The 72,089-nt window shown below is 34.8% G+C and overlaps 2 protein-coding genes, 1 long non-coding RNA gene and 1 pseudogene across 4 annotated transcripts; 2 read left to right on the forward strand and 2 right to left on the reverse strand.

The window, feature by feature from the left end:
- Nucleotides 1-17,951: 17,951 nt before the first annotated feature.
- LOC143555624 (uncharacterized) lies at nt 17,952-18,500 on the reverse strand. Its single transcript, XR_013139235.1, has 2 exons — nt 18,379-18,500; nt 17,952-18,041 (listed from the first exon to the last, which is right to left on the reverse strand). It is a non-coding gene; the product is annotated as an uncharacterized LOC143555624 (long non-coding RNA).
- A 142-nt stretch (nt 18,501-18,642) lies between these two features.
- Nucleotides 18,643-23,962, forward strand: LOC143555623 (hyperosmolality-gated Ca2+ permeable channel 1.2-like; annotated as a pseudogene). Its single transcript, XR_013139234.1, has 11 exons — nt 18,643-18,932; nt 19,762-19,908; nt 19,996-20,131; nt 20,213-20,314; nt 20,458-20,577; nt 20,656-20,736; nt 20,825-21,165; nt 21,856-22,101; nt 22,197-22,521; nt 22,597-22,830; nt 23,449-23,962. The product of XR_013139234.1 is annotated as a hyperosmolality-gated Ca2+ permeable channel 1.2-like (transcript).
- Nucleotides 23,963-26,235: 2,273 nt separating this feature from the next.
- On the forward strand, nt 26,236-33,927 carry LOC143555625 (leucine--tRNA ligase, chloroplastic/mitochondrial-like). Its single transcript, XM_077045146.1, has 20 exons — nt 26,236-26,653; nt 27,112-27,256; nt 27,347-27,403; nt 27,474-27,584; nt 27,680-27,784; nt 27,902-28,125; nt 28,231-28,297; nt 28,693-28,847; nt 28,934-29,195; nt 29,278-29,472; nt 30,068-30,147; nt 30,264-30,326; nt 30,399-30,480; nt 30,567-30,644; nt 31,123-31,224; nt 31,882-32,054; nt 32,138-32,315; nt 33,129-33,206; nt 33,281-33,412; nt 33,488-33,927. The coding sequence occupies exons 1-20, from the start codon at nt 26,301-26,303 to the stop codon at nt 33,728-33,730; spliced, it is 2,883 nt and encodes a 960-aa protein (XP_076901261.1). The 5' UTR covers nt 26,236-26,300; the 3' UTR covers nt 33,731-33,927.
- Nucleotides 33,928-39,169: 5,242 nt separating this feature from the next.
- On the reverse strand, nt 39,170-41,248 carry LOC143555618 (uncharacterized). Its single transcript, XM_077045136.1, has 3 exons — nt 40,163-41,248; nt 39,981-40,019; nt 39,170-39,419 (listed from the first exon to the last, which is right to left on the reverse strand). Exons 1-3 carry the CDS (start codon nt 40,959-40,961, stop codon nt 39,292-39,294), a joined length of 966 nt encoding a protein of 321 aa, XP_076901251.1. The 5' UTR covers nt 40,962-41,248; the 3' UTR covers nt 39,170-39,291.
- Between the last annotated feature and the right edge of the window lie 30,841 nt (nt 41,249-72,089).

Below are 72,089 nucleotides of genomic sequence, written 5' to 3' on the forward strand. Positions count from 1 at the left end.
AGAGCCCATAAGATTATTGAAGCTTATCGGTACGTCGATCAAGAACAGCAACTAGATGCTGCCGCACGAGCTAAAGCAAATCAGAAGACTACATTTAAAGTCGTGCTGACGGTAAAAGGTGACATTGTTTCTTGGTTGTACGAGTCTGATTTGAATATGTGTATAATCAAGTGGGAGAATGGTGTTCAGTATTTTCAATACATCACTGACGTTCTCTCACTGCCAATCGGTCGTTTATAAATCGTGGTGAAGTTCGATTAGCAGAATGGTTTCACCAACATCTTCTCTTCGAGGTAAACCATGGATTTAATATCTTTAAGCCACAAGTCCCAACCCGTAAGTACATTGATGAAATTGATCCTCGTACGGGTTGGAGGAAAATTGTACTTAAAGTTAAACCACATCAGACAATGAAACATGTACCGCTGAAGACTTCTCCGTAGAGTCTTCACCTATCGTTCAATCGATGGTACTACGATAAACGAACAGGCAAGGCGGTCATTGTGCTGGGAAAAGGATTGAAGACCAGCTTTATTAGAGTTATCGATCCTATGTGGCTCGTTAACTTATCGAAAACCGACAATGGCGTATTATTTGAGAACAAGATTTTGATCGAACGTCAAGAAGACTATGACCGAGCAATGCAATTCCAACGTGTTGTGCATGTGTGTCATGCGTTTGGGGTTCAAAGTTGTCGAGATTGGAAGACGAAGAGGTTCAAGTAAATTAAAGACAAAGAGCTCAAGACAAGGGGTGTTTGTTAGTGCACGGTTTTGTCATCTCGATTCTTTGTAATAGTCGGTTGTAATTTATTATTATTTTAATGTTAAAGGGTATTTATGTCTTTATGAACCATTTGTTATGTAAAGGCTCATTCATTAAGGATGTTTAATGAATAAGCCCATTCGTTGTTCCTTATGGTTCATTTGTTAAGGATGTTTAACGAATGAACCTTAATCATTATACGTAATTGTCCATTCGTTAAGGATGTTTAACGAATTGACCTCAGTCGTTATGAATTTGATCCATTCATCATAGAATGTTGACGAATGGGGTATAGCGAATGAGTCATCCGCTATACCATATGTTAACATATATAAAGGAAGACGAATGGAGGTCACTCGTTGCGGGATGTGTAACGAATGGCATCCCATCGTCTATATAAGGCCGTTATGCTGTCCAATTATCCTCTCAATACTTCACTTACCATTATCAATAGTTACCTAACACATAACGTATATCATATAACTTGATCCTAGATCTAATCAATAAGTTATGAATTCGTATTGATTGAATCGGTTAATTCTAGTGTTCAAAATTTTTTTGTTTTTGAGTTATGATTTTTTTTTTTTTTTTTGAATTTTTTTTAGGGGTTTTGGGTATGTTTGGCAAAACTAGTTGGTGGCTGGAAGCTGTTAGTTGTAGGTTTTTAAATATATTTAGGTATTTGGTAAAGTAGCTGGAACTTTTAATAAAACTAGTTGGGTGTCCGCGCGGTACGGTGGGTGCATGATTCACCGTAATTCAATCACATAATCAGTGTCAGTACATGATTCACCTAATGTTAGTGCACACATAACCCGAATGTAGACGTGTAATTCGTGCAAAGATAGTGCGCGTGTAACCATTGGCGAAAATCAAGAAGTAAAGCTGAAATATACAGTAATTTTAAATAGTTTGTTTTTTAAACCAACTTTTTTTCCAACCCATATAATTTTCAAAGCAACTCTAATTGACCCAATTAGTATGATTTTTTTCCTAAAAGCTTGAAGTTAGAAACTCCTAAAAGCTTCTAAAAGCTCACTACTAAACATACCCTTTTAAATTAAGATCAAAAACCTCTCGAAAAAAAAAGTAAAAAAAAACTAAAATGTTTAATCTGTTGTCCTCGTTCAAAAAAAATACACCAAGAGATGAACCAAAACCGAAAAAAATTGACGAAAACAAAACAAAAAACCAAAACCAAGCTGAACTCATCCCGTGCGAAAACTCTTATCGGCTTGAAACCTACACCGAACTCGTTCCAGTCCAAAACTCGTTTTGTATCGAAACTTGTCTCATGTGAAAATATGTGCCACTCAAAAACTCATTCCGACCCGAACCTTTCAAATTTCCTTAGGGCACTAACCCGCATTGATCAATATTTTTAATTTGTTGACCTATTTTAACCCGAAAATAACAACGTGAAATTTCAAGTGACCTATTTTGACTCTTTTAGTTAAAATATCTTACGCAAATCAACCCATATAATTTTCAAATCAACTCAAATCGACACATTTGAAATGTTTTGAGCAAGATTGTTGCCTCTAGTAGTAGGTATAAAGTGAACTTGAAGATTTACTTTGGGCTAGAGATGCACAAATCGGGTATTAGAAAAACTCGGGTTTTGGCTGGTATGGAATCGGGTTCGGGTAAGATTGGGTATTGGTAAATCGGGTATTAACAATACCCGGGTTGTGTTCGGGCTTGGGTATTGACTTGAAAAACCATACCCTGTGTACCGCGTTCGGGTTGGGTATTAAACCGGATCTTCAGTACCCGGGTATTTGAATTCCCTATTTCCGGGTACTAAAAAACCCGTTTTTCGGGTATTTGAATACCCTATTTTCGGGTATTAAAAAAACCCATTTTCTACATAGATAGTTTTGGTCCTTCCGGATAAACTAAATCTACTAAATCGTCTTCGATGAAGTTGATCATCTTCATTTAGTCCCGTGGGTCCTGAGTTCCAATTGTCTTTTTAAAAAGTCTTTGACTCGAGCCGCTCGACATGATTTCACATGTTGATTCAAAATCGTTATTAAATCTGACCTCAACATAGAACCACAATGAGCTTTCAATGGATCGGATGACATTTGACATAACTCGAAATGAACCCAAATTGGTGATAGTCAAGCTGTAGAACCAGAAACAGTGCCAACAGAAGAGGAAACTATCTTCTTCAAGTGTTGTGACTTGTGAGTTGTGACTAAAACCAGATGTCAACCAACTATTTTTATATTACTTATGGTGTATAAAAAAGGACACTAACCGCTATTTTTTAATGGTTTTGGAGTTTTTTTTTTTTGTTTGGTATATCAAAAGACAAAAAGGTTTTGCTCTAAGCAATTATATATTGCCCGAAGAAAATTTCTTAGAGAATGGAAGATCATCTATATGGGTAGTCATACAATCAGTGCCAAGTGTCACACATACATAGGTGCACAAACATTAATATTGGGGTATGCAAAAAACTTGGGTTTCGGTATTATCGGGTTTAGATCGGGTTCGGGTTTCAGCATTGAAAGTCGTACCATATCCGTACCTTACAGGTAGGGTCGGGTTCGAGTTCGGGAATTAAAAACCCAGGTTTAAAAAAACCTGGTTTCGGGTCCTATTTTCGGGTCCGCATTCAGGTTTTTTGTGCACCTGTACTTTGGGCAATAGCCATGTTTGTATGAAGTGAAAATTAGTCTAGATATTTGGTACATTGGTGTAAAACAAGATTAGCCGGGGTCGGCCCAAATGCTTTACAAAGTAAAGCAAGGGCTGTAGGAGTTTAGGCCCCATTAATTTTGAGGCCCTAATTTTTTAAAAAAGTTTATATAAAAGTGTTTATTTGATATTGTATAATTTGTATGCAAAATAAAGTGATAGTAGTCTGGTGGTATAGCAGCATATGTGTGGCCTAGCTGACCATGGATCGAATCTTAATTTCTCTAGCATTTTAGTTTTTGGATGCTATGTGGGAAATGGCCATATACCCAATATTTTTATACTGGTTTTCTTTATATTTTATTTTTCACTTGCTAAGATTAATTCAATGTTTTTTTTCTAGTACTTCAAACACTTTTACAATTTTTTTAAAGATTAAAAAAAACTTCAGTGTTCAATGTAGTTCCCAATTAGTTGTAGCCAAAGTTGTTTCAAGTATAAGAGAAATTGAACATTATATTAGTTATGATATTAAAACTATAAAAGCTCATGCTGAAAATATCAAATGTTTGTGGTGTCATCCAGGAGAATTTTTTCACTGTCTTCCAATCTAGTTACTTGCACGTTTTAGTAAGTTTAATTTAAAATAAATATGACATTGTAATAGACTAGCTTTTGTCTAAAGAGAGTTGAACTAATCTGGTCATATTTATTAACCTGTTTATTTAATGATGTGAAGCAAATGAATAAAATATTGACACGTACGAGCTGATTTTTTTAAAAAAAGCTCCAAATTTTTTATTCGTTTTAGGCCACCAAAATTGTTGGGCCGCCATTGAGATTAGCTACTATATACTTAGATCGTTACACCACAAAGTGTGTGACTAGGAAGTGTAACCCGAAGGTCGTGAAGTATAGACATAATCCAGCGAAGTTCACCATAATTGTGAGCAAGGCATGATACTTAGCCTCGTATTGCATCTTGAAATATTGCGTGTAATGTTTCTTAAAACTTCAGTTGATAAGAGAATTGAGTCCAAGAAATACAAAATATCATGTAATGGATCTGTGATACATTTTTATATTAGGCCTAACATAATACTTTAGCAAATGGGTTGTGAACTTGTGACACTGAGCAGCAGCATGAAGCCCAATTTGCAGCATTATTGAATCCTGACACGTGACTCAGGCCCAAACATCACGAGTCATCCCACCATTGCCAACACAAAATATGTAGCCCATTACTAAGGGTTTTTTTTTCATTGCATGTCAAGTCACAATGACCAATTCTTTAAACTTTAACGTACCATTAGCACTATTTATGTAATTTTACAACATTAGTTTCGTGTGTTTACGTTTAGGTATTTGTCGAAACTAACGGTCTCGCTCTCCATAGAAAACAACCATAAACTATCTTATTTTGTATATAGGTTTGTGTGTGAAGTTAGGATAAGAGTTTTAATAGTAAGGGGATAGCAGGAAAGAAGATAGGAATGGGTCAAGATGAACACTTTTTATAGCTTTAACAATGACGAAAATCCGTTACCTAGACAATATAGTAAACCAACTCATATGAAAACACGTCAAATCGAGTTTCGTTATTTAATATGAAATAAGAGAATAGTAATAATATAAATGAGTGAAGAAACACTAAGTTAGATCTTATTAGATTTAACCTAATATCTCGCTCAAAAATGGATGAATATTTAAACCGACCCTCGATGGGCTCAGTTTAATATTTGGGCGAGATATTAATGGGGTGTTTGGGATTCCTTATTTTTACCTCCTTATAACTTATCAACTTTTGTAAGTTAAAAAGGTGTTTGGGTAATATGACTTTTTTAAAATTTTAAAGAAGGAAAAAAGAAGTTTTGATAAGTTAGAAAAGTATAACTCATCAAAAACTCCTTATTTAAGTCAAAAGGAGGTGTAAATAAGGAATCCCAAACATGGCCCAAGTAATGACCTGCAAAGATGGATCTCAACTTAAACCGCCCAAAGATGGAGCTCCAACGGTAATAACCTTCAAAACCAAACAGCGTGAGCTCGTTACGAAAGGGGAATAGGGGGTCTTCTTGTAACCACCCTCTAGCGTGAGAATCAGTATGATAAGTAGTGAATATGTCTGTAGGAATTGAGAGATTGGGTCCTTTTACCGTTAAACCTCATCTTGTATTTATAGCCGAAGGAGGGAGAAGGATTTGGCCAGCTGTGTCACTCAACGGAACCTTCTATTCTCACGATTGCGCATGATACTCATTTCTGATTGGTTGGACAGTCTGGTGCATAAGATTCTTTCGTCCTGGGCGGATCCTGTATTGGCATGTCCTTATTGGTCCATCGTGCGTTCGTACTATTGCCAGGATTATTGACCAGTGGCTCTCTGCCACGTGTTTATCCATGCTTTCTCATGGTGAGTCTTCCGTTGTGCTTATTATCACATAGCTGACAAGTATGTCTTCCACGTGCCTTCTCTCGGGTATACTCTTTCCGCATTACGGATGACTTATTGTTTGCATGGTGTGTCTGGTATCTTACCTCTACAATGAGTTTAAAAAAACAAATACAAATGGTGTAAAATTTATTCACATTGCTTACTAGTTTGAACCTCATGTATTATTTTATTACATTATTATTTTAATAATTTTGTTCGATCAAAACTTAATTCAGTACGTCTCATATTTATATGATTAGAAAAGACAAAAATATGTTTCGTGAATATCTTAGTGTACAAGGTGTTCAAGAAGAGAGGGCTTTGAAGGTCCATTTGTCCACCCATAACCTCCTTTAAAGAGAGCATATATTTGTTCCTGGAATATTGACACAAAAGGGTGGTATTATTGAGAAGAATGTGACCCCATTTGTCACCACTCTTATTCCATTGAAATTGAATGGTTATAATTTCTACTCTTTAAAGTATTGTAGGGTTTGATTTCTTAAATTAAATTGTTTTTTATAACTAACCAGTCCAAATATTATATTTTTTTTTAATAATAGAAATGTAACGGTACACCATGGAGAAGCAAACGCACCTGTTCAATTTATTAAACCGCAAAATCTACTTCGAATAAGCAATCAACAAGCAGAGTTTGGTTTTAAATGATAAGGGAGGCTATGGGGTGGGCGATGTGGGCATCCGGTTAGGACACTTTTCTTGGAGGCACACAAATTTTACAAAAAATTCCGATAGTATGTACATATATTTTAAAATACCTGAAATCTTATGTTTATTGCTATTTGGTATGTCATAAACTCACTTTAATACCTTGATTTTTCTAATTGTTATGTTTATTACTATAATTTTAATCACCGTTTTAAAAAAATAGTTTACATTATTTAGTTCGTGAATTCTCCGAGACGCTGCTATCAACTGTCATGTTTTAGTTTGAAGTTAAAAAGATATAGAGTTGATATGTGTTTTGTTTTCTCTTCTAATATACATTCGATCAATGTTTGGACTTTAGATATGATCATTTTTGTTTTATCAAAAGCCTTAAATTTGGAATATGTTCGACGATTTTGTTCACCTAAAAAGGACTCAGGTATCTATGTAACTAAGAGTTACGTATGAAATCTGTTTTTTCCTTTTAATAATAATAATAATAATAATAATAATAATAATAATAATTACTGAAAAAAAAGAACAATATATCTTGTTATCTTATTTTCAATTAATAATGTATATGTCGTTAGTTATATGTTGAACATTAATGTAACACCGTAATGGGATTATTTGATATTTTGAAGTATGCCCCGCCAGGCCACCATAAATTTGTCACTAGGGATGTGGATGGAAGACATGATATTTATGTGAATGGATGTCACATATCCTGAGTGGTTGATTGCTAGAGCCTATGCCCGTCCGGGATGTTTCGAGTATTTTTATCATGTTCAGTTTTCGTTGCCATTCCTAGTTTGAGATATATTATGGACTTGATTATTGGAAGATTTGTCAGTTGTTAGATTAACCATATAGTGATGGCTGGAATCCCTAGGAAAAATCCAAATTTATCTTAATCTTATTTTCCTAGTACACTCGGGTGATTCTTGAAATCATGGTCGTTTATATTAATTTCGTCCATATGTACTACAGCCATTAACTAAAACCAACATCATTTGGAATCATTTGAAAGCATAAAAAAGCTAACAAGAAGATGCTAAAACCATAAACTGATCATAACTAGTAAACATGGTTACAACTTGCCAAGCAGGCTCAATTTTGCATTAAAAGCCACGTTCTTAATCTTATCAAACAACCCTTCGTTGTGTTAGTTTTAAATTATACTAGGGTATAGCTCGTGTTACACACGAGTGAAAATACATGTCAACAAACATAATAAATTTAAACAACAAATTCATGCATAACTAAGTTATTTAATAAGTGTTACCTTAAATTTAATCTTCAGATTCCAAAGAGTTAAGAAGATAATCAAAATTTGACTCATAGTTCTTACACTCTAACAACCATTTTACATTCTCGCTAACTTCATTTTCGAAATCCAAATGTGCCATTTCTTTTCTAACATTAGCAAGATTCAAGTGATTCAAATCTCTTAAAAGAAACATAGATTCTAATATTGATTTAGGATAGTGTCCGTGTTACACGCGGTGGAACATATTTAAAACATAAAATATATGTAACATAATATAAATTTAATCAAATGCAAATGTTATACTTATAAATAAATGATATATTTCAATATTGTTCCAAATGATAGTATTTGAACTAACAATATATTTCAAACCCGTGTAATATTTAAAACGAAAGTACGAAATAATTCGTAGTAGTTGTAGAGGTTATAATATTGGATTTAAAATTAAAATAGATTGGAAGATAATTTTGAATTTCGATTTGTTAATATTAAAGTCTATAACTTATTTTTGTAAAGTTCATATAAAGGTTGAAAATTATAGTCAAATCATTATTCATTATCATTATTATAAAATAAAGTCTAAATCATATACCAAAGATGCAAACAATTACCAGAAAGTTAATTTGAATTTGTAATTTATATATATAGAATATTGTATATTGTATACAATTACCAAAGATATTTTTTATAGATATACAATATTGTATATTGTATATGGTTCTTAAGTTATTAACCTTTATAAACACAATTAGATTAAGTTGTTTAAATTATAGTCAAAATTTAAATGTATATAAAATAATATTTTAGTCAAATCATTATTATTAATATGGACCATTAATTATAAATTAATGGTTAATCATATACCAAAAATGTTTAGAATTGCTATATTCAAAGCATTAACCTCCACTGACCTTAAATATGTAAGGTGAAATTTGAGTGCATGATCAATTTTATAACTATCCATTACATATACTTATTTATGTAAGATATAATATAAATAGAAACGATAATAAAATTTTGAAATTAGAATCTTAAAACTAACAATATATTTCAAACCCGGGTAATATTTAAAACGAAAGTACGAAATAATTCGTAGTAGTTGTAGAGATTATAATATTGGATTTAAAATTGAAATAGATTGGAAGATAATTTTGAATTTCGATTTGTTAATATTAAAGTTTATAACTTATTTTTGTAAAGTTCATATAAAGGTTGAAAATTATAGTCAAATCATTATCATTATTATAAAATAAAGTCTAAATCATATATTTGAGTCAAATCATTATTATTATTATGGACCAATAATTATAAATTAATGGTTAATCATATACCAAAATTGTTTAGAATTACCATATTCAAAGCATTGACCTTAAATATGTAAGGTCAAATTTGAGTGTGTGATCAACTTTATAACTATCCATTATATATACTTATATATGGTGATCAATTTTATAACGATAATAAATTTTTTAAATTAGAATATAAATAGAAATCAAATATTTTGTTAATTATAAAAATACGGTAATATAAGTTATGTTTTAAAATATAGTCAAAATTTAAATCTATATAAAATAATATATTGTAGTTAAATCATTATTATTATTATGGACCATTATTTATAAGAAAAATCAATATTCAATATTGATGTTAATTAAAGCGTGACTGGGATAATTAAATTATTTAAATTAACATATTAATGTTAATTCGGTTATTTAAACAAATAAGGAAAGTCAAACTAAATAAATTGTATTAATGGGATAATTAAATATGTACATGATTATTCAAAAAATAAATATACATCAATATAAAAATATACATCTTATATAAGTCATTCTCAATCCGTGAAATTAGATAATATAAGTGGGACAATATCCTGAAATAATAAAATCAAATATTAATATTGATATTATGGATTATTTTAATTATAATTAATAACCGGAAAATTTTAAAGGTGTTACCGGAAAAACACCATGGTATCTCGGATTTTTTCGTAGAATTTAAATTGAAACTAGGTTGTATGACTCGTGACATTCATCTGAAATTATAAAGTAGAATTTTAATGTTTATGTTATGGAACATTTGATATTTAATTTATAACCGAAAAATTTAAATGTCTTACCGGAAAATAACAAATAATGATAATAACCATGGTATCTCCGTTTTTTATTAAGAAACTAAAATCAAATTTTTCGTAAATCAATCGGGTAAATTACCTGAAATAATAAAGTTTTGTTATAACATTGATATTATGGAATATTAGAATTATAATTTATAACCGGATAATTTAAATGTGTCTTACCGGAAAAACGAAATAATGATACTGAATATGGATGAAGCTGATTTATATATAGAACCTAGAAGAAAAACACGCATAACAAAAAAGCAGAAAAAATATTAAACTTTAAATAAATATAAAACACCCATTGTTATAGGTATAACACATAAACAATAACTTACCGGAAAAACTTACCGGAATAACGTAAATACGTAGAAATATTAGCTTCATCGCCGTTTTTTATTTAGAACCTAAATTGATTTTAAAAAAATCAGTTAACAATGAAAATAAGATAAAAAGGTTAGATCTATAATAACCGGAAGAAAATATGATGTTGCCGGAAAAAGATATAACTTTGCCGGAAAATCATATAATATTGTTGGTCATTTAAGTATAATATATAACCTTACCGGAAAACAATTAATCTCGATCTACATTACCGGAATATAGAAGATGGTGGATTGTGAAGTTAGTAAGCCGAGAGAGAGAGAGATTAAAATGATTATGATGGAAAATTCTAAGGTTTAAATAGTGTGTGAGATGACATGTGACAGAATATTAGAGCACATGAGAATGGAAACATGCTGACTGGATTGTACATGTGGACAGCCTAGAAGAAAGTCATGTGTCCACATTGTATTGCTTTAATAGTATTTAAAGATGATTCATCAAGTTCCCAAAAGCGTTATGTGAAATCCATATATTTTTTTTCACCATCTTTGTTTTTCATCCTCAATCGGTTTCTATGTCTCTCTCAAATAGTCAAATCCAACTACTAGCGGCATTTAGGCCGCTGTATATAATTACTCTACTTATATATAGTTATTTTATTTGATTCTCACGTTTAGCACGTTAGTTTAATTTGTATTGATCCAAACTCTATATTATTATTGTTAATAGTGAAAGGCTAATGGAAAATAAATTAAAAAATACACGCTTTAATACTCGATTGAATCTTAAATTCAGCAAAATACAAATATGACTTGGATGATAATTTTGGAAATATTTTAACGTAATAGTGTGCACGTTAATTTGATCAAATAGTTTTGGAGATATATTTGAAAGCAACACGTGGTCAGGATTCTGCCGACACGCTCTACCCAATCTATCATCACACACAATTGAAAAGGAATAATATAATTTTATAGTAAATAGTATATAGGTTAATAATTAATTTAGCCACGAAATATTCGCAAACAACGGAATAATAATATATTACAATAGACAAAACAGAAACACGGTAGTTCAAGGTGAGAGCACAAATAAAGATGTAGGATTTTTCTTCACAAATAATTTCTCTTTAATATGTCGTCAAAAAATACTACTAAGTTCATAATTTTATAGTTAAATCCGTCAATTTACAATTTCAAAGAATATATTTAGGGATATTGGATTTTAATAATTCAAACTTATGGTCTACTTGCTAATATTAATCCCAGTTTAAAAAAAATTCTCTACATTAATTCCAATTTGCAACCTATTGACCTCCACCAAGCATTTTTTCTTAACAAGAACTAACTCGGTTAGTGTAGGCCTAAATACGTCATTTCTTCAAGTTGAAGGGACAAATGAAAAATGTAATTAAACTTAAAAACTCACCACCACCACTACAGTCACCCCCACCACCACCACGACAATGACTACTGTGGCGCCGCCGCCATCACCTGTTTATGAAGAGTGGGTTTGAAAATTTATATAATCATTAGTATTATTTAATGTATAGTTATGAAAAAAATAAATAAATAATACATATTATATAAAGTTATAATTATATACTAGTAAGTTGCCCGCGATGCAGCGATGTATGCGCAAACGCAATCGGTGTTAGTACGTTTGTAACCTTGCAACGGAATGCGCGTAACTCGAAGGTGATATGCATTTAACGTGGCTTTGGAAGTGTTACCAATGCCAGTAAGCGTGCCACATAATGCCTATACGTGAGCAACCTGGTATGTATAAACAATGTCATTCATGTAACTGATGCTTGAACTCGCGTAACTGGTCGCGACAAGCAAGAAACAAAGATGAAATGTATAGTAATTTCAAAACCCAGCCTGTTTTAATGAACTTGTTCCGACCTGAAAACGTTTTAACTCGAAACCCATTTTGACACGAACCCTTTCGATCTAAACTCATCCCGACATGAACTAAATTAACCCTTTTTGTGTTAACATGTTCCAACCCTAACTCGCTCAAACACCATTAGCCGAACATGCCCGACCCGTTGTCGGTAATAACTGATCACGTAACATGTTAGTTTTTTAAAAATTAATAAAATAGAGCAATACTATACTAAAATTAAAGAGAACAAAATGTTCGTTTTTATGATGTAATTTTTAAGAAAAAATATTAACGTTTGAAAAAAATTACAGCTCTGAAAAAGTCGTGGGGTAGGTGGTTTATAATTAAGGGAAAATATGTAACTATTTAATATATTAACAAAACTTGATTGAAGTTGAAGGACCATTATTGTATTTTATTTGGAATATGTAAAGACTATTTTACCCCTATATTTTTAAAAATTATATACATTGTTACGTGTACTATATGCAACAAGAGTTGTACCTTCTAAAATGTAATAGGCCTCTCACTTCTATATTATATATAGTATAGATATATATAAACAATTGTAAATGTATAAAAATTGATTAATAAATAGTAAACGAGTTGAGATCGAGCTTGAAAACCACTCACGAGCCGAGTTCAAGTTTTAGAAATAGAGATAGAAGCAAGCCGAGATGCAGCTCAAGCTCTGTGGAGGTTAAATGAGTCGAGCTAGTCGAGCTCAAGCTTGGCTCGGATCATTTGCGGGCGTAGTTATTTTGCCCCAAAACTAACTGAGTTAGTCTCCATTATAAAAAGGCTCGGTGGAGGTCAATACAGTGAAAATTGGGATTAACTTGAGAAATTTCTTAAATTGAGATTATTGCCGGCCAACATACCAATGTTCAGATTATTAAAATTCAATATCCCATAAATTTATGGTTATTTTTTTACCTATTTTGTAATGGACATTTGCTAACATAAAATTTTTATAATAGAAATCTAAACTTAAGGTTTCAATCCGTAGTTATATACTTTCTCAAGTGACTTCCAAACTTTCTCTTTACATACGTAAAGTGTAGCTACCTCGTAATTCTTTTCAATCTTCATTGTACACATTTCAATCAATTTCGGGTGTTTACAAAAGGCATTAAACTTTCAAATAGTCTAGTGAAGTTCGTTGCTACGTATAAATGTTGATATGTTAAGGATTAGTCTGAAACTTATAGATTTTCAAATGGGTCAAGTTCACAACCTATAACTTAAGTGAGACCGTGGTCCCAAATTTACCACATATAATGATTACAAAGTGTTCTTTGCGAGGTTGTGTTCTTTTATGTTATTTCATGTTATAATCTAAAGTCATTTTTATATATTTATGTGATTTTAAAGTTACACAATAAATACAAAAATAAAAAAAAGTTTCAAAACTTCATTTATTTTGGTTGAAATGCTTATTATGTTGGTAGCTCAAAAGAGTATGGGAAGGCAAAACTTGAACTAAATCATATAGGTGCTCAATATAAAGGGACTTGTACATTTGTTCATACATGAGTTGTATGTTATAATACACACATTGAACTTGAACAAATTTATACATCCAAACGTCGTAAAACATAGGGTTATTGGATTTTAATAACCCAACTATCACATGTTAGTCACTTTCACTCGCAACTAACGAGTTGACCACAACTACTATATACTTTAAACTCGTTTTCTTGTGTTATTCCTCTAAATTAACCAAACACTAACATGATTAGTTATGAGGCTAAAAAATGTCATTTTGCCAAGTTAAAGAGGTAAAATAGAATTTTTATTTAACAACGGTCCGCCTACACCACCTTCCACGGTCGAAATTATACGTTATGAATTTTACAAAACATATTATATTAATATATATATATATATATATATATAGAAGGGAAAAGAAGTCATAGACATGACACGTATTATCATTATATTGGTTTTGAAATAAAATTTAAAAGATATATTGGTAAAGACGAGACAAACTATAAATACTTTTAAACCAACCAAGAGTCATGTAAATGTAAATAATGGTGCATAAAGAACAATTTGCCTGCTAAACTACTGATATTGAACCATGAACATAAAAAAGTTGTGAATTGTTGAAAGTTTTAAACATGCATAAAATTGTTCAATTAACTAATGATATTAATTAAAAATGATGTGTGGAGAAATAAAGTGTTTACACAATCACATTTACACTGCAAGTTATTATCTACAAGTGGCCCATGTGGCACCGAGACACGTATTTAACGCGTGATGTACACCTCCTCAAATTTTATTTTTATTTTTATTTTATTAAAACGTTACCAATGATATTCCGCCACTCGTCTTACTCGATAAATACAAAGTCATGTGAATATCCTAAGTGACGTGCTATCCACGCGACCTTTTAGGAGAGTGAGAGATTGTAGTCGGTTAACAGTATGGTGTAGCCGTTGAGACACAGTGAGATAAAAACGTTAAATGTCATAAACCTTTGTATTAATTAAAATTATTTCTGATGTATTTGCAATTTAAGGCTTATAGTTACATAAAAGCTAGTATATTAACCTTTCTTGTATTTTGCTATTTTAGTATCCATTTGATGAGGAAGAACATGTTTACTTTTGGCCTTCAACTATCACCACTTTAGCAAAGTCTGTTTTATTCATAAGTCATTTTTCTTGAATAGCATTAATCATGTTTGGACGATATTAGATAGTTGACTAAGTTGCTTACTAATTCTTTCATACTCAACACAATAGCATGTTTTGACCAAATTTTCATAAAAAGATACTATCTGTTTTAATCAAACTATTTAGTTACCTTGCATATGTCGAATTTCATATTATAACTGATTTAGGTTTTACAAAACAACCCATTAATGAACAACAGTAGGAAAAAACATACATTAATTTTTGTTATTCCAACTCGTTCTATTTAACTTACATCCATATAGTTTTCAGCACTTACCGTTACTTAATTTTAGTTGGTTTATGTAACATTATTATGAACATTGTAAATGATTTTTAATCATAGAGGAGAGCTCGGTCCTCTTTCAAAGCTAGCTTGTAGTCTGACCAATATGATCCATATCAATGCTCAATTATATCGTTATTTACTTCACTCTTTACCCTTTTTTTTCTTTCAATTTCACATAAGCTTGAGTCATTATTACATAAAACTTGAAGTACAAGTAGAATAAAATCATTTACGTTGGCAACATATGGCCAACGTTGTTAAGCGTTATTTATGCTATAGATTTATGACTAAAAATAGACTTAGGGGCATTTAGATCTGAACGAGCCTATTTCCCTTTCAACAAAAAAACCCACTAATTGAATTAGAGATTCAAATATCCATTGATCAAAGACATTTTTTAAATGAGCCAAACACTCTTATATCTATTAGAATCAAATGTGCACGTTTGATTATCTGAATGGTCCTGTTAAGTGCCAAACAAACAGCCTCTTAGTGAAAATGGTATAGTAATCTAGACATGTCATTTTTACAAACTTAATTCTTTCTCTCATTTTTTTCTAATTCAATTAGTGATGTACGTTGATGAACAAATATTCAATGATATAAAAACTAAATACTCAAATATTTCTATCACTATATCTATACAATATACAATTAAGCATGAAAAATACTCCCGATTAGGGCTGTGCAATGGTTCAAAACCACGAGAGCCGAACCGGAACCGAAAATGAGTGAAAAATATAACCGGAACCGGAACCTATTAGTAAGCCGGTTCGGTTCTAGAACCGCTAAAGCTGGTTCTCGCTAACCGGTTCTGGCTAGAACCGGTTCGATCATTTATTTATCAAATGAGTTATGCAAACTTTGCGAATTGCAAAACAAGTTTATACAATTGCATGTCTTCTTTCACGGTAAAACTAATTTAGATTACAACATGAACATCTGTTATATTTTTTATTAAAACCTAAGTGTTCAAGTTAAATAAATCATTAGCAACGATAGATTAATGAAAGATCATATCATTTTATATTAAATTACCTTTATAGCTTAAATCAAAATTGATCATGGTTGCTAGTTCTTGAACGTAAAGAAAGAAGATTTTGAATTAAAAAATGATTGAACGGATGCCGGTTAATAAGTTACTCTATAAAAAATGGGGATTGGTAAATTTATTTAAAACGTTTTGAATATTCCGGTTCTTCGGTTCCGAGTCTAGAACCGTTGGTTTTACCCGGAACCGAACCGGGAATTGTTTAATGCAAATTTTGATAACCGAGAACCAAACCGGTACACACATTAGCGGTTCTGAGGCACCGGTTCGGTTCCGGTTCCTCGATTCTAACGGTTCCAAACCGTTTTTTGCTCACCCTTACTCCCGATAACTAAAATCTCATCATGATCATGCATACAAGACCTAACTACTTAGATCTTAGAAGTAGTAATGCTTACATCAAAACAAAATGTAATATATCTATTCAAACTTACTATACGTCTTTGTTTTTTCACCCCATTATCATCTTCATATTCTTATGCTAGTTTTTATAGTCCGATCACATATCAACTCACACAAGATCATAAAGATATATCTACCTAAACATACATCAACATTTGAAACTTAATATATATATATATATATATAAAAATGAAGTTAAACATTCACTTCTCGCACTTCTGGCTGTAAAAAAACTTCTGAAATGATCCAATACCCCCCCTCTATATATATATAAGGTTATAAAGTCAACATTTTATTTGAATTCTTCTTAAAAGAAATTAACAGATTAACCAAAACTTTTCATTCATTCTCTTAGGCTAGTTGTAGTGGGCGATAAATGGGGACGAAAAGGGGCAACAAAAGTTGGAACACCGCCCCCAGGCGATATTCGGGCGATTGGGGGGGGGTTTGTTTTTGTCGCATGTTGTTGTTGCTATAATATTATTATAATAGGTTGTGTGTGTAATATATACACATATATATATACATAGGGATACAACACCATTACACCCCCAAAATAAAAACTCAGTCTTTGCTGACTGAACGACACATGACACAAATCATCCCATTTTGCAGTCTCTCCACTACACATAGCCTTACTATCCTCCTTAGACTATCCAGGTTTAACTAAAAAAATACATTATGCCTTTAACACGCTTGTCGTGGTTTAACTAAAAAAACAATAAAACAAAAAAACTTAAAAACGTGTGATTTGGCTGGTTTGGGGTGGACCCCATCTCATTAATATGGATTCAGGCGTTAATGAGATGGTACCGGTGGGTTTAACGCCGAGCTTTCACAAGCTCATTTTGGTGTTCGGTAAAACTAAAAAAACAATAAAACAAAAAAAACTTAAAAACGTGTGATTTGGCTGGTTTGGGGTGGACCCCATCTCATTAATATGGATTCAGGCGTTAATGAGATGGTACCGGTGGGTTTAACGCCGAGCTTTCACAAGCTCGTTTTGGTGTTCGGTAATGACATGGCTACGGCGCTTGTTGGTTTAACACCCACTATGAGTAAGCGTTGAAGAAGCTTGAGCACAAACATTGTAATACTAATAACTTTATAAGGGTGTTAAATAAAACTATCCCAAACAACAAGGGCATATAAACAACCACAACTACATACACCGATATAACGTTATAATTGCCTTGTGCATTTATTTCTGTAGAAGATTAATATTAATATTAATTAATAAATAAAACGTAAGCATCATAATTCGTTCATACAATACACCTTCTTTATCTACTGTCTATTTCTTCCTTTTCGTCTCTTTCAGTTCATCCAAATATCTTTACTTTACTCATGATATTGAAGTGTCACAAATAATCAATCAATTTTAGTTATTTCATTTTCATATTAATCATATTCTCTGCTAAAAAATACCAGGAATGTTCTTTCTACCTTTAGTTCAACTCTGAAGCAATTTAGGGTTTGTTTTCATCAGGGTACGCTTCTTAAAAAGGTAAAGTTTTGTTTTTTTTTATCTTGATATGGGATTTAGTTTTATTTAAAAAAAAATAATCTTTTTGTTGAAATTTGGTTGAATCAGTCTATAACAAGAGACCCCTTGAGTTTATTTTATGTGTTTCTTGAATTCTTTAATATTTCTCAAGAATTGAAACTTTCTTTTCAAATCTTGAAAGCATAAAGTTGGGATTTTTATATTATTTTTTTGCTGGCCTCTTTGATTTCCAGCAAAGATTCAAGATTTAGGTTAACCCCTTTTCATATTAACAAGATTTGTTAATAATTGATCAAGAAGTTGATGATACATGGTTTTCTTGAACAGGAGATCTGAAGAAAGATGGCAACTTTAGGGGATATTGGGGTTGCAGCAGCTCTTAATATTATTACTGCTTTGATTTTCTTGATAGCTTTTGCTATTTTGAGGCTGCAGCATTTTAATGATAGAGTTTATTTCCCTAAATGGTATCTTAAGGGTTTAAGGACAAGCCCTGCAACATCTGGTGCATTCGCAGGCAAGTTTGTGAATTTGGATTACCGGTCGTATCTGAGGGCTTGGGGTTGCAGCAGCTCTTAATATTATTGGGGTTGCAGCAGCTCTTAATATTATTACTGCTTTGATTTTCTTGATAGCTTTTGCTATTTTGAGGCTGCAGCCTTTTAATGATAGAGTTTATTTCCCTAAATGGTATCTTAAGGGTTTAAGGACAAGCCCTGCAACATCTGGTGCATTCGCAGGCAAGTTTGTGAATTTGGATTACCGGTCGTATCTGAGGTTTCTTAATTGGATGCCGGAAGCGTTAAAGATGCCGGAACCGGAGCTTATTGATCATGCGGGGTTGGATTCCGCGGTTTACTTGAGGATTTACTTGCTAGGGTATGCTCCTTTGCTCATGTTTATTTATTTATTTTAAAGTTTTTCAGGTATTGTGATATGTTTTATGTATTTTTAAGTTTATAAGCTTGATGAAGCATAATGCTAGCAAGTTTTAGATTTTTTGGTGGTGAATGGTGATGTTCTTATGATTAAACTTTAGGGGGGGGGGGGGTGGTTCACCATTGTGTTTAATCGGAATTTGAATGAACTGGAATTAGTGTGTGTGAAATGAGTTGGGAGTTTGATGGAATTAGAATATGTCAAAAAGGAATTCTAATTTGTGATGTGTTTAGTTGATAAAGTATGTGGTTTTGAGTTGATTGATTGTTAAAAATTGACTTATCAAATGACACTTTGTGTTCACATAATGTGACTGCATTTTGCTTTGATGACTGCTACCATCTTTTGTCAATGTTTTTGAATTTTGCCAAATAATTATGTATTTATCTATTAAAATGGTTCCAATAAACATAGCTTTAAGGGCTATGGTTAACCAATTTACATGAAGTTATATTTATAAGAATTAGTATATTGAATCATAAACAACCAACAACCACAAACATCTCAAAAGTGATTACTCATCACTCATGATGTTAGGGTTTAACCATCTACAACTAACCATCTAACATTACTAAGAATGTTATAAGTATATGCATACGCTTTGAGTGATGTTTGACCCATTTTAACCTATTTGATGAACTTGAATAAAGGACAACCCGAATTTCATTTTTGAGTGATTAAAGGCACGTGTAAGGTGATTGCGTGCTAAATGAAAGATTATCCTGTTATCGTATCATATTATTCAATTTTTTAGTTCTGATATATGCAGGTTAAAAATATTTATTCCTATACTCTTCCTCACTTGGGCCATTTTGGTGCCCGTTAACTGGACAGACGACTGGCTCAAGCGCTCAAACGCAAATTACAGTAATATCGATAAGCTTTCTATATCAAACATTCCGCAAAGCTCTCACAGGCATGTTAACTAACACATGCACATGTCATATTCTTTTGCCTTCTTTTACTATTTATTTAATTTGAGTTCATGATTGTATGACTGCAGGTTTTATGCACATGTGGTAATGGCATATGCTGTCACATTTTGGACCTGTTTTGCTTTGAAGAAGGAATACGAGACGGTTACAAAGATGCGCTTACATTTTCTTCAATCAGAAAAACGCCGCCCTGATCAATTTTCAGTAAGTTTAATCAACTCATCAAGACCATACATACAGACAATATTATTATTACTTCAATATTATTCTTGTTTTATTTTACAGGTTCTTGTGAAGAATGTGCCACCAGACGCTGATGAATCCGTCAGTGAGGCTGTGGAGCATTTCTTTCTGGTCAACCATCCCGATCACTATCTAACTCATCAGGTACGAAATATAAAAAAAAGTAAATGCAACGATGTATTGACTATTTGGTCAACTGTCAAGATCTGTTGATAATATTTGATCATAAACGTGCATATAATAATTTGCACCGTCATTTTATCTATTTTCATGTCAATAATTTGTAGGTTGTGCTAAATGCAAACAAGCTTGCAAAACTGGTTGAAGAGAAGAAAAGTAAGCAAAACTGGCTTGTTTATTACCAGAATAAGTATGAAAGAAATCAATCAAAACGACCCGTTATGAAGGTATACTTTTAGACCCTATATACATATATTTGTTTATATAGGTTTTTTTTATTTATTTGTTGAATTTTCTTTTTGCAGACCGGGTTTCTTGGACTTTGGGGAGAGAAAGTGGATGCTATTCAATATCACATAACCGAAATTGAGAAACTCTCAAATGAAGTAATTAGTAACATCATCTTTTTGAACTTTGATTAAAGTCGGATTCGTTATAAAAACTGAAACATTTTTTGGCCAATTTGTAATACAGATAGCTGAAGAAAAAGAGAATGTTAAAAACAGCCTGAAAGCGACAATGCCTGCTGCATTTGTATCGTTTAAAACTCGTTGGGGAGCTGCGGTTTGTGCACAAACACAACAGGCTAGAAACCCGACCTTGTGGTTGACCGAGTGGGCCCCGGAACCGCGAGACGTTTACTGGAAAAATTTGGCGATTCCTTACGTTTCATTGACTGTTAGAAGGCTTTTAATGTCGGTTGCCTTTTTCTTTTTGACCTTCTTTTTCATAATTCCCGTTGCGTTTGTGCAATCACTTGCAAACATTGAAGGTTTGGAGAAACAAGCATCTTTTCGTAAGCCTATAATTGAAGTGTGAGTTCTATTTATTATTTGTTTATTTTTATTTTATTATTTAAGGTTTGGTAAGTTCGGCTCGTTTAGCTGGGCTGTTGGCTCGTCTAATATGAAGACTGAATTTTTATATTTTAAATTTATTATCTATAAGTATAACCTGGATTACAATATATACATATATATATATATATATATATATATATATATATATATATATAATATAAGTTTTGTAGGTTATACTTGTGCATTATATATGTATATGTCAATGTGAGTATAAATTCAATTTAACGAGCTAGCTTAAGCTTTTTACGAGCCGAGTCCGGGATCAACATTTCAACTTGGTAAGATAAATGAGGCAAGCCGGATCGGCTACGTTTGCATCCATAGAGCCAAATAAGAAATTAGCATAAAAGGAAACAGGTTTAAAGTCGTCCAAAGTATATTTATAATGCATATAACCTTTTCTAAACTGATTTATTAAAAAAAAGATTATTTTGTGACAACATACTTTGTGACAACATACTTATGCTATAAGATTATTAGCATAAGAGAATTTAGAAATTGGGCAAAAAATACCTGTTTCGACCAGTTCAAAAATAACCCGTTTTGAGCCAACGCTTTTGACACGTTACCACCTCAAACAATAATATGTGTTATGTTTTATTATGTTTATATCTTATATTTATTGTTGATAACAATATTATGCAGAAAACCTATCAAAGCATTTATCCAAGGTTTTCTACCTGGGATTGCTTTAAAGATCTTTCTAATCCTTCTACCAACAATATTAATGACAATGTCAAAATTTGAGGGACTCTTGAATATTTCAAAACTAGAACGAAGATCCGCATCAAGATATTATCTTTTCAACTTCTTCAATGTGTTTTTAGCAAGTGTAGTTACCGGGACCGTGTTGGAACAACTACATACATTTCTGAAGAAATCCGTAAGCGAGTATGTTTTTAATTTTTATCAACAAAACTTGTTCTTTAATTAACGTCATATTCTTATCTTGATCATGTGTTAATTTTTGGTTTTTTTTATGTCAGTCTTCCCGCGATAATTGGAGTGGCTATACCAATGAAAGCAACTTTTTTTATAACATATATTATGGTTGATGGTTGGAGTGGTACGGCCGGAGAGATTTTGAGGTTAAAACCGTTAATAATTTATCATTTGAAGAATTTTTTCTTGGTTAAAACTGAGAAAGACAGAGAAGAAGCTATGGATCCAGGAAGCATTGGTTTTAATACGGGCGAACCGCAAATACAGTTATATTTTTTGATTGGGCTTATATATGCTGTGGTGACCCCACTTTTGACCCCTTTTATCCTGGTGTTCTTCGCACTAGCGTACGTTGTTTATCGTCATCAGGTAAAAGTAAAGCCTTTTTGACTTCTTTTTGTGCAGTTTGATGTAGAAATGACCCCTCTTTTTTGTTGAATGCAGATTATAAACTTTTACAATCAAGAATACGAAAGCAGCGCGGCATTTTGGCCTGATGTTCATGGACGTATAGTCGGGGCACTTGTAATATCACAGTTACTTTTAATGGGATTATTGGGCACCAAAGCTGCTGCTTCCTCAACTCCATTTCTTCTCGCACTTCCGGTTTTGACTATTGGTTTCCATATGTACTGTAAGGGTCGCTTTGAGCCTGCTTTTACCAAATACCCGTTACAGGTACCCGTTTTTCTTTAACAATGGTTATACCACTATACAAACACCATTGGTATGCTATCCAAACAATGGTTATTATCAATTGGGCTTGAAAATTTCGGGCCGAAAGCTAAATGTCCAAAAATAATAAACTTGGGCTTGAAATTTTTGGCCTAATTTTATTTTGTTGACTAAAGATTAACTGGTTATTACACATTTGGACCTAAAGTTTCTGTGTTACACGATTTACTAATTTCTTGTAAATTACTTAGATTGTTTTTTTTGTTCGGTTTAGTTGACGCAAAACCAAAACCGAATCGAAAAACAGTTTTAAATAAAAAGATAAAACCACCACATCAGTTTTTATTGGGTTTGGTTATTTTGATTTGGTTACTCCGGTTTCGTGCAAACTCGTCCTATGATAGGGCGATCAGTGGTCAAATGGATCAGTTTGATAGTCATACGGATGGTAGGGTGAAAAAGAGGTCATACGGGCCGGTTCGTATGCATGATTTGTTGACTGGCAAAGAAATGACTCCTTTTTTTTTTCTTCCCATCACACGGGCCCGTATGACACTATATGGCTCATATGATATATGACAAGCAAACTAATATACACTTTTTGGTTTCGAAAATGTCCAGGAAGCGATGATGAAAGACACTCTAGAAAGAGCAAGAGAGCCGAATCTAAACCTAAAAGGGTACCTCGAAAACGCATACCTTCCTCCTATCTTCAAGGAAGCAGATCTGACTCAGAAGACGACGACGACGATGAAGTTAGTGACAAAAAGTGGGCCAAGGATAACGTGCTGGTCCCCACCAAGAGACAGTCGCGTAAGAGCACGCCCGTCCCTAGCAAAATGAGCAATGGTTCATCACCAAACCTGCTTGATGTCCAAGATAAGGATAAACCATAAGTTTGGATGGAGGGTAATGCTGTAAATTAAGCAGATGTTATGTTATGTTATGTCTTTTTTTAGGTGTCTTTAAGTGCATTGGTGGATTGTAGAGGTTTTGAGTTGCATATATATATATAAGAGAGGTAAAGGGATGTTGTATGTGTTTTATCAGCTTTTGAAATGCTTGTAAATCCACTAAAAATAGCCTTTACTTGTCTAAGCTGTTATGTTTTGATTTGTCCACCTGCTTCATTACAAGTTTCTTATGAAATATATATATGGTTTTGTTACGTGATAAATAATAGTAAAAGGGGATTAGTTGTAACTGTAGTTAATTTGAAACCGTAACTTGCAACTGTTACTCGTTCATGAAACACTTCTTTTTATATTATTTCGGAAACCCAATAACTTAATCGTATGGATATGTAGAATACATGATTTCCAATCGTAGCAAGAAAAGGAGGGAAACATATACTAAATTTAAAGTGAAGTGAGTAAACAAAAATCCATACTTGATCTATAGATACTTATAGAATTATAAAGCCTTTAAAGTGAAGTGAGTAAACAAAAATCCATACTTGATTTCATAGATACTTATAGAATTATAAAGCCATATTCGATGAAAGTGGTACGTATGCCTTAGAGGGAGACCTTTCACCTTTCGAATACCTTTCGAGATCCACCTTACAATATGGGTAAAAATAGTCAAAATAAGTTATTTTAGCTATTATAAAAAAAAATTGATTGTTGAACCTTATTCACTGGTGACACACAACTTTTTACCCATTCTTCTCTTAAATGTCCTACTTTTTTAAATATAGGAACGCTATGGGGATCACACAAGACCCGAATGTTGTTGTCCTTCATGGTGTGTGCATGCTTGACACGTGGATGGCCAGAGTCAGCCCAACATCATTAATAACCCAAGCTAGGGCTTTGGCCCCCCAAATATGTGAGACCCCCTTTTAAAAATATTATAATTATACATAGATTGTATATTTTAATTTTACAAATCTTGCCTGGGCCCAACGGTAGATGGCAACAACTTCTTTATTGAAGGGTAATGTATCGAGAACAACCCAGGTTCGAATTCAAATTCACTGAAGCCATTTTTTCAAAAAAAAATTTAGACTCATCATATGCTATCTACCACTAAGCTAAATAAAACATATTTTCATTAAGGTGTAGTGTCTTCAACTATGCTAATAAAAATTGATCCATAAAAAAATCTATCTTTTAATAACTTTACTTTTAATAACTTTACTTTTCAAGTACGCTTCATCTATATAAATAAAAAAATTATTTTGGCATAAAATATCATCCTAATAATGTTGATATAACCATAATATTATATCATGATATGTTTTTTTATTTGACTAACCCAGCCCATTTTAGGTCAAAATGTACTTTATAAGTTGATTACCAACTTTATTTTGTATGAAAATATTCATCTATTTATAAATTGGTTTTGAAGCTATTAAATTTCTTGAACAGTCAAATAGAAACAAAGAAATGCTCATATATTATTAGATAACTTTAGTACATAATACTTGGGTGGTGATAATCTACCTATATGTGAATTAGAAAATTGAGTTTGATATCATTGATACGTAAAACGGATGGGTTAGAGTGAAAAAGAGCTTGGGTTAGACCAAGCCGCTTAAAATGAGTATCACTTAGTTCGGAAACTAAAATTAGGTTGGGTTGAAATGAGTCGTTGAAAAAAGACAATAAAAAATATTCACCTGATACATTTATTTTTATAGTGGCTAGCGAGATCTCAATAAAATGAAGGCTTAACTTGAGGCAAACAAACGTTATCATTAACCAAAGTGTTAAAACATTGTCGTTCTAGATTTAACATCCAGTTACACAAAAAATTGGCCCGCTAACCAAGTATATAAATGAGCCCACTTCACAAAAAAAAAAAAAAAAAAAAAAAACTGGGTTGGACTCGACACAACCTACCAATTCGTATACCAATTTGTAGTCGCATTCCTTGGAACCTCTTTTGTACCCAACCCGATTTGAAAAAAAGTCAATTTTTTTTGCTTCAAACTGGTTTGAACCCGACCCTAATCGATTTGACAGGTTTGAACATATTTTCTTCTAAACCGGTTTATTACCCGAACAGGTTTTTTACAAGTCAGTTCTTATTTTCTGTTTACCTACCGGTTCGGTTTACAACTCGAATAAAAAAAACTGGTTTTGCTCAATGTGAACCAGCCGGGTATGGGTTTTCAACTAGAGATGCACAAAACAAGTTATATCCCAAATCAGTTCATGTTAACAACCGATATGCGTTGGTCAAATGCAACGTCACAACCGGGTTGGACGAAAGCGGGCTTTGTTTTGGCATTTTTTCAAATCAGGTCAGGTCCAAACTGGTTTAAGGGAATTGGGTTAGGTTTGAGCCAAACCAATTTGAACAGCGACCGGGTCGGGTTTGAAAATTTGGGCCCAAGCCCGAATTCTTTTAGCGCCAATATTATTATTATTATTATTATTATTATTATTATTATTATTATTATTATTATTATTATTATCCACATCAACTCAATCCATCCCAAACACACAGAGTTCTCTGAGTTCACCATGCTTCAACTTCAATGGCTTCTTCTTCCTCAACCACTCGCTCCTCCGCCGTTCCACCACCGCCGGAGTCTCCGATTCTCCCACCACAAACAGCCTTCCACGTTTCCACGCAACCACTTTCCATTTCGACCGTGTAATTGTACTAATAATAATATTAATATAAGTGATGAAGAAGAAGAGTCAAAGGATTCTGTTAACAAAATTATTGTTATTAAGGCATACCCGTTTAACCAAATTGAAAACCGCTGGCAGAAATTCTGGGATGAGAATCGAACCTTCCGTACACCTGATGATGAAGAGCTTGATACATCTAAACCTAAATATTATGTTCTTGATATGTTTCCGTATCCGAGGTATGCTAACCGAGTTTCATTTTGTAATTAGCTTATGGCTGTTAGTCAGTCAGTCAGTCAGTTAGTTAGTTAGTTAGTTAGTTCGTTATGTTAAAAATATTTGAATTACATTTTTATAAATTACTTAAATAAAAAAAATAAAAATTTATTTGGGTTTTTTTGGTTTTTATTACTTACAAAACCAAAACCAAACAGTAAGTTCGGTTTTTACAAAAACATAAAACTAAATCGTCGGTTTTGGTTTCAGATTGATTTTTTTCGGTTCCATGAATACCCCTAGCAGGTTCATTGTAGAAACTTGTTATATGGTTACAGTTTTCACACATTCAATATTCTCTTTCTGTTCCTAGATTATATTATAGATATCTGTTTATACAAAGTTATAGGAAGGAGCCAGTTTTGATACTTCCAAAGAAAACTAAATGATCCAATTCATTTTCAAACATTTCATGTTGCAGTGGAGCTGGTTTACATGTGGGCCACCCTCTTGGATACACAGCCACTGATATTCTTGCTAGATTTAAACTGATGCAAGGCTTTAATGTTCTGCATCCAATGGGATGGGATGCATTCGGGTTGCCTGCTGAACAATATGCCATTGAGGTGTGTTATTCTTTTTAGCAAACATATTCTTCATCTTCTTATTCTTATATTCAAAACATTTCTTAAAGTTTGTTGCTTGATGTCGTCCAGACAGGTACTCACCCGAAGATCACAACCCTAAAGAATATTGACCGCTTCCGCGTGCAGGTAATTCACTTAACTTTCTTTGGTTATAAAGTTTTTTTCTCAACACATTATTAATTATGTTAATTTTCAGCTTAAATCTTTAGGCTTTTCGTTTGACTGGGATCGTGAAATTTCTACAACAGAACCAGATTATTACAAATGGATCTTTCTGCAGCTTTTAAAGAGAGTACTTGCATATCATGTCAGGAATAATATTATTCAAAGATCGTTATCCACTATGTCACAAAATAAATTGAAGTATAATTATCATGTCTTTACAATTTATATAATATTCAGGCTGAGGTACCGGTCAACTGGTGCCCTGCTCTTGGGACCGTGTTGGCAAATGAAGAAGTGGTGGATGGTGTGAGTGAGCGTGGCGGTCATCCAGTTATAAGAAAGGTATGCTACCGGTTTTGTTATCTGGCATTTTGTCATTGTTGACTTTTTTTAATATTTTCTTATGCTTTTTTATTGGATCTTTTATAATTTTACAGTTGATTGATTATGACCAAGCAGCCGATGAAGCAATGGATGCTCAAGATAACGGCATACGCAGACCGTCTTCTAGAAGATTTGGAAGATCTTGATTGGCCCGAGAGTATCAAAGAAATGCAAAGAAATTGGATAGGAAAGTCACAAGGGGCGGAAGTTGATTTTCGTGTTTTGAGTAGAGATAATCAAGAGACCGGTGAAAAAATTACTGTTTATACGACGAGGCCAGATACCATATTTGGAGTAACGTATTATCTTTATTCTCTTTGTTCTTATTATTTCTTCACTTTGACTTAATAGTTAACGTTAATGATTAAATGAAAATATTCTTATTACTTGTTTTCATAATGTAGTTATTTAGTGCTAGCACCAGAGCATCCCTTGCTTTCATCTGTGGTCTCTGAAGCCCAACAAAATATTGTAAGTTCGTTTGTGAATATATTCATTTAAGTTTTTTGGCCCATTAGAACTAAGTATAGTTTTAATAACTTTTTAGGACCAACACATTAATCTTCTGATTACTTTTTAACTAATTTTAACTCAGCTATGTTCGTTCATCTATGTTCAGTTATGTCCTTTCGTTTACGTTCTTGAACCGTTTGTTTATACTGTTAACAAAGACACATAAACGAACAAGAAACACGTTTATTTTTTTTAAGAACGGACACGAACTATAAAACCCCGTTCGTTTAACTGTTCATGTCCGATCGTTTTGAGCGGTTAAAGTTAAACGAATGAACACAGACATGCTCTGTTCGTGTACAAGCCTATTTTAAACTATAAATATTTAGTGGATCAATTTATCTTTTTAATAGGTGGAAGAATACAAAGAAGTTGCTTCTAGAATGAGTGATCTTGAACGAACAGAGCTTCAGAAGGAAAAATCTGGAGTTTTTAGTGGTTGTTATGCTACAAATCCAGTTAACGGGGAAGCTATCCCAATATGGGTTGCAGATTATGTTTTAGGGAGGTAGGCTTTTCTCTCTCTCTCTATATTATTTAATTATTTATCGTCTTTTAATTCATTTTTTTTATATTGATCGATGCTTATTGCAGCTATGGCACTGGAGCAATAATGGCTGTCCCTGCTCACGATTCACGTGATCACGAGTTCGCGAAAAAATATGATATTCCTATACATTGGGTGGTAACCTCAGATGAATGTTGTGATGATTTTGAAAAACCGTTTTCTGGAGAAGGTGATGTCATAAACTCATCAAGTGAAAAAACGGGTCTTGATATTAACGGGCTACATAGTAAAGAAGCTGCAAAGAAAGTTATTGAATGGGTCGAGAAGACGGGAAATGGGAATAGAAAGGTTTACATTTTTTGTTTGTTAGTTTTGTTTTATGTTATAATCTTTTGTTGTTAATTGTTTTTTGTGAAATTTTTATTTTTAGGTAAATTTTAAATTGAGAGACTGGCTTTTTGCTAGACAACGGTATTGGGGAGAACCAATTCCTGTTGTGTTTTTGGATGAAAACGATGAAACAGTTCCAATTCCTGAAACAGAACTTCCACTTACACTTCCCGAGCTTGATGATTTCACGCCAACTGGCACGGGGGACCCACCACTTTCAAAAGCAGTGTCTTGGGTAAGAAGAAAGCTAGACAACAAATGGAAGTTGTAAAACGTTTTTGTCTTCTAAATGAGTGTTTGATAATAAACATGTTTTCTATTCGTATATATGAGTACCTGTGAGCAAACCAAACATTTAGTGAACCTTTTGGTGAGAAGTTCGTTTATCTAATAAACAAACGAACACAGATATCATTGTTTGTTGATTTAGTTAAACGAACGAACATGAACACATGTCTCATTAGCTCATTGGTTTATTCATTTAAAATTCTTAGTCCATAACAATTTTGTCTAGTCTTTTGAAATTAAAATATCTTCCATGGCAGTTTACTCTAGTTTTATTAATTTTTAGACACAATAGATTAACGTTCATGTTTACATTTGGTTGGTGCGCTAATATGTATTGGTTCATCTATGTCCAGTTGTGTGTGGTCGCTTACGTTCGTGAAGCGTTCATTTATATCGTTTAACGAACGGGTGTTCGTTTAATGTCCGTGCTCGATTGTTAGGCGAAAGTTAAACGAACGGACATGAACATGCCTTGTTTGTGTGTGTTTGATTCATTTACAAGCCTGTTTATGAGATTGATTATTTGACCGTCTTTTTTTCAGGTTAAAACAGTAGATCCTCCTTCTGGAAAGCCAGCTAGGCGTGAAACAAACACCATGCCACAGTGGGCTGGTTCTTGTTGGTAAGTACATTTGTTTGTTATTTGGTATATCTATTGAGAATCAATACTAAAAAACAACAAAAAGAAAATTCAAGTTATACATTATTAAGCTTTAAATATTGTATGTGAATGTTCAGGTACTATTTAAGATTTATGGATCCTAAAAACTCAACTGACTTGGTTGATAAGAAGAAAGAAATGTAAGATCAGTCAGAAAAGATGTATTCTTTACATAAAGAAAAAACCTTATTTTTGTTGTTGGAAACCTGCAGGTATTGGGGGCCGGTTGATGTTTACATTGGCGGTGCTGAACATGCAGTTCTTCACTTACTCTACTCAAGATTTTGGCACAAGGTTTGAAGTTAAATTTTCTTATTTACCCTTGTGGTTTTCAGTTTCCACAAAATAGATTTAATTTCCCTTTTGTTTTCATGATTCAGGCTCTTTATGATATTGGTGTTGTATCAACTAAAGAACCGTTTAAATGCGTTATAAACCAAGGGATCATTCTTGGAGAAGTAAGTAAATCATACTTGGTCAACATGTTGACTTTATGTTGGCCAACTTTTTATAACTAGATGACTTGTAGGTACAATACGCCCTGCTTGCGGTGCGCACATATAATGTATATATGTGTGAACCCTTGGGTGGGCAAAAGTAAAATTGCACTAATTTTGACGTTATTTTACTAATCACGTGAAAATAACGTTAAAAGTGGCGGAAGGTTAATCAGGCATCATGTGGTGGCGTTGATAGCCGAAAGACAAGGGCACATGCACCAATCAGCCGGTGTCCCGATGATTGAGTGTTATGTGTCTTATGTCCAAGGCTTGATTCAAAACTACTATCGAGCCGGGGGTCTCACCGGAAGCAGCCTCTCTATCCCTATGGAATAGAGGTAAGGCTGTCTACATCTTACCCTCCTCAGACCCTACCATAGCATTGCTATTGGTGGGATGTACTGAGTACGATGATGATGATGATGATGACTTGTAGGTACAATACATGGCTTGCAAAGATCAAGAAGGGAATTTTGTGTCCGCAGAGTTTGTTGATTCATTGGGAGAGCATACACAAGAAAGAATACCAGAGGAAAAAGTATGATCTTTCTTTTGAAAATTGCAATATATCCCATTGCGGGATTGATTATTTAGTTTCTGAACCATAAATTAACCGAATGTTCAGTGAACTGTTCGGTTGGAAGTTCGCTTATTTAATGAACAAACAAACAGGGGCCTTTTTTATTCATCTAGTTAAACGAATGAACACCAACCTACCCATCTCTCCTTCATTCATTTATGTTTGTTCGTTTATGTATTCATTTAAACTGCTAGGTTTATTACAGTTTAGTATAGTTTTATTAGAATACAGTATCACCCATTACAATTTAATCTCCAAACAAATTGATATTCACGTTTACTTTTAATTGTTTGCTCCGTTATGTTCGTTTATATTTGTTCATCCGTGTTCATTTATATTCGCTCATCTATGTTCATTTATATTCGCTCATCTATGTTCATTTATATTCGCTCATTTATGTTTGTTTACGGTCATTAACCTTTCGTTTAAACTGTTAACAAATTGAACATGAACATGCTCATTTTCTTAATGCACAATCATGAACAAGGATACCTCATTCGTTTAACTGTTCATGTTCAACTAAAGTTAAATGAACATGGGTCAGGTTACTAAATCAAAGGGTACTTTTAGTCTTTTACAGGTTATTAAACCTTTTTCTTAAACTTTCCTATGCAGGTTACTAAATATGGTAATTCGTTCGTATTGAAAGACGATCCTAGTATCCGATTAATCACTCGTGCCTACAAAATGAGTAAAAGTAGGGGAAACGTTGTTAATCCTGATGATGTTGTAGCAGAATATGGTGCATATTCTCTTAGACTATATGAAATGTTCATGGGCCCGTTAAGGTAGTCATTGAGTCTTGAAGTTTAGGTATTCAAAACATGTGTTTGTCTTGACTATACTGACCTTTAACAAATTGTAATTTTAGGGACTCAAAAACATGGAATACCAGTGGCATTGAAGGCGTGCATCGGTTTTTAGGGCGATCTTGGAGGTTGATTGTTGGTTCACCGTTACCTGATGGAACGTATGAAAATCAAACCGTGACAGTTGATGAAAACCCGTCTCTAGAACAACTTAAAGCTTTACATAGATGTATAGAAAAGGTAACAGATTCTTGGGGCTTTTTTAAGCAAAGAGTTTACCAAAAATGAGATATTAATATAAATACTGGCAAAAAGATTAGGAGTGTCAATCATGACTGGTTGGCAGGTTGTGGGTTGAAATGTTATAACCGAACACGGCCCACATCCTTTATTTGTGTCATAAACATCAACACATGCGCACATTTAAAATCATGTAACCTGAATATGACCCGTTCAACTGCTTATCTAAACGTGCCAAACTGGTTGGCGGGTAATAATCAAGCTGTAAGCGTGTAGTTGGGTTGGTGGTCTAAAAAATGGGTTATACGGGTTAACGACGGCATTGTAAGTCAACTTGTTTAACTAAAAGGCGAATACTATCCGTGTAATTAAAAAGGTCAACCCGAACAGAACCTGATTTTTAAACGGTTTAGATATGCCAACCCATCATTTTCGTGTCGTGTTGGAAACTGCCATCGCTAATAAAATAAATATATCCTTAAATGTACAAAAAAATGTTGTACCTAAACCGACAAATGTAAAAGACAGTTATTCTGTTACAAGCCAAACAGAAGAACTCAACCCAAAAGACTAGTCTGATAGGTGAGGGAACCCATTTGGCTTATAAACCCCACATCAGTTGCCCATACAACCGATGTGGGACAAGTCCCATACCTTGCATTGGTTTCAGTCCGTAACATATCCATTCCTAATTAAGTAAATTTTTATATTTGGCCTATTTGGCAGTTACAGATTAAACATAACTCAAACCGACCAATTTATAAATAAACAGGCCGAAATTATTAGCATGGTGTTTGTTTGTGGATGGTGTAGGTGACTGATGAAATTGAAGCAACACAGTTTAATACTGGGATATCTGCAATGATGGAGTTTGTGAATGCTGCATATAAGGTATCTTCATTTCACTTTGCATAAAAATAATAATTTGCTCTTCAAAATGTTTACTTAATGTTTTAATATTTTAGTGGGATAAATTACCAAAATCAATTATCGAACCGTTCGTATTATTACTTTCTCCATACGCACCGCACATGGCTGAGGAGCTCTGGTTTAGATTAGGACACTCGACTTCATTGGCATACGAGTCTTTCCCGAAGGTACACTTTGAGAAAAATAAATGTTAAATACTTTTTTAAAGAACATATATGAAAGAAGTATACTATTCTGTGCAGGCTAATCCTGCTTATTTACAAGACACAACTATAACACTACCGGTTCAAATTAATGGTAAAACAAGAGGCACTGTACAAGTAGAAGTATCATGCACAGAAGATGACGCTTTCAAACTGGCTTCACTTGAACAAAAGCTGTCTAAATATCTTGATGGTAAAACCGTCAAGAAAAGAGTTTATGTTCCGGGGAAGATTTTGAACGTCATTTTGGAGCGTGAAAGCACTAAAGTCGCTTCACGATAATATCCAACTTTGCTACGGGTATACATGTAAGATCCATTTTGTTGGTTTGTTAGTGTATGTAGCACAGTTTGATCATGTTTTTTCTTTGGGCACATTGAATACACAGAGACACGAGTACGCCTTATATCATTTTTAGTTTATTCTTCGATTCTTTTCCGATATGTACAACTGACCAAGAAATACGCTGATGTGTATTTTTGTTTATATAGGATGTTTTGAACGACTTATATATCTAAAGGACGAAACATTTAATAGCCTCTCTATTCTCACGGATAGAGGAAAGACTTGCATACATCCCACCCTCCCTTGACACTACCGATAGCGTGCTATGCGGTGGGATATATAGGGCTTGATTGATTGATTGATTGATTGATATAGAACCCTAGCAAAACTCAGAGCTTGAAAACTACTCACGAATCAAGCTTTAGATATAGAGCTTTAAACAAGTCAAAATCGAGCTTTAAAAAAAATCATGACCGAGCTTGAGAAGTAGAGCTCTAAACTAGCCAAGATTCAGCTTGGTTGAGATCAGGCTCGTCTCGTTTACCCATCTATAATTATGCTACATAATTAATGATTTTTTATTTAATCATTTACTTGATAATTGTTGATATTCAGTTATTAACTGTGATTACATTAGTTGTTTATACTCTGTTTTAGTGTCACTAGCAATCGTTAATACAAATACAACATAAACTCATTTTGATAGTTTTTTTTAAACTCACTCGTTTCAACCAGAGCAAAATTAGGGCCATAATCCGTTTTAACCCCTAAAATTTACATGTTTGGTGATTCAAATTGGTCCCATATGATCCAACAAAAGAAATGCAATTTGTTTGTTGGATAATTTGAGAAGTGCTGAATTCGTTCCCGACGATAGCACATTTAGTCAGCAGTGATTTATCGTTCGGTTCCACAAAGTGTCCTTACGATAGTGTGGTGTCATGTTGCTAAAGTTTGTGACCTTCACTATTTCCTTGTCACTAGAAAACTACAATATAATGAGTTAATGACCTTCAGTATTTCCTAAAGATCATTTTAAATTCAATTTGAGATTAGTTTATATTTATTATAAACTAGGTTAGTTATCCATTAAGCACACGAGTTAGAATAAGTAATTTTTTTAAATAACATAATGTGAAATACAAAAAAAAAAAAATGTATCACATATATAAGATATATTATACAGTAAAAAAATTACACATTACGCAACTTGGAAATAAAAAGTTGTTAGAAAATTCATAAATCATAAACTATTTCTTTGTTATTTTCTATATCAAAACTTAGTTGCAAATGACTACTTTTTTTAAAACTCGTGGACCAAAACTCATTCTAATCTTGAACTGTTTTGACATAAACAATATTTGATACTTTAACCGGTTAAAGAAACCGACCCGTTTCATATTGATTACTTATAAAAATCTAATATTAATAACTAATACAATATATTTTATATTAAACAAATTAACATATTTATGACGGTATTAATTCTTTTAAAATATAATGGAATTATTAAAAAATTAAAAATGAAATATTAAAAATAAAAATATATTTAATATGAGAGAAATGAGAGAAAATTTTGTAAGGATCAACATAGTAATAACATGTGACATTTAAAAAGCTTTATTTATTAAATAGTATAGATATACATATTTATAAAGAGATAAGTTTTTTTAACTTAAGTTATAAAGATTAAAAATTGAAAACTCTCATCATTTTTGTTATTAATTCATGTAATTGGACATTACTAATTTAAATATTTAGGATGTCGTAACCTTTATAGACTTTATTTTTTGATGTTAAAAAACTCAAATTTGTATTGTTTTGATTTTCGAATTAAAACATATTACTTTTTTTTGACCGAATTTGAATTAAATCCTTATGAATTCGATTCGAATGTGAGTTTCATTCTCGAATTGAATTTCAAATGAGTTATGTTGAATTCGAATCCAGCATCACAATTTCAAAATTCGAATAATTCGATTCGAAATTTTGAAATTCGATTAGCTAGAACTGTAAGGCCCCGTTACCTGTGCCCTACATTTGGTGTTGGATTTACTCATAACACAGTTCTAAATATCAGAGTTAATTAAAACTTTCGCGGAATAATATAAAACATCAACCATTCATTACAATTTCCTATAATTTGTCTTTTAAAACATAACATAAATTATAACATTCAAAACATCATGACAATCTTCAGATGCCAGCCTCTTCATCCTGCCATGTGTCCATCTCAAACCAGCTGTCTCAATCTGTTAACCTACGTGCATACTAAAAGTCAGCTACGCTGAGTGAGTTCTAGTTAATCACACATTATACCATACATACATTTACCTTCGATTATGCATCCGAAGACACATCGTCACTATCTAATTTACTTCCATTACATACTTTCATACTTTATTACTTTCATACTATATAAATTACTGTCCTTTTCTATCTCGGATAATATTAGGGTCCGATCCCTTCCTTTTCTATCTCAGATATTATTAGGGTCTGATCCCTCTTTCCTTTGTCTATCTCAGATATTATTAGGGTCTGATCCCTTTCTTGTCTATCTCAGATATTATTAGGGTCTCAATCTGTTAACCTGCGTGCATACTAAAAGTCAGCTACGCTGAGTGAGTTCTAGTTAATCACACATTATACCATACATACATTTACCTTCGATTATGCATCCGAAGACACATTTCGTCACTATACTAATTTACTTCCATTACATACGTTCATACTTTATTACTTTCATACTATATAAATTACTGTCCTTTTCTATCTCGGATAATATTAGGGTCAGATCCCTTCCTTTTCTATCTCAGATATTATTAGGGTCTGATCCCTCTTTCCTTTGTCTATCTCAGATATTATTAGGGTCTGATCCCTTTCTTGTCTATCTCAGATATTATTAGGGTCTGATCCCTTTTTACTTCTCTATCTAAGATATTATCAGGGTCTGATCCCTTTCTTCTCTATCTCAGATATTATTAGGGTCTGATCCCTCTTTCTTCATCTTCGTACATAATGTCTGTACATGCCCATGACATACATACTTTCTTTAATCATTCATACGTATTCATATGTTGTACATCTATCTATCATACACATTCATCTACCATAAACATACCTCCCTTGCCAACACGTGCAATATCCGAAGATCGTTCACGTACCGACAAGCTTTCAATTTACATTTAAGATATACATACATAACATAATAATAATACATGGCATACACTTACCATTAAAGGTAAGTGTATTAACTATCACATCGAGTATGCACACAGCCCCGAAAACATAACAAGGAAATGGGGCTAGAAACTCACATGAAGTCGGTTACGTTCACCGTTAATAGTTATTCCTTTCTTCAGTTGGGCACGGCTAACTGTATAACAATTACTCGTATCAATTAACTATTACCACTCATGTCGTATTTCTATCTTTATACATCCCACAACGGATGGGGGTCCGGGGGCAGCGCCCCTGGCAGCGGGGTCTAGGGGCGGCAGCCCCTAGCAGGGTCCAAGGGGCAGAGCTCCTGGCTGGGGTCGAGCTGCCAGGTCAGCTTGGAAAAATTTTATTTCTATTAACTGTCGTAACACATTTTCCATTAAGATTTTGAATTATTACTTAATTCGTAAATTCAAAAGTTCAAGTGCTTAATTGTAATTAATCCATTTTTTTTTCTAAGTTCATAGACCATTCTGTCATTTTGTTAAACTTCTAATTGTTTACTTTGGTCTTAGCGAATTGGGTTATCTTAGCAAACTGATCCATGTAGCGAATTGAACCCTTTAACGAACTGGTTATTAAGCGAACTGGACCTTATAACGAACTGGTCCTTTGATGAATCAGTTCATGTAGCGAATCAGTCCATGTAGCGAATTGGACCTTCCAATTCGTCATTTCCTTTAACGAATGACTATAACGAATCAAGGGTGATTCATTATCTTTTCCCTTAACGAATTGAACACGAACTAGAGCTAGTTCGCTATGATTTCTTTAACGAATTACTAGGCGAAACACCCTTAGTTTGATAACGAATTAGGGTTAGGGTTGTCAGAGAATGTCAGAAACATTCTCTGACATCCTTAAATGTACAGCCGCCTTTCCGGCGCCGCGTGCCGAAAAACCGGGCGGTGGCCGGAAAAACGTGTTTCAGCACCGTTTTCACCGTTTTTCGTCCCGTTTGATCCAGATCTGAGCTAGGGTGACCGCTAAGTTCATCTTAGGTTCGGTTTATACCCGATAATACTCGGATCTCGTAACTTAACGGTTTAACGGTGTCGGCTCGTCGTTTCGTGACTAAATCTATCGGGTTTAAGTTTATAAACATCAAACTATTATTACCTCGGGTCGGTGCTCGGATTCTTTCTTGGTTTCGGCTAGAGAGAAATGAGAGAACTAGAGAGAAGCTTAAGTGTGTGTTTTGGTGGTGTAAGGAATATGTGAGAATGAGGATTAAATGGGTGATTAATGGTTTATATATTTAGGGACCATGGGCTCAAGCCCATGGACTCTCCTTTTTTTCATAACCCAACACTAGCCCAACTCATATTCTATCTATCTAAACCGATAACGACTCACTTAAAATAGACGAAGTTTATTTTATTAATATAACTGAAAGTAGGATGTTACAAGAACAACTATAAATATGTATAATCTTAACACTTTCCGATAAGTGGCTATGAATTTTCCACTTAGGAAACTTTGCTCACCACGCTGATTATGCTTCCACATCCGCCACACTTTGGAAAGCTATAATCCAATTTGTGAGTAAATATGTTCGTTTTTAGAATGACATAAATCCTCTTTGTGCCCAAGATTTCAGTTCGCATTTATGTCGTTACAAAAACAAATTTACTACTGTGATGTTCTCATTCACAATGATCAACAACATCTACATGACGCCACGTTTTACTTTGTCTTCTTCTTACACTTATGACTGTAATGATAGATTCTAATTCACTCTAAAATTTCAAAAGCTTTTCATACATTACCGTTCTTTTATATTTTAGTTACTTAAAAAAAACAAATCAAAACCCATTCATATATCATTTTATATAATAAATTTAAATGTATTTTAAAAAATTATAGCCAGTAGTTCTAACATGAATAAGATTAATATAACAAGTTAATATTATAATAAGATATCATTCATCAATTGAGCTTTTTCTATGAGAGGTTTTAACTTTGAAGAACGCAACCATATGATGACCCTCTGGAGTCTGGTGTTTGACCCACGAACATGCATGATTGCACCCTTCCTCTCTCTCACACAGACTCCGGGTGGGTTTTTTCTTTTTATATCCTCACATCAACTTTGAGTTGGTTTCATGTCCCTTAATAGACGGAAAAAAAATGTCTTCACTGGAAATACTCAATTGGAAACTAGCTCGCAAGAAAAGAAAAGCTAATTAAATAAATTTCGTTCGAACAAAATGTTACAAACTTCATATAATATATAATGATATCACACGGATTTAAGTTAAACTAAAGGGGAAAGATTAATATACTATTGAGATTGTGGGAGTAATATAATAACTAAGTGTATTTAAAAAAAAAAATTAAAAAAGCCTATTTTCATTGCTTTGAACTCCATGTGTAACCGGTGCTTGAGCTCGTACTTTCCTAAAGTACCAAACGCCAACCCCTATTCCGATGGCTCCGGCTACTGAAACTGCGGTTGCTGTCCCTGTAAAATAAAATTAAACCAAACACGAACATAAATCTTTTATACATACCCATTGGAACCGAAAAATTGTCTACAGATAAACCTAAACGTGACATGAGCATTCGTGGGTTGACAAAACCATGAACCGTTTAATCTATTTTATTTGCATATTGAACTTTAAAATTAGAATTTTACAATAAAAAATAATACTGTACAAATATTCATAATTACAATTACGTTTAAACAACAGAATCTAACGACGGATTTTCTATATTTAACAATATATGTTCAGCCCGTTTAAGTTCAAATTATGTCAATTGACAAATCCTATTTTTTAAACACATATCAACAATTAAACTAGTTAAACGGATCAACACGTGAATGGTGAACCCGCCAGAGTGGTTGACCCGACCCTGACCCGTTAGGTAAATACGTTCAAGGATTTTGAAAATGATCCCAAACATGCACAAATTTACATATTTTGTGTTAAGTTCATGCTTGTCCCGTTTATTAAAAAGATTATTTGAAATGCATCTAAAAACATTATATATTTGTAGCAAATATTAGGAATGTCTTTCTCACCCACAATTACTCGAGAACTTCTCCCGTGTTGAGAATTATCTGCAAGACGAAAACTCGTAGTTAGCAACTTTTATTGACGGAAATCGAGAGTCTTCCCTAAAATGTTCCTGGTTATAATTAATAACGTTACGCAGTTTTATTTTGTTTTTTAGTTTTTTTGTCACTAACAAGTTTAAACATACCTTTGCAATAAGTGGTAACATTTCTTTTGTCACATAAGCACGAAAAACCGTGTGTTTCGACATCGAATCCACACGTACCACCGCCCTTACTCCCGTCCTGACACTCCAAACATCGCGTCGTCACCGGGATATCAAAGTCTATCCGGATCCCGTACTCGGGAGCCGTGTTATAAGTTTGTGACACTCCCAAGTTCCTCCAATATACACTAGTATAAGTCTCACAATACTTCAACATTAATCTCAACGACTCGGTTGCTTTCGGGTAATAAGAGCAACACGAGGTGGCACCACCCAACGCGTGCGCACACTCGGGCACATGCCTACACAAATAGCTAGCACTATCACATGTCGAGTCACATCGGTCTGGGAACCGTTCACAGTATACTGGCTTCGGCTCCACGATCACATCCTTTTCGCTACAATTGAAAAAAAGATAGTCGTTTTGTGGTGATAACGAAAAATGTATACTTGTGTCGAGGCTAAAGGGGCGGGTGGGTCGAAAGCGCTCCCCGTCTTGGCAACTCCACATGTACGGGTCGGTTACGAGGATGTGAGGATCCGAGTAGTCGATCCGTCGAACGGGGTATCTGCCAGACGGGGTGCGTAGTTCGAGGTTGTTGGATTCGGAGCATACTAGGATGTGTTTATAGTATGGGCTGCCACAACCATCATCAATGCCAAAAGGGTAGTTGATTTGTATGTCACCACAAGATGACCTGCAAAGACTTGATTTGGATTTTGCAAGGGTGCAAAGTGTAAATATTATCAAAGTTAGAGATATGATGATATTTGAGTCCATGACAAAGATTTGTGGGAATGATCAGAAAACAAGAGTGAAGTGAGGATTTAGGAAGAGACAATGAAGAATCTTTCAAGCTTATTTTTATGTACTTTTTTTTATGATTTTGTTTTTAATTTAATTTTAATTTGATTTAACTTTTAGCTTTTTCTTTTTCAGTAGATGCTCAATTTATCCTTTCTCTTTAATTCCTTTACATCATACTCAAATTCTTAGCCTGCAAAGCAAGATATGATTTATACTTTCTTCATCTACAAGTTACATTAATTTCAAAGTTTTCCAACTCAAATGATAAAGCATTACTTGTGTATTGGTTTCGATTTATTTATTTTTTCTAAAATAATTTTTAAGATTTTCCTTTTCATATATAAAATACTAAGCATAACTGAATAAACAGATTTTATATTTCTATAAAAACTAAATACAAATACACTTCAGAATCAAACTAATGTCTTTTTTTAAAGTTTCTTCATTATTTTATTTTTCTTAGCAAACAATATACTTTTTTTATTTTTAAATGTTACGATATGCTTGTATTAAACTTTTAATTGAATATATTAGTATCGAGTATATTAGTATCTGTATATTATGTAATACTTAAATATTTTTCAAAATTAATTATGGCGTGTAACTCGGTTCTCCAAGCCGGTTCCAGTGGTCCAAGAATGAACCAATAATATGACCGGTTTGATAAGCGATCTAATAATAGAAACATTTACGACACTTAACTAAACAAAAAAAAAATAAAAATAAAAAATTGACTGCCCAACAAATTCTTCGAATGAGTTACTGGCTAAATTAACATCAGGATACACTCATCTTTCGATCCGGAAACAACCCTCACCTAAGGTTAACGCCCGTGAACACTCACCCAAAGGCATGACAGTGCGGTGAGATAAGACCCGTTTAGTTCAAGAATCCAACTAGTGAAAGACACCTACTCGCCTAGCCTCCCATCATCACCATGGTGCCTTTGAAACTAAATGCTGAGAGCAGGAGTCGAACTTGGGTCACATGAACATCAAGACTCTCCCTTACCACTCTACCTTTAGCTCATTGGCTAAAAAAAAAGGTTTTAACTACTATAAAAATACTTTTGTATGAAAATAAATAAATAAAACAGATAAAAAGCCCCTTTAGCTTATTCGCGATTCTACAGTCTATATATAGATATCAAACATCAGCCCACAGATAAATCTTACTTTGGGCTTATCACTATTTTAGTATTTTTGCTTCTTTTTCTGGCGGACGTGTTATAATTTATAAACAAAGAATTGATAATAAAAATTTATTTTGCTAACCAGTAACAACATGAGAGACAATAAAAAGGCTACAATGTATATGTGGAAAATTTAATATTGTTGAAGACCTCAATCCACTCAAAATGACAATAACATATAACTTTATTTACGATGGTATTTGACAAAAAAATAAACTTTAAAATGTATATCCTTAAATATATAGGTTTCTTCCATTCATTCATTCGTAGTATTTTGTAATAGAGGTGTTATTGAGAATTCTAGTTTCTAATGAACATCAGCGTAGATTTAAGAGTATTTTTAGAGGGTGTGTCCGTTAGTCATTTGAAAAAAGAAATCTAATGATTGAATATGGATGACAAATGAGTGCCACTCCATGAAAAAAATGATAAGGACAATTCGAGATGGTCAATATCTGAATAGATAGACCATTTGAGCGGGTTAGACTCCAATAAAATAGAGAGAAGAAAACATAATTTTACTTCAATTTTCTTCACTAAACTTCAAATGAAAAGTACATCAACTCAACTTAAAGACTCAACTACACACTACTCCACTACTTCCTATTTCAGTGCATGCATAATCTAACTCATGAATAATGTAACAAATAAAAAGTCCTAATTTAACGCATTAAAAGAGAGAAATTGCATAACTAGAGAAACATGGTTTGCGTGGCATGTTTGTACATGTATCAGAAAACACGAAAGGTTTATACATGTGTTCAAGTATAGGAGCATGTATAATGTTAGTTCTAAAATCTTTCTGGGTTTCGAACGAGTATGATGTGAGTATATTGAGTGATACCTGTCTGATTACTTGACTCGTTTTAACCCCATCGAAATCAAATATATTTATATGTTATATAATCTTAAATTGTATAATAACTAATAAGTTGAAATTGCTAGAAAATAACTTGAAGCTGTCAAAATAATATGATTGCTAGGTATATAGTTAAATATTTTATATTTTAAGTCATTCTTAGGTTATCTATGATCGAGTTTATGATAATTGGTAATCTTGGGTAATTTTAACCACGTGTACTCGATATTAACTAATATGAGATAAGATTTTACAATTATGAAATTAGCCAAACTTGTTCCAAAGTCCAAACCTATTCCCTTGCCGTATTAATCACCTTTCTTGTACTTCTAAGATTGTAAGTAGTGGGGCTAGGGCTGTAAACAAACCGGACATCATCCTCAGGACAACATCATTGGTGATCTTGATGTAGGTGTTCGTACACGACATCAGATTGCTAATTCAAATGATGATAATATTGTATGTGCGTATACTGATATGCATTCATCAGGAATCATGAGTATCACTCGATACACTTGCTTCTTATCTCAAATGGAGCTGACGAGTGTTCATATGGCACTTGCAGATTCTTCACGGGTTGAAGCAATGCAAGAGGAATTGCAACAGTTTATCCGAATGGATATATGAGATCTCGTCGATAAACTTGATCGGGTTAAGAAGCCTATCCCGACTAAATGGGTCTTTAAATGTAAGAAGGATGACTGTGGGGTCATAGTGAGGAATAAAGCGTGTATAGTCGTGCAAGGGTTTCATCAGTAAAAAGGCATAGATTACACCGAAGTGTATACTCCTGTTGTAAGACTGGAGGCCATATGTATATTTTTGGCCTATGCATCCTTCAAGAACATTAAAGTATATCAGATTGAAGTTAAGAGTGCGTTTCTTAATGAGGAACTTCATGGAGAGGTGTTCGTGGAACAACCTCCTGGTTTTGAAGATCCTGACTATCCAGACCGAGTTTATCAATTAAACAAGGCTCTTTATGGTCTACATCAAGCCCCGAAAGCTTGGTACGACATGCTTCCTGACCATCTTACAGATAGTGGCTTCAAACGAGGGATTGTGGATTGTACCCTTTTTTACAAGACTATTGGAGAAGATTTGATCCTTGTCCAGATTTATGTCGATGACATTATATTTGGCTCAACAAACGACAGGTTATGTAAGGACTTCGAAAAGTCGATGCAGACAAAATTTGAGATGAGCTCGATGTGGGAGATGAATTTCTTTCTAGGGTTGCAGGTTTAACAGTCTGACGCTGGAATTTTCATTCATCAGACGAAGTATGTGAATGATGTTTTGAGCCGATTCCAGATAACTGTCAAAAAAGTCTCTTATACCCCTCTTGCAGTGGGTCACAATTTGTCACTGAACGAATTGGAAGATAACGTTGATCCAACCCTTTACCGAGCTATGATAGGTTGTTTAATGTACTTAACTGCATCGCGCCATGATATAATGTTTAATGTTTGCATGTGGGCCAGGTATCAAGCGAGTCCCCGAGTGACTCATCTGGTGTCGATGAAGCGTATATTTCACTATCTGAGGGGTAATCCTGACATCGGGTTATGGTATCCCAAGGATGATAGTTTCGATCTTACTGTTTTTTCCGATTTGGATTATGAAGGATGCAAGATCAACTTCAAGTCTACTACAACGGGTTGTCAATTTTTAGGAAGCCGGATTGTCTCCTGGCAGTGTAAGAAGAAGACAACGGTCTCTACTTCAACCGTAGAAGCTGAATACGTGGAAGCCTCGAGTTGCTGTTCATAGATTTTATGGATCAAGCAAAGCTTGTTGGATTACAGTTTGAAGTTTCTTACTACTCTAATTTTTATTGATAACTGATGATTTGTTGTGTGCGGTGTGGTATAAAATATATGAGAGATTTAGCTTTCGCACAAGATCGTGCTTTAAATTTATAAAGTGATTTCTACTAAGACTAAACACACACAAAATAGGCAAGTGTACCTATCGTTTATGTAGAATAGTGTTGGTAAGAACCAAGTATCGATCCGTGGACACAAATGTTTCTAATAATAAATATTCGTTTTTCTTTAATCGGAGAGTTTAATCATTTTTGTAGTTGATTTTTAAACTTTAATAGAAATACTTATATAATATATAGATGACAAGAAGAGAAATTCTAAATGAGTAAATCAAATACATGAAGGTTACCATCTAAGATCAAGAATCCACTCCATTCTTCCTTAATGATTAATAAGTAAACATGTGATAAACTTGCCTTAATAATATATGATAGAATAGTCCCTCATTTCTAAGTCAAAATATTCTATGACATAAAAGAAAGTAGCATGCGTATTTTCAAGTCCATCCTTGCTTAATCTCATACTACCAAGAAAATGTCAATTTAAGTAGGCAAATAGTTTAGTAAAGTAGAAAGATTATAATTGACTTCGATTTCTCAGATATCAATTCTAATAACTTCGGGTGATTGTAGTTGACTCACACAACCTCTCCTTGGTTGATTTGAGTAGGTTATAATTACACATTCTTTTAACATATGATTTCTTTAACTAGCATGATAACCTAAGCAATCGTGTTAACAATGTTATTTCAAAATTATCAAAACTAGAGAAATAGATCATAGCTTATATCTCATCATTTCTAAGTACAATATAAGTGTAACACCCCAACCCGGAAAAGGCTGGCGTGTCACCATTACAGATATCATAAACCAAACATGATCCATTTAAAAGAAAGAAATAGAATCCAAGGACAGCCAACGAGTTAAAAACAACCAAAATAAATTCCTAAGTCAAATTTTATTAAATTCCGAAATAAACGATAGTCTTTATTCCCAAACTTCATTTTACTCTCATCACTGATTTCCCGGATTACCTTTGAACAATAAGAAAAAAACACAGACAAGAAAACATGGCTGAGCCGAAAATTGCCCAGTAACGGATAAAACAATAGTACATGTAAAGACGAACTTACGAAAAAGAAAAAGAAATAGAATTGGCACTAGACCATAACTGAACTAACTGAAAATAATACAAATACTAAATATAATAGTAATACAGATGCTGATATAACCCAATCTACTAAATAATAGAATCGGATACAAAACAATAATAATAACATATACAGAAACAGATACAAAAAAACATATATCAAACTACACGACAATAATATATCCATAAAATAAGTCGTGTACACAGAATCACCCAGAGCCAGAAACAGAAACAGAGGGGTACACAGTTAGCTAATCTATGCACCAATGAGATAGCACGTGTGGCGTACACGCGTTGTTCCATCCCCTAGAAATCAGAAGTCAGAAACAGAACTAGGATCGATCCATACGCCCCTAAGGGGCCCTAATACTATACAAGTACTAGTTAGAGACGTCATGAACTTTAATTACGCACTGTCACGATAAGTGCCATGCCGTTGACGCCCCAACGACAAGTCAGAAATTGCTCGGGTAACAAAGTACAAAAGCTAAAAACATATAACTAAACATATTCAAGCCGGAACATGCAATAAGGAGTACAAAATAAATAATCTATTGCATGCTACAAAAATATATTATATAATATAACTGAAGTCAAAATATAACAGACGCGTAACGAAAATCCGTACTACAAAGTAACGGAATAGAGTCAATATTATGAGTAAACGAGAACAGAAATCGTACTGCGAAGTAACGGGATATAATTAATACTATAAGTGAAAGAAACCAGAAACCGTACCTTAATATCAAGCAAAATTAAAAAAGTTGGCTAGTCTTCAAGAATTATGAGAACCTATGGTTTATTTACATTTTGATTTAGTGACACCAACTTAAATTGCATCGGCCGGTTAATTCGTTGATTTTCGCCCACTTCACATACCATTTAAAATTCATAATTTATTGTTAAAAACTCACTGTCATAAGATCAATTTAGTAATTATCCAAGAACCTTTAAGCTTCAAATATGTAAGTGTTTATTTTATAGTTACGAATCACTAAATATTTACCTGCTTATTATAAAGTAAGAAAACTAACTTTACTCAAATTATTATAAAAACCAACCAAACTCTTTATTTACTTAATAATTCATACTTATAACCTCTAAGTTTGGTTGCTGGTTATAAATAAAAATTCATATCAGTTACATAATGGATATAACGTTTGACTCTAGAAATCAACTTTTTATATATCAACTTTCTAAATAGTAGATATATATTTACGAATTGGTTATACAACGTGCATGAGCACTTCTTTTTATATTAACTTTTAACAATAACTTCTAATTAGATAATGTCTCGGGAAATAAATCAATGATCACCTAGTTATTGGCTAAGATTAAACATAGACGAAACATAATAGAGATCGTATTCGATACCTCGACGGATGAGTAATAACAATTCTGAGGAATAAGGCAGGGGCTGCGCCGGCACCACACAAACGCTTACGGCTGAGTTTAGAAATCGTAAGTTAAACGGCTTCAGATACAGCAAAGATGCCAGTCGTTGTATTCCGTCGGCTGTAGAGGTTATCCTTGATGGCAGGTGCGATGATTTAAGTCGTTAGGAAAGGAAACAGGTGGTAACAGGTGGTGCTTTCACGCATGGAGGTAGAGCGACCGGTAGGGTTTCGCGAGCGGTTAAATAGTGTGTTAATCATCAGAGATAAAGGGCGATTTCGTTGGAGTAGATAAGGGATTTAAAAGCGTGGTTATCTATTTCGATTAGGTTGAAGGCCGGTAAACGAAGAAACCAAATCAGGTCTAGCGAAATTGGTTTGTGGGTCGTGACCTTTGTTTCATGTTTCTATATATTTTCACTTATATAATATTTGTTGGATAAATATCAAAACAATCAAATCTTAGAATTCAATTCACAAATTTCTATAATATCCACAATTAATATACTTTTTCAGTATTCTTTATCATTTTTATTATAATATTATCTTAAGATTTAAATTATTATAATTTATATATGAATAAATTGGGTTATTACAATAAGGATCCATGTTTTATCTTGAATAAGTTATCAAGGTATTCTTTTTACCATTTATAGTCTCCAAGAACATGAGTGAATCATGAATGATTATTAATCATCAACCTTGATTTATTGGATTAAAGTGATAAAACATTTTTCATCAAACGATAATTGCAAAATAACCATGTACTTTACCAAACTAAACCACATGTTCAACATAATCATCAAAAAAAAACAAATCTTATTCATAAAAATTAGATGGTAAATGGAGTTTAGCTCATAATTAGCATGATTATGAACATTAAAAGATATGAAGATAACAAACACATGATCAAACTAGAACAATGTAACCAAAATGTGGATGGATCTTCCTTCTTCAATGGTGATGGATGATGGTGATGATGGATGACGGTGATGATAACCTCCAAGCCTTCAAACTCTCCACAAGACTTTCAACATGAGTGTAAAGTGAGTGTTTTTATATGAGAAACCCGTATACAAGTTTTCTTCAAGCAAACTTGTTGAATGCAACATGCTCCTGATGATGATGGGCCTCCCTGCTGAGAGTAAGTGCGGCGGCGGGTCTGTTGTGGTGGCGATCCGGTCCTCCACTCAAGTATGTCCTGAATGGTCATCTCAGCGGGGTCCTTAGAATCCCAGATCTTGTTGAGGGCATCCTGAAACCCCCATTGTGGTGGGTTTCGTCAATCTGTTAGACCATTTGCATGATGATACAGAGGTTGAGATCGAGTGGGATTGGGCTCGGGCTAAGTGTTCATTCTCTGTCTGCACCATAAGCTTTGTAGAGCTTATATATCCATGCACCACCAAAGACTGGGTTATTTTGGCCTTTTGCATTTGTTTTGAATAGCTGATAGAATAGGTAAGTGATGTTGCATGGTACCTTGTTCTTGATGCAATAAAGTGCCCACAATTCCCTCAATCCTACGACCCCCTGGCCACGCTGAGTGACTGTGTGGCTCAGGGAGACGGTGAATGTAACGCATCAATGGGTCGAGTAAAGCAGTGCTCTTGGTGCTGCCTGGATAATTACGTTCATCTCCATAACTCAAATGTTCCAATGCCTGTATTCTGGTGTTTCCCGGTTCACTTGTCTTCACCACTTTGTCTGCTAAAGTCATCCGGCCTCATACCATAAGGGCGAGTCAGTTTCGTCAGACGTGTAAATACCCAAATCGAATCCAAGCTGGGTGACCAAAGTGTTACCACGCTCCACCGATTCTAAATCTCAACAGCTTTTTCATCCCACCTAGACAAGTCCTTCGTTTTTATCGAGAATGAGGCCAAGAATTCTTTAGTCAAATCGGTCACTGATTTGCCTTTTTGTCTGTGAACACGTGCCCATGGCCCTTTCAAGAACTTCTTGTACCTTCCCAATTGGTTGAATTACTCTAACGTTTCGGTACATGCATAGAAGTTCGGTTCTGGGCGTCGATTGTTTAAATACTCCAATCTTTGTCGGGTGACCCTATCTCGCACCGTGTTCTTAGGGAAAACCAAGAAAGCATGGTCGTCATCCCCATATTCATCCATTTGCATTTTTTGAACAAGATTAGGCAGATAATCATGAAATTTAACTGAAATATGAAACAGAGAGTAAAGCACGGCCCCGTGCCTATAGAGGCACGACCCTATGTTTATGTAATTTTGGCAGTTTTGACCATTCTTACCAATTTTGACTTTTGGTTGACCTGCAGTTGACCACGGGGCGTGTTTTGCAGAAACAAAGCCCGTGTTTTCAATCCGAATTTTGAAAATGTTAAGACTCGAACTTGCAATTCAACCCGGTTCTTAAGAAATATCATCCGGGTTTGATTTTTATGGTGTGGGTTGTTCAAAACCCGAACCCGAATGATTTTTGTTCACAAACTCCTTCAATCCTAAGTTCTAATCGGGTCAAACAAATCAAAACCCTATACTATAACAATTAAACATCCTGTTTTCCGGTTTTTAACCCGATATAACAACAAATGGGTATTTTCAGATTTGGTGCCCGATTATGACCTAGAATGATGAATTAAACTTATAGAATCATTAGATTAACATACCTTTTGTTGAGAATCAAATAATTGAAGCAAAGATTGTGATGTAGGGTGTTTGGTCGCGGGTTTTCGGAAGGGGGCGGAATATATTTTTTGGGTTAAGTTATGAGGAATTTGGTGTTTTAATGAAAAATCCATAACTGTAGAGTGTGGCACGAACCCGTTCCTGGAGAAGTACAGCCTCGTGCTGCAAGTAACAATCAGGTCCTTTTGTTTATTTGTTATTTTAACGAGCTGGGTTGTATTTAACTGGTTTTTCTAAAGAATTAAGGTTAAAAACATAAAATCCTAAGAAATTTCATTAACTTCCTAAACAACATGAACCGAGAAACGTAAAACTAGCTTAAACGAGAACACATCCTAGGAAAACTAGACAAGGCTTTTCCTACTCAAAACTACTAACAACCACCATTTCCGAATATGTCTTGAATGCGTGGTTGGGCTCTCTTAGCTTCCAAGAGCTCGAAAATCTTTTTGTCGAGCTTTCTAATTTTTTGGTTAAGGAAGTTGAGCTTGTAATCCACATCTTTGTTGTGACTTTCAACAATGTGGAAATTTTCGAACCTTAGTAGTTCGACCTTGTTCGTCAAATTGATCAAGCGAGCTTCCGCTTAAATGTTGCTCTCGACTTGGTCTCTCACTATGCTTTGAAGCCTCATGATTTCTTCTTCAAGGTGTGAAGAAGATTCACCATTTTTTTAACTTCCTCACTGGTTTTCATTCCATTATTTTGTTATCCATTTGAGGAATTTTAGTTTGGTATGAATGGAATACTGAAGATGGTTTGAAATATATAGAGAGACTGGAACGTCGAGCATGACCCGTGTAACCTTTTACACGACCCTGTGTTTTCGAGGGAATAAATATTTCTGATTCAAAAATTTGTACAGAGTCACCACGTATCATGCTGGAGATTCTAGGGTGACCACGACCCCGTGTAAAGAGAGGCACAACCCGTGATTTTGGTAACTGAGAATTTTATCTTTGATTTTTATCAAAACACGAGATTAGGAATTTTCGGAACGATGTTTAAATGTTAATTGAACATTTTTAACGTCCTAAAATTACTTTTCATTAATAATAAGGTCCTAAACATAGAATCGGGGTAAGCCCGACTGTCCTAAAACATGGAATTAAGTCGGGTTAAGCCTGAAAGTCCTAACCTTTGTGCCTAATGCACTTGATTACACATAAAAGATAAAGATGACTCTAAATTCCACTGAATGATCTCCTCCATCGAACGGACTGGGTGGAGGAAAGTAGGTGAAACGGAAGACTTGAAACTAAAGTTTTTCATTGATGTCCCATAGTTCCATTTTCATGCTTTCAACCGACTCGGTGAGTTGAATGAGGCGCATTCTGCAAGGAGATTCATTTCGTTGAGTTCTTTCACGAGCTCTTTAAGTTTGATGAGTAGCTCGGTTTTGGAAATGTTTCGGGTTTCGTTTCTCGGTTGGCGAGGAACGGGAATTTCATTTGCTCATCTCAGTTGGCATTTTTATTTCTTTGAGGGAGGAGTTTATGTTTGGTTTGGTGCAAGAAATGTATTGGCAATTGGTGCAATTTATAGCCAAAAAATTTCCAGGCACGGCCCTATGCTTCTGGGAACACGGCCCCGTGTTTTCAATCTGACAATTCTGTTACGAATCAGACTGACTGGGATTTTTGCAGCGAAGATTCCGACCCGCACTTTGTGGCACGGGACCGTTCTTACTGAGGCATGCCCCCCGTGTTTTGAGACACTTGTTTTTTCAAGTAAAACAAAGGAACATATATGCAAGGCCTGGTTTAATAAGGGTCTTGGCCAGACCCTAATGCCAATATGTTCATTGGTTTTGGTGGAGGATTACTACCTCCGAGACGGCCTCGAATGGTCCATCGATGCATGGTTTTAATCAATGTCCATTAACTTTGAATTTGAGGCCATCAGAATTTGAAATCTCTACTATCCCATAGTAAAAAACTGATGCAACTACGTAAGGTCCTGTCCAACGAGATTTCAGCTTTCTTGGGAAAAGACGTAAACATGTGTTATATAACAGTACACGATCGCCAACTTGAAAATTTTTGTTTCCTGTTAAATGGGCGCTGTGTAAACGTTTAGTCTTCTCTTTGTAAGACCAGGAATTCCGTATGCCAGTGCTCTTAGTTCTTCGAGCTCGTGAATTTGATCTTCCCAATTTTTGCCGACGGATATTAGGTTAAAGTTCGCTGTTCTAAGAGCCCAATAAGCTTTGTGTTTCAGTTCCACGGGTAGGTGGCATGATTTCCCATAAACAAGTTTGAAGGGTGTTGTTCCTATGGGGGTTTTATAGGCTGTCCTAAGGGCCTACAAAGCGTTATCTAGCTTTTCTGCCCAATTTTTGCGGTTCATACCTATAGTTCTTTCGAGGATCCTCTTTATCCCTCGATTCGAGACTTCTACTTTCCCACTGGTCTGAGGGTGGTATGGTGTTGCCAAACGGTGGTGAACTCCATATCGTGCTAAAACTTTTTCCATTAAGGCATTGAAGAAGTGAGTACCTCTATCGCCGATTAAGGCTTTTGGAGTACCGAATCGTGATAATAACTTCTTCAGAAATCGTACTACAACCCGACAATCGTTAGTTGGAAGAGCTTGTGCTTCTACCCATTTAGACACGTAGTCGACTGCTACAAGGATGTACTTTTTTCCGAATGAGTTAGCAAATGGGCCCGTGAAATCTATTCCCCATGCATCAAAGACCTCACAAATTTGAATGCTTTTTTGAGCCATCTCATTTTTGGCTGAGATGTTCCCGGATCATTGACAAGAATCGCATGCTTGGATCAAAGCATGTGCGTCTTTATATATGGTGGGCTTAAAATCCTGCATCAAACACTTTCATATCCGTGGTGGCGGTACTGTGATGCCCACAAGTTGGTCCTTCATGGTAGTGTTTGAGAATATCTAAGGCTTCCTTTCATGATACACACCTACGAACAACCTGATCGGATCCTATCCTAAACAAGTATGGATCTTACCAGAAGTAGAACTTAAGGTCAGGGAAGAATTTCTTCCGTTGTTGATGAGTTAGCCTTTTTCTTAGGATTCTACAAGCTAAATAGTTCGCGAAATCGGCAAATCAAGGACATTCATCCTCCTCTTTCATGAATGCTTGGATATGCATGAGAACTTCGTGTGAAAATTATCATCGATAATTTCCTTGTGATGTTCTTCTAAAGCTGGGCATTCTAAGCGTGAAAGATGGTTTGTGGCAACATTTTCTGCTCCCTTCTTGTCCTTGACTTCTATGTCGAACTCTTAGAGTAGTAGAATCCATCGGATAAGTATGGGTTTTGCATCTTGCTTGTTGAAGAGGTATCGTATGGCGGCATGGTCGGTGTAAACTATGGTTTTGGAAAGAACTAGGTAGGATCTAAATTTTTCAAAGGCAAAAACTACTGCTAATAACCCTTTTTCGGTTTTGGTGTAATTTTCTTGTGCACCATTAAGAGTATTACTAACATAGTAAATTGGGTGAAAATGTTTTTCTTTGCATTGTCCGAGTACGGCTCCAGCTGCAAAGTCACTTTCATCGCACATGATTTCAAATGGAAGGGTCAATCGGGTGTAGTCATGATTGGTACGTTGACAAGTTTGTCTTTCAATATGTTGAATGATTCAACACATTCTTCAGAGAAGACGAATGGTGCGTCTTTTTCTAGAAGTTTGGTCATAGGTCTAGCAATTTTGGAAAAATCTTTTATGAAGCGGCGATGGAATCCTACGTGACCTAGAAAACTTCTAATGGCTTTAACTGAAGTTGGTGGGGAAGTTTGGATATGGTTTCGATTTTTTCGCTATCAACTTCAAGTCCTGCTTGGGATATCTTGTGACCGAGAACAATGCCCTTTTTGACCATAAAGTGGCATTTTTCCCAGTTGAGTACTAAGTTCACTTCTTCTCACCTAGCTAACATTCTTTCTAGGTTTTTCAGAAAATGATCGAAGGAGTTCTTCAAAGACTGAGAAGTCATCCATGAAAACTTCCATAGAGTGTTCGATCATTTCATGAAAGATGGCCACCATGTAACGTTGGAAGGTGGCCGGAGCATTGCATAGTCCAATGGCATTCTTCGGTAGGCGAAGGTTCCATACGGACATGTAAAAGTGGTTTTCTCTTGATCTTTAGGAGAAATGGGAATCTGAAAGTATCCGGAGAATCCATCAAGAGAACAATAGAATATTTTTCCCGATAAACGTTCAAGCATTTGATCGATAAAAGGAAGTAGAAAATGATCTTTTTTTGTTGCGTCATTAGGTTTCCGGTAGTCAATGCAAACTCGCCAGCATGTGATGGTCCTCATTGAAATTAGTTCGTCCTTATCGTTCATTACAACAGTCATTCCTCCCTTCTTGGGTACTACTTGAACTGGTCTAATCCAAGGTGAATATGAGATTGGGTAGATTAATTCGGCATCAAGGAGTTTGATTACTTACTTCTTCACCACATCTTGCATGTTGGGATTGAGACATCTTTGATGTTGGACCAAGGTTTGTATTCTTCCTCCATGAGGATTTTGTGAGTACAAAAGGAAGGACTGATGCCCTTGATATCCATGATATTCCATGCAATAGCTTTCTTATGGTTTTTAAGAACCTTAAGAAGTTCGTCTTTCTTTTCTTTAGAAAGTTGAGATGAAATAATTACTGAGAGTTTAGAGTCTTTTTCTAGAAAGGCGTATTCGAGATGGTTTGGGAGTTCTTTTAGCTCTAAGACTGGAGTTTCTTCAATTGATGGTTTTGATTTTCATTACATTCGGTGATCTCGCATACTACTTTTGATGTTTCTTGATTATTTTTGATAGCATCGAGATTTTCATATTCTAAAATGGGTTTGGTGACAGTTTTGGTTAAGACTTGTGTTTCTTGTTTGTTACTGATGGAGGACATCCGCACATAGCAACTCACGATAGAATCGATGATGTCAACACAGTATAATGTGTCATCGTGATGTTGCGAATGTTGCATAGATTTACCTATATTTACATTCTAGGATTACACAATCTTAAAAGTGATTGATTCGTCATTGACACTGAGAGTGAGTTTGCCGGTGCAAACATCAATAATAGCCTTTGCAATGGCTAAAAAGGGTCTTCCTAACATCAGAGGAATACTTTTGTCTTCATCCATGTCTAGAATTACAAAATCTACTGGCAAACAAATTTGTCAATTTTGACAAGCATGTTTTCAATAATGCCCTGAGGATATTTAACGGATCGGTCAGCTAACTGAATGCTCATGCGGGTGGGCTTTGGTTCTCCTATCTCTAGTTTTGCAAAAACTGCATAAGGCATTAAATTAATACTAGCTCCTAAGTCAGCCAGTGCATTGCTAATAGACAAATTTCCTATGAGACAAGGGATAGTAAAGCTCCCTGGATCAGTCATGGTGGTAGCTTGTTTTGGAGGATAGCCGAGCATTCTTCACTTAAGGTGACATGCGAGAACTCCTCCAGCTTCCTTCTGTTGGTCAGTACTGCTTTAAGAAATTTTGCATATTTCGGCATCTGAGCAATGGCTTCGATGAAAGGGATGTTAATGTGGAGTTGTTTAAAGAGTTCTAAAAACTTCCCATACTGAGCTTCCAATCTCTCCTGTTTCAGCCGCCCAAGATATGGAATATGTGGAACATAAGTTCGGACTGGTTCCTCAGGTTGTACGGTGCCTGTTGGGATAAGTGTTTCCTGCGTCTTGTCAGGGACTTCCTTCTCCATAACTGGTTCTGAAGTTGGTGAGGCAATAGTGGTTGTGCCACTTCTTAATGTAACAATGTTGGCTGTTGCATTACGGTTTGTTATTGTGTTGCTTGGAAGAGCGCCAGGTGGTTTTTCAGACAATTGTCGGGCAATTTGTCCGATCTGAGTTTCTAGATTCTACAATGATGTTTGTTGACTTTTTAGGTCAGCTTCATGCTTTAACAATACCCCGCTGATATCAACGGCTCTTAAGTAGGCCTTCTTTTCTACTTCATTTGTCTTGGTCATGATTTGGATCAACATTTCTTCAATTTTTGAGTAGCTCGGATTTTGCTGGCTACTGGAACTTTGTTCTTGAAATTGAGGTTTAGGTTGGAAAGATTGATTCATCGCCCTCTTTTCGAATCCGAGTAGGGTTTGAGTGTTACCTTCGTCCTTCCAACTGAAATTCAGGTGGTTCTCCATCCTAGATTGTAGTTGTTGCTGAATGTCGGTCCCGAATAATCACTCAATACTCAATAACAATGTCATAACCCACACATATTGTGTCGACAAGAAGGTTAATGACGGATTGCTAAATAAGGAAAGATTCTTGTTTGTTAACGGCGGAATCAGAAACAAACGAGTTTTGTTGCTAATAGGTTAATAATGGTAACAGACACGAACAATAACTCAAAAGATTTCCATTTATATAAAGCAATTCATACAAATGATAATCTATTAGGGTTTCTTTTCGGAATGTATATTCAATGATAACCTAGGACAACCGTCACACTCAATCAGGAATATTCGATCTTATCTGAAAAGTGTAAAGGCCAATCCGTATTCTGTCTCCCGTTCGGAGTCATGCCCTAAAATATTCTTTTTATAGGCCTGCCACCTCCTGATAGCTGTCATTCTTTCTAGAAACCATAATGATTGATACATATTCAAAACTATACTAAGTGTAAAACAAGTCTTCCGGGTAGGCCTTGTTGCAGTATTCTTTTCCGAGTATACTTTATGCTCTGCCTTCCTTTACTGACTTGGTAACCTTGAAGTATGCTCGGGTACAGTTCTCCGGGTAGACTTTACTTTGAGTATTTCACCAATGAATAGACTTCAATCTTCTTGACCTTATCAGACTTTGCCTGAAAAGATCCTACTACCGTAATGTTATTTAAGAATCCCTTCAAATCATTTGTTTGATAACTTATTAAGCAACCATAGTGTGCTCGGTACACTGTAGCTTGCTCTGAGTTGAACCTTGCCCGAGAAAGTAAGTACTTGATAAACTTTCAACAAGCTTGCCCGGATTCCACTTTATTAAGCAAACCTTGCCCGGCAAGAACTACTTTGCTAGATGTAGTGAACCCTACTCGGATTATCACTAAAGAAGACTTCAAGAAGGTAATCCTGCCCGATAGGCAAAATATCTTGCACGGCTAAGTAAAACCCTGCTCGGATGTCTCAGTTGTGCCCGGTTCCATACTTAGCGATTTATGAGGAGGTTGAGTAGATTCCAATCTTCCTTATGATCAATTTTTAGGTCAAATCTTGACTCAACAATCTCCCCCTAGATTGGAACACCTCAGCTGTCCAAAACATTTCTAAGGTTACATACACTTAGTTAAAATACATATTCAAATTGAAATCAAACTTTTACATATCAAAAGTTAAAACTATTACATATTCAAAATCTGTCCGTAGACATTACAAAATAAAGCCTATTCTAAAGATCTTTATCTTCTTCTTGCATTGTAGTAGGCTTGTCTTCGATTCACAATCACAGTTCCTGCCCTTTGCCTAAAGATAGAAAGGATTTGGTAATGAATGTGACTTTCATGAATGTCCAAATCCCTTATATCTCTTAGATCTTCATTGTGCAAGTAGGTCAGGTCTTCATCTCTTCTAATTATGCCCAAGATAATTCCGTCTGAGTTGCGAAGAATATAATGGCCTGTAGTTTCTTTGTATTCAATTGCTGCAATAATGCCATTCTTCTGCACAGTGTAGTTTGGGCGTGTCATTCTTTTTTTCAGTCTTATGCACGTATTCGTGTTTGACAATGGATTCTTATCTTTGACTTTCAACTGGTAATTCAATTCAGCACTGACTATCTTTTTCAACTTGGTAGCCCTTCTTGTTCTATCTTGCTTTGTCAGCTTCCAGCTTTTCTTCTCCTTTAAGAATGGAAATCCCTTGTCAGCTTCATCCTTCAAGTACTTGGAGAGTTCATTCTGCTCTCCCTTTCAACTTGGTTGTGTCATGATAGTCATACAGATCAAGTGTGGCCATTTTCTCTAACTGTTCTTGAGTGTACTCAGCAAAATCATCTCTCATAATGTCTCTCAACTGTTTGCTTTCCATTATCACCTGTAGAGACTGAGAGACTGAGTCAAAGTATAGAGTTCTTGGAAGATCCACAAGTGATTGTGGTCTTGTTGTTCTTTGTGATTCAGCTCTGCTTGACTCACCTCTGTGTGTTGTTGGTTGTTGCCTTGATGCAGATGGCCTGATTGGTATAGACTTCATCGGTTTGCTGGGCCTTGTTACTGCAAAGGCTTTCATATACATAGACTCAATCATCTCACCAGGATAGAAAATCAGATCAGCAAAGTTTTCACCAGCATCTCTTGAAAGTCTTGTGATCATCTCAGCCATTCTAGGATCTTTCAGTAATCCTGCAGGAACAAATCTTCCTCCAATGAAACTTCTTGGATTTTCTCCCTCCAAGAGCACTTTTTCCCATTCATCCTTTTGCATATAAAAGAGTTCCTTCAGTTCATGTTTATCTAATGCATTGAAGGCATTCTCATCCATTCCCTTTTGGTTTACCATGACACCCCTCAAAATATTTATCATCTCTTAATTCTCCCATGGAACTATTGGTTCATCAATTGGTTCAGGTTTCACTTCCACTGGGATGGGTGTCTCATCATCTTTTTCATGAAATTGTTCTTTCGCTTTCTCCCTCAGAGTCCTGATTCTTCTTTTCTTAGTTGGAGGTTCATCTTCATCTCTCCTGGACTGCACAGTTGAGGGCTCAGGTTGTACCCTTTTTAGATTTTCCTTTCTTTTCATGTTGTTAAAAATAGATTCAATTGCAGCCTTATCCAAGCATTCAACCATGTCAGGCTTCATCCCTTTCTCTAACAAGTATCCACACATTCCTCCAAATTTCTTTTTCAAAGCCACAAGCTTTTCAGCCTCCTCATCTTCTCACAAATTTTTCTTTCACTTGTTCTCTAGTACTAAGATAGGCTTCTCTAGCTTCTCAAATTTGAAGTGAATCAGGTCTTTCTCAGAATACCCATGTTTCCTCAAATATTCTTTGTATTTCTGGGCATCTTTGTTCTTTTGTTCCAATTTCTTCTTAATCACATCTCTTTCTTTATTCAACATTTTCTGCAATTCATCATCATTCAGAGAAGATAAAGTTTTAAAACTTATTCCAAAGCTTCTCAGTTTCATAACCAAAGGATTTTTCCTTTTAGCATCCAACAGACTTTGCTCAATGTTTGCCCTTTGTTCTTGAGTCATTGTAACTTGTGGGGACAAAACATCAGCACTTTCAACACCTTTTCCCTGATCATCTTCATCATCATCAGTTTCATCCTCCTCCTCTGTAGTATCATCTACAACATCAATCTTTGGCTCATCAGGAGTTGGATTCTCAGGTATTGGAACATTGGGTACACCTTGCACAATTTTATCTGGCCTTAATGTTTGCAAAGGAATTGCCCTTATTGCACTTGCCTCATCATCAAGGGTCTCCACAAAGTACTTGTTCTGGTCATCCCATTTCCCCTTTTTGGCAGATTTTTCTTGCTCTGATTGTTCATATGCCCTTTTTCTTCTCATGTAGGTCTTTGCAAACATGTTGACTTTTTCTGCAAATTGTTCATGTAGTTTGGAAAGTCTTTCCTTCTTTTGCTGAATAGTTTCATCAGATTGACTCACATGTTCCCTTTCTGGCCAACTTTTAGCTGGGTTTTGTCTGATATCATCTTTGACTTGTTCAACCCATTTCTTAGTAGCCATTGAGGCAATAAATTCACCAATTTCTTCTTCAACCATAATCTCCGTATTCACATTTGTTGGCTCAGCTGTTTCAGTTGTTTCCTTTTCGGGTTGACTCTGAGTTTGAAACATGCTTACCACCATAGCTAAGGAATCATCCACTTCCTTAGCTTTCTTCAAATTAATCAAAGCCTCAATAACAACCTGATCATCAGCCTCTTCATCATTAATCATTTTAGCAACATTGGCTTGATCAATCAAGGCTTCCTGCTCTGCTAACTCTCCAGGAGACAAGATTCGGGCAAGTATCTCCCTTTCTCTTGTTTCTCTAACCACATTTTCAAATTCTCTTCTGGCAGCAGCAGAAGCTTCTTCCTCTTCATCCATCAATCTCGCTTTCACAAGATTTGCCTTAACAGGCTCTTCTTCATAAACCTTTGCTTTTCCTTTATCCATTCTCCTTTTTAAATCTTCTTCATTTTCAGATCGCTGATAGTCATCAATTTGCTTCTCTAGTACCTCCAACTCTGCATCATATTCTACCCTCTTGGAGCTTTGAGGTTGTTCAATTTCTGGTTCAGTGAGTGTAAGCTCCTCGGTAGCAGCATTGTCATCAATAATCACATCAGTTTGAGCTTTAGTCAGTATGTCAGTCATAACATCAGTGGCCACATCAGTGGTAGCCATATTTTTATATCAGTTAATCACACTTACGGGTGCATCACTGGTTCAGTGAGTGTAAGCTCCTCGGTAGCAGCATTGTCATCAATAATCACATCAGTTTGATCTTTAGTCAGTATGTCAGTCATAACATCAGTGGCCACATCAGTGGTAGCCATATTTTTATATCAGTTAATCACACTTACGGGTCATCCTCTGATGCACCCGTTAGTCATTTTTGGTCAATAAATGATAGGTTAATTAGGGCTTCATATGAACCGATCAAGTTTTAATCAAATTAGTAGCTTAATCATCATTGTTTGATTTATCTGTTGATTAGGGTTGGTTCGCGATGTTATTTCGGGTCTATTGATATTAAATTTAGACAGATTCATGTTGTTTTATGTCTGACTGTGTTTTTGAATTGCATGTTAATGGCATAAATTCAATTCTATTTGGACTTTGACCTTTGGAGTCAAATTAAGATATTTTGTCTGCTCATATTCGCTATGAATAACGAATGGGAGTTCCATTCGTGTATACAGTGGCCAAATGGACTCATTCGTCTGTGTTGATAACGAATAAGAACATTTATAATATTGTTTGACGAATTAGTATTCATTCGTCAACAAACCAGAACATTCGTTAAGTTCTTTCGTTAACTTAACGAATTAGATCATTCGCTATGTTTTCCTATAACGAATGAACTAATTTGTCATGAAACATATGACGAATAAGATGAATAGTTTGAATAGAATGCATATTTTCACTAAGTTGTGGTGAAATATGTTTTAATTTTAATATATGGTGTTTGTTTTTACTAAAGCTCGGGTTTTGTCACGGATATGGCAGATGAACCGATTGTCGATGCATCTACTCAAGAAAACCTGGTAGTATAGTAGGCACCTCAAGTTCAAGAAGAACCACTAGCTCAAGCTGCACCTATTATTTTTGAATTATCTTATGACAAAAAGCACAAATATTGTGCGTTTTTGCAAGATGATTTTGTTGGACGAGACATCTTTGGAGATATGATAGCTTTCTTGAGCCGGTCAAGAATTTATCATACTATTTCTGCTGATACTACTGTACATTTTTGCATTATCTGTTTGTTTTGGGATAGTGCTAGGAGAAGCACATCGTAGCCGAAATTCGATAGAAGAAGATTGTAATAGATGATGTTGTAATACGAAGGGTTCTACGATTTTCTGATACCATAGATGATCCTTGTGAGTTCGATAAAGCTTTAATCAGAGGATTATTTCAAAGGTTGCACTACAAAGGTGAGCTTGATTGATCACAATAAAACAAGGCCTATTTATGTGAGATCATGAATCTCTCATCAATTTAACTTAATATCTACTGATTTGATCTAAATTTGATCAATCACTATCTTCTTCATCAAGCTATCAACAATGGTCAAATCTTCAATTCAATATAATTAACCATCAAAATACATTACGAAGGTTTGGATTCCATCAATGAACATGAATCAACCTTTAAATTACATTAAACTTCACTAATTCATTTAATTTGACCAAAACGTACCAAACTTGAAGAACACCATGAACACGTCTCTAACCAGATTTATACCTTAAATTGACATATCGAGAGCAATCGTCTGCTCTGATACAAGTTGAGAATACTTTAAATGAACGATGAGCCAAGATCTAACCGCTAACACGATACATCATTACGTTAACACGAGACAAATGCGTTAAGGAATACTTTATGGATACTTTAATGGTGAACACATTATGGATACATAAGTTATGTCTAGGGAGAATCCAGCATGGTAACAACACTTGATAAATTAAGCTCGGATCTCTACCTATTGTGAATGGGGTATTCCCTTCATGAATGAGCTCTCATTCGTTATATCTCCATAACGAATGCGGATTAACTTAACGAATGAGCATCCATTCGTTATATCTCCATAACAAATGGGCTCCTAACTTAACGAATAGCCTAGTCTATAACGAATGGACCCATTCACTATATAATCTATAGCGAATGGCCATATTGCATTAAACATAAATACTAGACTATCTCTAACTTATTCGATCAGTTACAGACAACAAATCATGCACTAATGGAACACGAACAATGCCTTGTTCGTGCTCGTTCTTTAAGGAAATAATGTGTTAACGAACGGTTTACGAACACTTACCGAACGAGATTTTATGTTCGTGTTCGTTCATTAAGGAAATTAATGTGTTCATGAACGGTTCACGAACACAAATAAAATCGGCAGTGTCTAGAGATTAAGACCGATGTATTCATCAATGTGAATAATGAAAGCATGTAAATGAATTGAATGAACACGAGCAAGGGCATGCTCATGTTCGTTCATTTAACTTTAAATGAACACGAACACTTAATCGAACAAATATTTATGTTCATGTTCGATTATTTAAAAAATGAACATTTGTGTTTGTTTGTGTAAAATCTAAACGAGTATAACGGGACAAAGATAAATTAACATATATGAACACAAACAAACATAAACGAACATAAGTGAAAACACTTAAATGAACACAAATTAGCAAATATAAAACTTTAAGTAGACGACTCATCCAAATAATATTTAATTTCTTTTTATTAATACATAAACAAACAAAAATAAACAGACAGAAATGAGCATAAATAAACGAACATAAATGAAAGTTCATGAACATAATTGAACGAACGGAATATGTGTTCATGTTCGTTCATTTAATTAAACCAACACAAACTGCTTTTTCATGTTTGTTCATTTATTAAATAAACGAACATAAACGAACTTCCCGCCGAATAGTTCACGAACAGTTCACCGAACGTTCGGTTCGTTTACAGGCGTAAGTGGGGCGCTTTGCCCACCCAAAAAACCCTCATAGCGTCGGGAACACCACCCCCTTGGGTGCTATGAGCTCTTTTGAGTGAGAAAAGGGGGGGGGGGGGGGGTTCCCACAAAGCGGCGGAAAAAGAGGAGAGGGGGAAGATGATTGGTGGTTGCTTTATTTGTTTTTATAATAAAATAATAATGATGTAACGATTTGTAAGAGCTTCATAAACTACACCATTTTGTTGTAAAACACGCCTATTGTGACATAGCGTCATATAACGCAAAACGTTCTCATAGGGGCTACATCCACCACACATGGACATTAAACGTGCGATTGTAATTTATACAAAGTAAACAAATAAAATGATGTCATCGTTAGGTGTCAGAAAAAATATATATAGATAACCATTTTGACGTTTACAATGTGGGTTTCTTAGAAAATATAAAAACCAAAAACAAAACTAATATAAAAATATGAAATACTGTCCTCTCACGTATTCATTAAGTCCCATCCAATTTTATAGTATGTGCGAAACTTATCAAAGTTTTTTTATCCGCCAGGTGTCACAACCATAAAGTTCACTCTCATTCTTTAAGTTTGACTGGCGGAGCCCATCGTAATTGTTCTGAAATTCAAACTTTTAGCCAATATTGATACTCACACTGACTAGACCCTACCACAAGAAAGTATGGCCACATCCTTGTAACTTGGTGACATTTGCTGGTTCTTCTTTGTTGACTTGGTGAAATTAGCTGTTTTTTTAAGAATTTGCAAGTTGTAATGATTAATGAATTTGTCAACGTCTATGACCAAACTTATCCAGCAACCTAACATTATAATTTTTCACTTGGGTTGGGTGATCTAATTTACTTTTTCGAGAATACTTTAGAAGTTTGCATATATCATGTGAATTCTAGATTCCATCTTTATATGTTTTTGGGGGGCAGTACGCATACTTGATAGATATGTGATCGTAAAATCGTTTTTATACACAAATAAAAGTGATTTAGTCAAGTAAACATGTTTTATAGCTAAAAGTGATAACTTTTAGAAGTATATAAAAGGGATTACAATTGTTAAAGAAAAGATAGTATAATCCCTTCTAGAAGGAATTGTCATAGTGGATGTATGTTAGCTTCTTTCTAGAAGAGTTTGTTGGATTTAATGGTCGGTTCGGGTCTAGTCAACGCGACCGACCCGAATGTGACCCGGAATGAGTTACACCGGGGGTTAACGAAACATAAACCCACTTAAATGTTAATTGGGCCCGACACAAAAGATTAGATGGACCGGATGATGGTTAAAGGCTTTGTTTGGTTTATTGGGCTCAAGCCCAATTGGTTTAATATGATTAAACCCTAATAATATTACTATATATGGTATATGTTAGTATTATTAAACTTAGACCTTACATAACATAACCCTAATTATCACCATCTCTTCAGCCGCCGCCTCCGGCGCCGATTTTCGGCAAGTTGGTTTTCCGGCGGGTATTTTCCGGCCAATATACACCTAACACAGCCACCTCAAGTTGTTCTCCAGCCACCGCAAGAGCCACCGCAGCTCCATAATAACTCCGGTGTTGTTGAAACCTTACGTCTCGTTTTTCCGGCTACCTGGTACAGATCCGACAAGCTCGTTTTTCCAGCGAGTGTTATTCCGGTGACTTGCTGCTGCTGTTTGGTTGCCGTTTGTTGCCGTCCACCGCTGTCCGCTGCTGTCCGAGGCAATAAGCTGTCGCTGCTCCGCCGAGGACCATCGCCACCGCTCCTATACCGCCGGACCACCACTTTGCCGCCGTTGTTGCTTCGTCGGACCGCTGCCGTCGCTCCGCCGGATCACCAACGCCGCCAGATCTCATTGAGTCAAGTCTAGCACTTTCGTTAAGCTCTCGGTGTCTTCCCGGTTTCGATAACCGAGGTATATCGATAAACTAGATCTATGGTTGTTTATTGTTTGTTTAATCGTACTCGTATAATAGTTGTAATCGGATCCGGGTTTTGGGTTTCGGTTTTGGTTCGTTTAATCGTTTAATCGTCCGCTGCGTTTTATAGTTCGTTTAAACATATATATTAATATGGATTAATATTTATTGAAACGAAAATAATTAACTAAAACGGGTTAAAATAACTTGACCGTTTTCGTTCCGAACCACCGTTGAAACCCAACAGTGGTATTAGAGCCGCGGTTACAACGTACGAGTCGATTCCGGTTCGTTTAAAACCGGATCTACATTTTAAACTTTAAATCGTTTAAAGTTTTGATCTAGATTTATTTTCGGGTGATTTTAGATTTGGTCAAAGTTTTGTTTATTTTATTTGACCAAGTAAAAACGACCCGAAATTTTATTTATTTTTGTTAGTGCACGGTTTTGCGTTTAGAGTCTTTGTATTTATCGTTAATGTTTTATTTATTAATTAATGTAATATTTAATGTTTATTATTAACTAGTTCGTTAAGGTTAAGTCTAGTTCGCTGGGGATGTTAGCGAACTAAGACATTATAATGTATTCCCTCCTGATTCGTTAGGGGATGTTAACGAATCAGGGGGTGGTTCGTTATGTTAATTTATGTAACGAAGGGGAAGCTGGTTCGCTAGGGGATGTTAGCGAACCAGGTCACCTTCTATATATAGTGAACTACTGTTCACTTTAATTATGAGTTGAGAAAAAGAGTTTTTGAGTAATTGCTCTCTCTCAAGCTTCACCTTAACATTATTCATCTAATATATTGATAATATATACACATACATAACATTAAATCAAGGTTAATTATGAGCTAGATCCTTAGGTGTTCTAATCGGATATTCACAGATCTGAGATCTGTTATTGTTATCGATTGCTAATCCGAGAACCAACAAGTGGTATCAGAGCTGTTGGTGCTCATTACACTTGATTTGGTGTTTTAATTGTAATTGTTATTGTTATTAAGTTTTTCGGTTTTGTTTGGTTTTGAATCAATTTTGATTTGAATTGATTGATTTATGGATAATTTGGGTTGAGTTTGTGTTGGTTAAGGTATTGGATAGGTGTGGATTAAAGGAATTGAGGTGTGGATTGGATTTGTGTGTTTTGGATTTGGATTCGATTTAAGTTTGAAACAGGGGTGTGTTTTTGGTCAAATTGATTTGGTTTAAGGTGTTAATCGGATACGAGATTATGTGTATTGGATTCGGATTTGGTTTACGAGGATTTTGGTAGGTTATTTGTGCATTCTGGTTGAGTAACGAGGTTGTATTACGAATTTGTTATTGTTGGGTTTCTGGGTTTAATCTTCAAAATTTCTGGAAAAATTGTTTGAAGATTTGAAGATTTGAAGATGAATGTAATTCATCTTCTTCCTGGTGATTCGCTATATGTTTCACGGTGATTCGTTATCAACTGTGTTACTTCGTTACCTAGTTCGTTAAATCAATTCGTGTGAGTTATTGGTTCGTGTTATCTAGTTCGTTAACTAGTTTAACCGATTCATGTGGCACGTGTTCTTCTTGGGATTTGTGTCATAACAACTTTTGCCACGTGGCATAAGGTGTCAGAGTTTGTTACAAAACGGTTGTAACAACCTGATTCGCTATAGTGTGATTCGCTAATCAACTGTAGCTGATTCGTTATATTAATTCGCTAAGCATTTTTAGTGATTCGTTACTGATTATCATTTGATTTGCTAAACTAATCCTTTGTGATTCGTTTGGTCGATTCATTAAGTTGACTTGTGATTCGCTAAGTTGACTTGTGATTCGCTAAATCTTCATCCCATTCATTATCTGTTTCGCCATTTGGTTGATTCATTAACTTTATTTGTGATTCGTTAAGTTGACTTTTGATTCGCTAAAACACTCACCTCATTCGTTAAGGTACTTCGTTGCTGACCAGTCTTAACTTTGTTAAGGGTTGATTCGTTAAACATTGTTCACAGTTCGCTATAAACTGTTCACAGTTCGCTATAACTGTTCACAGTTCGCTATAACTGTTCACTGATTCGTTAAGCTATTTCACTATTTGATTCGTTAAACACTTAAATTTTTCAAAAATGGCTAGTATGTATGCATTAGCGTCTCAAAACATGTTGATGCAACAGATGTTGCAACTTGATACCGAGATAGGTTCACATTCGAAATGTCCACGTTTGATGAAGTTCAGTGACTTTGCCAAGTGGGAACCTCGGTTTCGTGCACATTTGGGATCTGTTCATCCTGACTGCTCATATTGTCTTGATGAAGTTTATGTTGCACCAATGATTGGTGATGATACTATTGGGTATACTCCTAAAGCTGTTTCTCAATACTCACAAGAAGAGAAGAAAGCTTTAGAAATCAAGATAAAAGCACATTCTACTTTGACTATGGCATTACCAGAAAATATCTTTCATCAAGTTGGTAGTATCAAGAGATGTGCGTCTTTATTTCAACATCTGCGTATGAGAAGAGGGGGAAACACAGCTGAGAGTAAGAAAGTGATGCTCAAGTTTCAGTTTTGAAACTTTAATCTATTAAAGGGAGAAACAGTTAAAGAGATGACTACAAGATTTAGTCATTTAATTGCTAAAATGGACAAGATGAAAATGGAAATTTCTGAAAGGGATAAAATTGACACTGTTAAAAGTGTGCTTCCAAGTTCCTACTCAACATTTCTAATGGTTTTGAAAGAAAATGACTATTTTGTGAATGAAGACTTGACGGCACTTGAATTTCTACAAAAGATCGAAGCTAGAGAATATGATCTTAAGTGTCAAAAATCCTCCAAAGAAAATCAAGATCCAGCTTTCTATGGTGGAAGTATACCTCTTAGTTCAACGATCTCTCCAATCACTGCTTTTCTTACTCATGCTGCAAGTGAAAAAGAATCAACTATGTTTAATGATCCAAAAGTTTGTTTCTACTCTGCTGGCAATTCGGGTGGTTCTGGAAGTTCAACTAATACCAATCCATTTGCTACACCACCTAGTGTTAATATGAAAGAAGCTGAGCAAAACTTTGCTTTTCTGACGGCTTTTATGTCTTCATATGAAAACTTAGTGAGTAGTAAGATTGCCACAAGTGATTTAACAGATGAGGACTATGATCAGATAGATCAAGATGATCTAGAAATCATGGATTTAAAATGGAACATGGCTATGATCGTTCGTAAAGTTAAAAGATTCATGCAGAGAACTGAAAAAGATCTTCCAGCTTTAAACAAAAAGTTGGGTTTTGACAAATTAAAGGTAAAGTGTTATAATTGTCAAGAATTTGGGCATTTCGCGAAGGAATGTGACAAACCAAGGAAAGAATACACCGGACCTCGTGGTCAAAGTCAAAATGCTTCTACACCACGAGGAAGTGATGCTGAAAAGAAACCATCTTCTTCTACAACACAAGCAATGTTAGCAGATGGAACTGATTGGTCACAACGGTTACTATCCAATGATGTTCAAGCAAATTTGGCTATGTTTGGGTTACATAAAGAGTGTCAAGATGCTACTGGTAGTGAGATGTCTTCCGATAATGATTCTGGATCTGATTCTGATGACTCTTGTGACAAGCCTTCTGAATCAATGTTTGCTTGCATGGCCAAGATCAATGAGGTTAGTAACTCTATTTCTGCTACTTCATTTGTTAAAGCATCATGTGTTGACTGTGAATCTAACAAATCTAAGTTAGAAGCATTGAAAAATCAAAATGATAATCTTATAAGAGAAATTGCTTCTTTTAAGGATACTTATCGACAATCTCTTGAATCTCAATGGAGATCTCGAGAAAAGATTGAAGCATTGTCGACAAGTAACCACGATCTCAAAGCCGAGTTATCTGTGAAAATGACCATTAATGACCAAAAGTTTCAGGAAATTTTGAAACATCGTTCTAAGATAACTGAGCTTGAGAATGAGGTTCTTGAGTTGAAGAACAAATTGGGGAAATTTAGGAATTCATCTTTTCTGTTGAATGAAATTATTGAAGTATCTGGAAAACAAAAAGATTCCAAGAAAAGTATTGGTTTTGTTGAAATTCCACCACCTTTTCATAATGATTATAAAATTAATCCTTTTGCAAGAAAAGAAGAGGATTTGATTCAAAAAGATTCTGTGATTTCTGAAAAACCTAAATTGATTAAACCTGAAATTGTCAAACCCCAAGTTGCTCCTCAAAAACCTCATGTGGAAAGTAAAAAGGTCTTTGTTGAAAATGTTGACAAAGTGATTATTGAGGATGTGTTTGAACCTGAGATAATACACAAGAATAAGAACATTCCTAGTTCTAATCATATTCTTTGCGAACCTCAAGAGGTTGAGGAAGCTGTGTATGGTTCATTCAAGTCTCAAGTGAACAAGGAAGAAACTGTGAAAACCAAACCAGTGAGGGAAAAGAAGTTAGTTAAACCAAAGATTTCTGACGAGGACTTAATGCGTTTCATTAATCCTCCGATTTCTAAGTCTTCATCGGCTAGAGTTTTTAAGTTAAAGGGAATGGATATGATGTTCACTGAAAAACATATTCCAATAAGTATTATCAAACCTGAACTTATTGAGAGTGTTTTTATGAATGAAACTTCAAAAATTCAAGAACTTGAACGTGTGTATGCTTAAACAAAAACATCAGTTCAATTTGACTCATTGACTAAGGCAAAACAATTTTTAAAACAATCTAAGAAAATTAATTTTGTGAAGTCAACTGGAACAGATACACTTAAAAGTTTTTCGAACTGTTCTAATTTATATTTTTATTTAAAGAAGAAATCTGAATTATCTGATGAGTTTGCTAAGAGCATGACTAAAAATGTGAGTCATCATCAACCGTCTGCATCATTTATTCCAATTACTTCTCAACATCATCATGTAGACATGCGAAGTTGTTTTCTTTGTGGTCAACAAGGTCATGTTGTGAGGAATTGTAGTCAGCAGAACTATCAGAATCTTCATCCTTTTATCAAGGACAAATCTAAGCCAATTCCATTGGTCAAGGAGATCCTGAAATGACCTGTGTCGTATGCTGATGATACTCATATTTTGTTCTCTAATGTGAATCCTCAGAAGGTTCTTCATGTCAATGAGACACATGGTCAAGTGAAACCAAAATTTGTTACAACTGAACCCATATGTCAGAACAAGAACTCAAACATTGTTCAGGCAGCTTACTTAAGAAGAAAGTCTAGGAAGCCGGTAACTTATTCACAAGTGGCTGAACAACAGTTGAAATTTATTCAAGTTAATGATCAAAGAGAAAAACAAAAGGTGCCCAAGACTGAGGCCTGGGCTGCCTTTTTGAACTAATCACTTTTGTTTATGTGTAGGGTTCATCCAAGACCATTTCTGGTGAAAACTGGATCATGGATAGTGGATGTTCTCGTCATATCACTGGAAATCTCAACCTCTTATCAAATGTGAGAAATATTCAAGGGGGTTATGTAGCATTTGCAGGGAATTCTGGGGGCATGATCACACAAGAGGGTGAAGTTTCAAATGGTTACATTACGTTTGAGAAAGTGAATTATTGCGACAAAGTTGATCATAACTTATTGAGTGTATCGCAGATTTGTGATAAAAAGTACACTACGATATTTACTGACAAAGAATGTCTTATCTTAAAACCGGATTATGTTATCCCCGAGGACATGGTTGTCATGCGATCGCCACGATCAAATGATATTTATGTCTTAAATATGAGCTCTAAGGTATCCACATCGATCGAAACATGTTTTGTCTCGAAAGCAACCGAGAAAGACTCGATTCTATGGCATCGTAGAATGGGTCACATACATGTCAGAAAGATGAATTATTTAATGGCAAATGACTTAGTTGAGGGTGTCTCGTTAAAGAATTTTAAGTTATCTGATCACTGCTTTGCATGCAAAAAGGGCAAGCAGAAGAAGAAGACACATCCCTCTAAGTTATTGAATTCCATTGATACTCCTCTTGAACGACTTCATATGGATTTGTTTGGTCCAGTGAATCGTGCGAGTATTTCTGGAGACTGGTATTGTCTTGTAGTGACTGATGATTATTCAAGATACTCTTGGGTGTTATTTATGAGTTCAAAGGATCAAACACCGGTTTTGGTACGAAATCTTATTACTAAGATCGAGTCACTGTATAAACAAAAAGTGAGGAGAATCCGAAGTGATAATGGTACTGAATTCAAAAACACTATATTGGATTTCTTTTGTATTCAAAATGGAATTCACCGAGAATATAGTGCACCTTATGTACCTCAACAAAACGGTGTTGCTGAACGGAAAAATAGAACTCTGATTGAAGCTGCACGCACAATGCTTGCTGATTCAAAGCTTCCTGTCCAATTCTGGAATGAGGCAGTGAATACAGCTTGTTATACGCTTAATCGAATTCTAACTGTGAAACGACTCAAGAAAACAAGCTACGAGATCTTAAATAATAGAAAACCTAATTTAAAGTACCTGGAACTATTTGGGTGTCCGTGTACTATGTTGAAGAAGGATTCGGGTAAATTTGAAGAAAAAGCTATCGAAGGTTTTTTCTTGGGATATGCATCTCCAAAGAAAAGGGTTTTTAATTTCACATCTGGTTGTGTTGAAGAATGGTACCATGTGGACTGTCAAAAGTACATAACTCCTCCTCAAGGGAAAGGTCCAGACTGGATGTTTGACTACGATAGTTTATTTAATTCATTCACTCCTTCGACTGAACACATCGATGAAGATCTGGTTCGAGCATACTTTGAAGATCATTTGACTACTCCAAGATTTTCAAGTTCTAATGAAGTTGAATCTCAACTAGATGCCCCAACTGAAGAATCTCAAGTCGTTTCTCCAGTTGCTATTGATAATGCTTCTACTTCTTCTGATGATGATCAAGCTGAAACTCAAGTTATTGACCTTGACA

This window comes from Bidens hawaiensis, unplaced genomic scaffold, assembly GCF_021521415.1.
Source record: "Bidens hawaiensis isolate Kalapana, Puna unplaced genomic scaffold, B.hawaiensis_p1.1 tig00018216_1, whole genome shotgun sequence".
NCBI classification, from domain to species: Eukaryota; Viridiplantae; Streptophyta; class Magnoliopsida; order Asterales; family Asteraceae; genus Bidens; species Bidens hawaiensis.

Bases quoted from the DNA above. Each gene is read 5' to 3' on its own strand.
- LOC143555618 (XM_077045136.1), bottom strand. From the start codon at position 40,961: ATGGACTCAAATATCATCATATCTCTAACTTTGATAATATTTACACTT. The intron at 40,020-40,162 runs GTATGTTTAAAC...TTCGTCTTGCAG, and splicing joins TGTTACCACTTATTGCAAAG to ATAATTCTCAACACGGGAGA. The intron at 39,420-39,980 runs GTGAGAAAGACA...TTTATTTTACAG, and splicing joins AAGTTCTCGAGTAATTGTGG to GGACAGCAACCGCAGTTTCA.
- LOC143555625 (XM_077045146.1), top strand. From the start codon at position 26,301: ATGCTTCAACTTCAATGGCTTCTTCTTCCTCAACCACTCGCTCCTCCG. The intron at 29,196-29,277 runs GTTTACATTTTT...TTTTATTTTTAG, and splicing joins CGGGAAATGGGAATAGAAAG to GTAAATTTTAAATTGAGAGA. The intron at 31,225-31,881 runs GTATGATCTTTC...TTTCCTATGCAG, and splicing joins AAAGAATACCAGAGGAAAAA to GTTACTAAATATGGTAATTC.